General features: G+C 46.1%; 3 protein-coding genes across 3 annotated transcripts in view; 1 reads left to right on the plus strand and 2 right to left on the minus strand.

The window, feature by feature from the left end:
- The first annotated feature begins 1,243 nt into the window (after positions 1-1,243).
- Positions 1,244-36,277, plus strand: CACNB3 (calcium voltage-gated channel auxiliary subunit beta 3). The gene is made up of 13 exons (XM_066613357.1): positions 1,244-1,443; positions 16,172-16,294; positions 19,443-19,565; positions 19,743-19,858; positions 20,388-20,440; positions 21,440-21,459; positions 22,023-22,103; positions 22,217-22,275; positions 22,402-22,511; positions 29,293-29,444; positions 30,200-30,295; positions 31,674-31,832; positions 33,149-36,277. The coding sequence occupies exons 1-13, from the start codon at positions 1,402-1,404 to the stop codon at positions 33,461-33,463; spliced, it is 1,449 nt and encodes a 482-aa protein (XP_066469454.1). The 5' UTR covers positions 1,244-1,401; the 3' UTR covers positions 33,464-36,277.
- A 3,292-nt stretch (positions 36,278-39,569) lies between these two features.
- On the minus strand, positions 39,570-59,324 carry DDX23 (DEAD-box helicase 23). Its single transcript, XM_066617675.1, has 17 exons — positions 59,246-59,324; positions 57,547-57,755; positions 56,779-56,889; positions 55,205-55,301; positions 54,750-54,815; positions 54,240-54,378; positions 53,963-54,096; positions 49,991-50,103; positions 48,814-48,957; positions 47,246-47,471; positions 46,797-46,942; positions 45,203-45,380; positions 44,666-44,908; positions 43,734-43,885; positions 42,762-42,870; positions 41,107-41,281; positions 39,570-40,492 (listed from the first exon to the last, which is right to left on the minus strand). Exons 2-17 carry the CDS (start codon positions 57,753-57,755, stop codon positions 40,269-40,271), a joined length of 2,466 nt encoding a protein of 821 aa, XP_066473772.1. The 5' UTR covers positions 59,246-59,324; the 3' UTR covers positions 39,570-40,268.
- An 8,935-nt stretch (positions 59,325-68,259) lies between these two features.
- Positions 68,260-71,201, minus strand: part of RND1 (Rho family GTPase 1) — a 9,244-nt gene continuing 6,302 nt past the window's right edge. The window contains exon 5 of the mRNA XM_066616438.1: positions 68,260-69,256. Coding sequence (XP_066472535.1) covers positions 69,011-69,256 — 246 coding nt within the window. The 3' untranslated portion in view covers positions 68,260-69,010. The remainder of the gene's footprint in view (positions 69,257-71,201) is intronic.

Below are 71,201 nucleotides of genomic sequence, written 5' to 3' on the forward strand. Positions count from 1 at the left end.
AGTACTGTACAGTATATATTTCCTGTTAAAAAATGCAACTCTCTAGCAAGGGAGATCTAATCCCAATTAATACAGATCTGGTCCATCCGCCAGGGAGTGCTATATGAAATTGGGGCAAGTCTAGTGGAGGTAGTAGCCAGACTCAAATTCCAGCAAAGGGAGTGGGGGAATGTGGCAACAGAAAGCAATAGAAGGAGTATCAGGACCCTGGGAGGGGAAGGACTTTATGAAGATGTGATGTTCTCCTGCCATGGGGCTAGGCAGGGGAAAGGGTAGGGTTAGTACTCAGTGCTAGAAAGAGAGATGCCAAGGCACAGGCCTGTCTGTAGGTATAAAAATGCACTCTCTCTGCACTTGCTTTGGTATTCAGTTATTCTTTATCTGTTCCATTATTTTGTCTAGCCTTAAAATCAGGTGAGCGATGGTGAGCCGTGGCACACACTGAGGCTGCAGTCCAATGCACACTTTCCTGGGAGTAAGCTCTACTGAACACAATGGGACTGACTTCTGAGTAGACTTGCCTAGGATTGTGCCCTAACAGCCCCATCCTAGGCATGTCTACTCAGAAGTAAGACCCCTTAGTGGGGCTTCCTCCCAGGAAAGCGTGGATAGGATTGCAGCCACAGAGCCCACTCCTAGGCATGTCTACTCAGAAGTAAGTCCTATTAGAATCAATGGGGCTTACTCCCAGGAATGTGTGGATAGGATTGCGCTGTAAGTCAGCATTGCCGGGTGGGTGGGAAGAAGGGGTCTACCGGCCTCCAGCCCTCTTCCAGCCTCCTGGCTTTGCAATGCCCCCTTTTCCCCTATCTCTGCCGCCCGGAAGAGAATCTGGGAGAGGGGGAGGAGGGAGCGATTCTGGGTGCCCCCCTCCCGCAGCAGCTTCTCTCCCTCCTTCTCCAGCCAGCCCAGAGAAATCCCTACCCTGCTGCTGCTGGGAGAGGGTCATAGGTGGGGAAGGGGGAGATCACTGGCTGGGAGGCGGGCTGGGCTGGGCCGGGCTGGGCTGGGGGGCTTGGACGCCATAGGAGGCTGGCTCGCCCGCTGCCCGGGCGCACCCCCCCCCGCTAATGTGATTATATAGCGCCTGGCACGTCCCCGAGTCCATTATCGACACGGCGCGTAGCAGGAGGCGGAGAGGCTGGCGAGGGGGAGCGCTCTGGAGGGGGACGCGCGGCGGCGCGCACAGCGAGGAGGAGGAGGAGGAGAGAGCGAGCCCAGCCGGCAGGCGAGCAGGGAGCGAGAGCGGGGAAGGCGCTTGCAAGCCAGCCAGCCAGCGAGCGGCGCGGCAGGGAGAGCAGCGGGGGCGGGGGGCGCTCCCTCCCTCCTTCCTTCCTTCCCAGCTGGCACCGCACCGCACCCCGGGCCCCGCCGGCCGGCCGGCTCCCTCCCCGTCCGTCTATGTCTTTTTCTGACTCCAGCGCAACCTTCCTGCTCAACGAGGTAACTTAACAGGCACCGCGCAGACGCCGCGCCACCTCCCGCCACGCCGAGCGGGCTCTCAGCCCTCCTTGCCTTGCCTTGCCTTCTCCGCCCCATTCCTCTCTCTGCGCACCTCCAGCCACCCCATAAGCACCCGGGCCGTGCGCGGGCGGCCCCTCTCTCCCTAGATCCCCCCGATCGCTCCCCCCATCCTCGTTACAACTCCTGGCTGGCTGGCTGGCTGGCACAATGACCCTGGGGGAGAGAGGGAGCTGTGCGCCTGTTCATCTCTCTCTCTCTCTCTCTCTCTGGCTATCCCCTTCTCATGCCTGGGTGTTGTTTCTGGCCCGGAATGGGGCGCGTCGTGGGTGAATGCGAGAGGGCATTGCGAGAGGGCACTGTAAGGGGCATACATCCCCCCCCCCTTGCAAAGTCTGGTGCAAAAAAATATGGGTGGAATTACTTGGGCATCTCCCCAACTTTAGATGGGGAAGGGGGGGGGGCTCGCTAGTGCCAACAGCTCTGGCACCGAGCGAGGAGAGAGGCATATGGAGACAGAGCTGGGGGAAATCCCCATCTGGCCCCACACGTCTTGCAGAACCGTTTCCCTTTCCTCCCCTGGCTAACCGCCTTGCCCCGCTGGAAGGGAGCAGCTGCTAGCAAGCAGGCAGCAGTACCTGTCCCGGAGTGGGGAGGGGCTCGGGGAGGGAACAGGCTTGCTTGCCAGTTAGCGGTGGGGTGATGTTGGAGTGGGTCTGCGGGGCAGCTTGAGTGGGGGAAAGGCGTCTGGAGCCGGAAATGCCAGCAGGAAGGATCTGGGGAGAGGGTTTGGATGGAGGGGGTCTCTTTAAGCTGTTGAGTTTCCAGGGGTCCTGGGAGGCATCGAGCTGCCCTTTAGGGTCAGTGAAGTGATGTGCAGGTGGTCTGGGTGGTTAGGACTGGGGGACGGAGTGCCAAGGGCTGCAGGGGTCTGTACTTTTCCTTCTTGAGTCTTTTCACCCATTCCTTTGTGTGCCCGTTATTAGCACTGTGTATATCCCCTGACCTGGGTTGCTCCAGCAGTCAGGAAAGCTTCTCTTTCCTGCATCCTTTGTTTGGGGGGTGCCTGGCTTGCAACCTTCCCTGTCTCCCTGAGCTGGGCTGGTCTTTATGCCTCTCAGATCCATTTGGAGTCAGCTTGAGGGGCAAGGACTTCATTCAGTGGGATTCCCCTGCCATTCTGAGTGCCCCCCCTCCACCCTTTTGTTCCCCTTTCTGCTATTTGCACCACACCCCTTGGCACCCCCACCTTTTGCATTGCCCCAGACAGGTGTAGGCAGATCTGGTCAGTCCAGTAGCTGCGCACGGCTCGCCAGCCCCCTCCATACTTGCCCGTCTCTGTGCCGGCCCCCAGGGGAGGGCTGGTGGGTGGGCGCTATTGTTTTTGCCTTCGTTGCTGAGCTAAGAGCGAGAAAATCAGGGTGGAGAATCTTATCAGATAGCGGACTGAGCAGTGTTGCCATTGCATGCCATCTGCTGCCCCCAACCCAGGTGGGGCAGGGGGCACAGCACTGGGCACCTGTCCGCTTGGGCAAGCGACCACCTTTCTTCCCCTTCTGTCCTGTTGCTGAACGATTCTTTCTTCCCCCATGTATGACGACTCTTATCTCCATGGATTCGAAGACTCCGAGGTGGTGAGTCGACAGGCTGGTAGCAGGGGCTATTTTAGGCATGGGAACCGCCCACTTTGCCACAACCTGGCATCATCCTCTTTCTTTCAGGGATTGGGCTCTGGGGCTGTGGAGATGGGGTGACAAAGTTGGGGCAGAGTTCGTGGGGGTGCAGGGTGGTCAGTGGGGGATGTTGGGGGGGACTGTTCAGGTTTCAGCTTGCAGAAGGTTTTGTGCGAGTGGGGCATCTTTGATGGAGGAGTGAGAAGTCATACTGAGGGAGCCTGAGTGATGGGTGCTGGTGGTAGATGCTTTGATTTCCTGTTAGGATTAGGAGTTAGCAAGTTAAGGGCTGGAAGTCCCCCCCCCCCAAGCAGTACAAGAAAGTGACTGAGCAGATGGAATGCTCTTGTAATGGCTGGAAGGAGAAGTTCCCCTCTAATAGCTCCCCCTGCTGGCTGGTGTGTCCAGTACATGTAGGGTAATTCACGGAGATGAGTGGAGGGCACTGAACTAACCTGGTCAGGTCCCCTTACTGTGGCTGTTTCTTGTTAAGAGTGTGCTTTTTGCTCCTTTGAACCAGGAGCAGAGGGAAGAGTGCAGTCTCAGTCTATATAGATCGCAGTTCAGCTGGGCGTACCTTTTTGCGGCAGATTCTCAACTGGATCTACGCAGTTTGGGAATGTGGTGTCAGTTTTCCTTGAAGTGAGATTCCAAAAATAATTTTCATTTTGAGCTGGTATTTCCACATATTCCTTGTGGCGATTACGCAGGCATTGGGGCTCCAAAGAGCAGCTGCAGAAATCCTGGATAACAAGTTTGTAGGGCATTTGGCTAGACATGGGTAAGGACCCAGAGTTGAACTGGTAAAACAGTGGATGGGATGGAGGCAGACGGAGAGGGAGCCCCCTGGCCAGCCAGTTCAGCAGGCCTGGGCTGCACCTCTTTGTCCTCCGCTCTAGGAGCCCATCAATAATATGTGAAGTGTGGGGATCCCTGCAGGATGCCGGAATGGTTCTTCTCAGGCCCAGGTCTGGTACTTCCTGCCCACCTGGTTGGGGTCAGGCATCCACGGCAGGCACAGCTGCTCTGCTTTGAAGTGTGTGGGCGGGTGCCGGCAGGAGGAGGTGGATGATCAGATGACATAACGGAACTGGGCTGTGGGGGGCAGTGGCATTTCGTTTAGTATGCCTGAGCTGAGCTGGGGGGGGGGGTCGTGAGAAGCAGCACGGTGCACCTGGTGTTGGAAGTGTGAGTTGTTCCCTTCTCCCCCCCCCACCCATTTATAGCACCTCTGATCTCAATCATAAACACTTTTAAAAAGACTGTTGCAAGGTATGTTTTTGCTTTTAGCAGTGTCTGTTGATCAAGCTTTGACTGGAGAGGGAGTGGGGGAAGGAGGATGCAGGACTGGGGCAGCTCGCATAGGAGCAGGTGGGACTTGTGGGTGGGGAGCATCATCTTTCCATCCACTACCCTGGTTGGAAAAATATTCCAGTTCCTTAGGTGCCAACGTCAGGTTTCTAAATGCCCAGGAAACCTGGGGTTCCTCCAGGCTTGCTTTACCCCATTTCCAACCTTGTTTCCTGCCTTCTAGGAACTAGTGAGGCAGGTTTTTTTTTTTTTCAGGAACTGGGGCAAGTAGCAAGGCAACATGCTGAATTGGAGCAGGGGAAGGGGAAGAGAAAGGAAAGGATCAAAATCATGATCTAACCCCAGCCTTGCTCTCCAGGGGGCTCTGTATCCATCAATTGTGAAGGTAAGCCAAATAAACTGTCTGATAGGGGAGCAGAGGATGGACAAGCTTCTTATCTCTGGATTGTGATACTAGGAAAGCCTCACATTGTCTCCCTTGTGCTCTCCCCCTCTTGCTTCTTGCACGGCTCTGCATCCGCTGCTGCTCTTCCCATTCAAACCTAGAGGTATTCAGAGAGCACCATGTTGCATATGTGGTGATTTCCACCCCCATCCCCCATTTTGAATCAGGCTAGGGGGATAACTACAATTCTGCCTGCCTCCCTTCCTCTCTCTACAATTCACGAGACCCCCCCTTACTGCAGTGTACCCTGGGGTAAGCAGTTGATCGACAGCATCCACACACACTCTGTTTTCAAAGAAGTAGTTTATGTTTTCCCCCTTGCACAATGAGAGGCAGGGCATGCTGAGGGTGACTGGTGTGAGTGAGACTATCAGGATTGGAAGGAAGCTTGGCAAAGTGGTGTTTGCTTGCAGGGAGGGGTGGGGGAGAGGGAGGGTTTGCTGCTCATTGACAGCTTGGATCTTAAGCTCTTTGGCTGAGATTCATTTTCCTCTCAGGGGGACTGTAGCTGCAGCTGTGACAACACAGATTAGGCCAGAAAGAGCCTCACTGTTCCACCATGAAGGAAGGCAGCATTGTAAGGAGTTTCCATTTATGGCTCCAAGTCCAGTTTTCTTCAGGCCATCTGGAAGAAGCTACAGTGAAACGAAACTGTTCATCTCTCTGGTACCTGCACACCAGGCATGCACTGAATGAGGGCATAATTTGAGCCTTGACCCTACTGTTTCTTGACCCTACTAACCCTTTGAACTTGTTTCTGCACTGAAACACATGGCAAAGTGACAAGCAAGGAAGGCCATATGCAGAGTGTTGTTCTTTCACAACTCCATCTCCAGGTGCCTTACCTGACCAGAGGGACATGGAGATGACCTCCAGATGTACTGGAGTTCCAGGGCACCACTTCGTTAGGAATGAAGCACCAATTAAGTGCCCTGGTGGATGTACACTAGGGACATTCCTCTCTCATCCTACATTCTCTCAGGCCAACAGCCAGGTGCAGACATGAGTAGAGAGGCAGCCAGTTGTGTCATTTGCGTTTTGTATTTTGTTTCATGTTCTCCATGCTGTCCCTTTCCCAAGCAGTGGAAAGTCAAAAGCAGCTTTTACAGCAAGGTTAGTTTCTGCTGGAGACAAGAGCTTATGGTGTCTTCGCAATGATCGACTCATGACGGACAGGCATCGTAGGGACAGAAACAAGCTCACAGGAAGGCAATGGAAAGACCTAGAAGAAACATCTGTGCCCTGCTGTTCAGCTGTCATGCTAATGTGATATATATGCTAATGTGATATATATGCAAAGGCATATAATGAAGTCACATAGAACTGTTTTATGCTGAGTCTGGTCTAGCTAGCTTAGTGCTGTGTGGTCTGACTGGCAGTGGTTCTTCAGGGTTTCAGCCCAGGTCTTACCTTGGAGATAGCAAGGATGGAACCAAGGGCCTTCTGTAATGCTCTACCACTGAGCTCTCACCTCTCCCTATTCCCGTTTGTCAAAATGAAATGCCATTGTGGGAGGCTTTGATTTTGAGTAAGGGGAAAGGATTCTTTTTCTTGCCAGCTCTGTTTTCACACAAACTCACCCCCCCCCACATCCTAAGCAATTCTGAGGAAAAGAGTTCAACAGCTCCCCCCTTTGCCACTCCTCTATTCAAAACCACAGCCTCCCATAGTTCACTCCTCAACCAAAACTATTTTGAGTCCCCGCCCCACCCTAGAGGAGGCTGTCGTGGCTCATAGTCAGGATGCTTACAACATCTATTACAGTGTCCATTATCCCATCTGTGATCTGACCGTGCCAGCCGCAAGCCAGGCTGTGAATAATAAGAGAACAGTTTGGCTCAGAACAGTGTCATAGAAGCTCAGGGTTGGCTACATAGATCGCATTTTGAGGGTCTCGATAGATCCCAAAGTCTCAGGGCAGATGTAGTACAAGAAGGGAGAGAAATGTAAGTGGGTAGGAATAATAACCCCTTCTTACTAGAGGTAGCATCTGTTCTTTTTGGACATTCCCCTTTCTTTTGTTACATCTGAAAGGGTGCATTTACAGCTTTTGTTGCTGCTGCCATGGCCAGCTTTTGTTAACCTAGGTGATGTAAATTTACAATGCGCTCCATTTCTCTCTTAAGACTCTGGAGCCCTGGAGCTTAATAACAGCCTGTGGCATATCTTGCTCCTCAGACGCCTCCTTTGTGCACATCCATTCCTGGGTTTCTGGGAGTCTCCAGCTTGCCCCCTTTCCATCCATGCCTCTAAGCAAATCTGGCCCTGCAGCCCTCTTCTAGGATCTCCAAACGCTGCTGCAAGTCACCTGCTTGCTTCTTGCATCTGAGGACAGGTCCATCTCTTTCTGTCACCCTGCACATGTGTGATCTCATCTGGTCTTGGAAGCTAAGCAGGGTCAGGCCCGGTTAGTACTTGGATGGGAGATCACCTGGGAATATTAGGTGCTGTAGGCTTATACCATAGTCTTTTGAGACTGAAGGTTGCCAACCATGATGTAACAAGACAAATAGCAACGGGGGGGGGGGGGTTTCATTAGGAAAACAAAGTGTTCAGGCATGATGGTTTAAGCCCCCTTCTTCCTGCTCTGTGGTCTTGATGCAGCCTCCCTGTGGCTGCTGTTTGCATCAGGGACCATCTCTATCATCTGATTTGGTCCAGCAGAAGCACAGGTGCTAGGGTATGACTCAAAATGGACCAGGGTCTTCTGTCTGCTGATGCCCCAGATGTGATGTGTGCTGACCCCTTCCAGTGCTCATCCAGGGTTGCCTAGTGACAAAGCCAGCTCTGAAAAACAATTGGCCAGTCCTCAAGATTTCCTGCCCTTCTTTGATAGGCTTAGGCTGCAATCCTATACACGCTTTCCTGGGGGTAAGTTCCATTGAACACAATGGGACTTACGTACTTCTGAGCAGATGGGCTTAGGATTGTGTAGGATCTAGAACTGTTTTCGATGAGGAACTTGTCTCTGGCATATGCAAGAATAAAGACAAAAGAGCTGAATAAGGTTAACCTGTTTTACAAAAGTGAGGGAAGATCAATGATGATGGAATAATGTTTCTGATAAATGGATTTTTTTCATGAATGATTGGAATAACAAGATTTAGCCCAACGCTAACAGGAATATTCTAGATCTCATGAATTGTTGAATATTAATATTGAGAATTAATAATGCAAATGTATGTCTTACTAATAATGGAGGACATATCAATATGATAAACATGTTGATATATATTGTTTTCAATAGCACAGAGTGCTTCTCATAAATTATCTTGCCGTAATTCTTTCAACAGCCCTGCAGAGTAGGTCAGTATTATTATCCCCATAGGCCAGCGGTACCCAAACTTTTTCTACTAGCGACTCCCATGGCCTACTGGGCCATTGTACACGACTCCACATTAGGGCTACAATCCTATACATTGTACAGGTCTGTGGGTTTTCTGCAAGGATTTCAAGACTCCCCTGGTTGGTTTTTGCACCTGCATGGGGAGCTGCGGCTCACAGCTTGGGGCCATAGGCTGAGGAGGAAGGGCTTGCTTTGAGCCACCTATGAGATTGAGAGCCCAAGCCTATGCATGTCTACTCAGAAGTAAGTCCCATTGTAGTCAATTTGGCTTACTCCCATGTAATTGTGGATAGGATTGCAGCCTGTGAGAAGCAAGATCTAAAATGGGTTCTTCCCAATGAATAGCTCAGAGCCCAATCCTATCCAATTTTCCAGCACCGGTATAGCCACAATGAAGCCTCGAGGTAAGGAAACAAATGTTCCCATTCCTTAAGGAGGCCTCTGTGAAGACCTCCCCACCACAGGTTGCAGTGCACGCCCCATTGGCACGGCTACGCCAGCACTGGAAAATTAGAATTGGGTCCTCAATCCCTTAGGCATAATCCTACCTAGACCATTTCTTACTAGAAAATTATTATATATTTTAAAAAAAACCTCTGCAAAACTTGCAGATAGAAGAGAGTCATTGAAAATGTACAAAGTGAACATTTCCTTTTACCCTAGGAAACCAAGTAACCCTAAGTAATTACGACTCACATTTGGGGATTATAAAGTGGGGAAAAAATCCTAACAGTCATGTTTCCCTTTTAAAGAATTAAATTGGGAAAGGGGCATTATGAAGGGGCAGCTCTCTGGAGTCTCAACCCTCGCTTCCCTTCCCCAATGTACTGTATACATTTTTTTCTTCTGTATGCTGCAACGTTTTGTGGAAGAATGAGGGTGGGGATGTTGTAAACTGGCAGCTGCTGCTCATTTGCAGATAGGCCTCTTCCCAGACTCCCTCCCCAGCTTGTCCTGCAGTGATTCTTCCAAGGCAGAGAGAGGCTTTTCCATGCTCCCATCTTGTGGAGTAAATTGTGGGCTGAGCCTTGGCCAGCATAAGCTAATCTTGTGTTTAGAACAGAGCAGGGCTTTTCTGAACCCATGGTGAATGTATTTGAACTGGTACCCCTCGGCTTATATCCCATCTTCAAGGGCTGTTTCAGAGGAGATTTTTTTTAACTTTCTACACAGGCAATGGATGGGATCCTGTGTGTGGCTTCCCATTTGTCTGCTTGGCTGTATGTTGTACCAGTTGTATTTGTTGCCCGCTTTCAACTGTGTGTACATTGCAGATGCATGTGTGTTCATCACGTAGGGGAGTCATACATTTCTTATAGAGAAGGAACCTGTGCACAGTAACTCTGAGCCAGCCCTCTTCTCCATCCTCCTCTCAGAGCATCGCCCTACTCCCCCCTATCCTGCTTTGATACTTCTGTGCAAAGGAGCGGGTGTATTTACTCGGTCTCTGATACCAGCACACCCTCCCTATCGCTTGCCTTACTGTGACACTGCCTCCCCCTCTCTTGCCTCCCTGCTGGAGAACACTCCCATCCTCGTGGCAGGGGTGGGGAGGGGGAAATCAAGCCTGGCATCCAGCCCCTGTGCTGGATCAGTATCACGTTTTGGTGCCAAGCTGTGGAGCGTAGGAAGGGAGGGCAGAGAAGATGGCTTCACAGGGCGAGACAAAAAAAGGGGGGGAGGAGGAACGGCATCATCCTCCCACCATCCCTGGATCTGCTTCAGTGACGCCTGAGGAGCTGCACATGTCTTCAGGTGCATGATTTTGCAATGTCAGTTGCATGCATTTGTCTCAGAGAGGAGGATTCAGTCCTTTGGAAGCAGTGCTGGAGTTGGCATCCAAAATAGGTGCAGGTGTTTCCCTTCTGCTGGGTGTGCATGCCTGTTCATAATCTATGGAAAACCTAACTGGCAGAGGGATAACTGGGCAAAGACCCACCCCCACCTATTAACCACCCTCTTTCTTTTAATGGTAATAGGAGATGTAGCCAGGGTATTCAGATTCCCTTTAGGTCAGGGGTTTCTGCACTCTGAAGTTGTTGAACAGAAGGAAGAACTGAGGCAGGTGAATTTTGTCCACTACAGCAGAGATAGGTTACCTCTTTCTTCTGTGCAATTGTTTAAAAGTCCAGGATCCTGCCCTGTACTGTATAATATAGGCAGAGAGCAATAGCAGGGACTTGAGAGCATTTGGGCCTTAGCCCTTCTGAGTGGCGCCAGTGCAACTCTTGTGCAGAATCCTTCTGGGCTCCTTTTAGAGTTGCCCAGTAGTAGACTTTAGAACATCTACAGATTTTCTTTAGATTAGAATACCTTCCCAGAACAAACACCCCAGTTACATTCCCACCATACAGAACTGTTGCATGGATTACTGAGAGAATGCACATGAAGTGCTTTAATGTGCTGTATAAATTCTAATTCTAATTATTATTATTGTTGTGCATCTAATTCTAGGAAGGCAGTCCTAGACAGTTCCCTGGTGACACTAATAGCTGGTGCCAGCAGTCGCTGTATCATCTGTTAAAGAAACATCACCCCTTAGCACTAGCAAACGGTTTTTATTGGCTAGGCAGGGTGCTGCTGCTTAACCCTTTCCTTCCTGGGTCACATCCATGCCTCTTTTTTAATCAACTCTGAGCCTCCTTTCCTTCCTCTGGTTCCTTCTCTTGCTCAAAGTGCAAATTAATTGGGCAGAAACTCCTGCCTGCTACCTTTATTGCATGTTTGGTTTTTTTCATTTAGCATCATCTGTAACATAGTAACATCTGTATCATAGTATCATCTATATCATAATAACAGTAACATTTCAGATCTAGATAAACAATTTCCCCCTAAGGAAGTGGTTCCCAAACTTTTTTGACTGGTGGCTTCCTTGACCTACCAGGCAGCAGGCAGACACACACTGCCTCTGTGGATTTCTGAAAGCCCTCTGGAGGGTACCAGAGCACAGCTTTGGTATCCTTTGGAGGGCATAAGGGACCGAAGATTGCGGATTTTCTTAACTGCGATTTTCAGTATCTGTGATGGTCTGAGAATGGATCCTTTGTATATACCAAAGCCCTACCTGTATAGGCAATGATAATATGTAGCATTTATGTAGCAGATTTACAGACCAGTCCTATGCCCTGGCGCTGCTGTGAGGTACAGCAACATCGAAATGGCCACCACTAAGTACTATGGGGCTTGGGCAGCCACTGGAGTCTCCTTGTTGAGCTCTGCTGGTGGCAATAGAACAATGCCCCCTATTTAGTACCCAGCATATCCAAAGAGGCCTGTGTTGTACTTTCAAGTGCAAGAGAGGGCATAGGATTTGGCAGCAGACTCTGATGCTGTCCTTGCCCCCTCGGGCCTGATCTTCCCCTTGGTGCACCCTCCCCCCACCCAGTTCTGCCCTCCCCCACTCCAAAAAGCTGGCCAGTGGGAGCACTTATCACTGGCTGCTCCAGTCCAGTGTTTTCCTGGCGCTGAGGATCAGCGCCAACTGGCACTGGTCTCTTTGCTGGCGCAGCAGGAAAATGATGTACAGCACTTTTATGACACCCAGCACTAGCAGTGCAAGCGTACTGCTGGCGATGGGCTTAGTAGGATTGGGCCCTTAAAGTGTTGGCGCAGATCACCTCAGTAATCTCTACAACGTTCCTGTATGATAAGCCATTATAGTAATTTCCATATCGCAGACGAAGGCTTGGGGATGGAACTCACATCTAGTGAGTCAATTACTGAAAAGAGGTTCCAACCAGAGGCTTCACAGCTCACCAGGGTGGCCACCTCCTGCTGCTGTCACTTTACCTGACATGCGGAAATTGAGGTGGTGAAGCTATTCCGGTCCATAAAGGAGCATGACCTGGGAAAAGCATCAGCTGCTATATTTCTGTGTCAGGCTGCTGGTGAAGAGAAAGAGTGAAGCCAGTTACAAAATAAAAGTGGCAACCCTACTGCCCATGCTGTTAGCCACCGATTTAAGTTCTGATTTCAGATGTTTCATCTGTCCCAGTTTGTCAAGAAATTGCCTATTTTCAGGTACCTGTCTTTGATGTGTTGCAGTTCTTAGGGGAGTTCAATGCAGTTCAAGTTTAGCCATTTGGGGAGATTCTGTAAGGTATTTGTTGTTTTTTTTAAAGATTGTTAGAGTACACATAGTACACTAAAGTCTTTTCTGTCACAATTGGCTTAATGAACTTTGTAAGTACCAACATATTTGTTGCATAATTAAACATTATATGAAGTAGCCTTACTTTTTTTTTTTAAGGAGAGTACTGTATTATGGTTAGTTTACTCTCAGCCCAATCCCATTGCCTGCTGGTGTACAGGATTTAAGGCCTCCAATGCAGCCTCCACCAAATCCCACGAACCAGCAGGGGATCAGACTGGCTAGAAGATGTAAGTAAACTTTTACTTACTTCATCCACCAGTTCCTGGGCCCCTATCGGCCTACTCAGATCTGTGCCAGCAAAATAACTGGTGCAGATCTGTTTGGAACAAGAGGGCATGTTGGGCCTGGATCTACCAACGTATGGATCTACCAACATATCCCACAGATAGGATTGGGCCCTAACATACCTGCTTGAGAGGTCTGTTCAAGACAGGTTACTGCAGAGTGACTAAAGAAAACACACAGACTAAAGAAAACACTGCCTGTAACACACAGGCAGTCCAGTCATGGTGGCTCCGCCGGGTGCAATGGCACCAAAATGGCTACTACTGTATCCAGTTGCACTGCTGGGGCTGCTGGAGGCCCCCTCAGGGGAAGGGAACTTTTGTCCCCTTCCCCCGAGTAAGGGCGCAGGGGCCACAATGAGTCTCCTTCATTCAGCATCGGCTATTTTGCCAGCGAAGACTGGAGGAGCTCCGTGTCAGGCTTTTCAGCCCCAAATGGAGCATAGAATCCAGCTTCACTGGTCCCACCCCCCTCCCGTCCCGGTCCCTCCTCCTACCTCCTTCCACCCCAAAACTACATTCCACTGGACAGTGCTGCTGGAGCACCAGCTGGCCCTCCACATGGTACTGCGGTGCAATGTCAATTGTGCTGGCGGCCCCTCCTCTCCAGGTGCCACGAATGTGCCTTACAGCATGTTTGCGACACCCAGTGCCTACACTGGAGCTCAACACCAGCACTGGGGATGTTTAGGATTTGGCCCTGACTCCCCTACTTACAGAGAGGTTAGGTTCCAGAGGTCTGTTTGTAACTTGAAATGAATGTAGGTCAGAACAGCTAGTTCTTGCCAGCCTCTAGCATTATTGTGTCTGCATGGGAGCACCAGTAAAGGACATCCAGTAGTGTAGTAGTAGTCAGATGTCTATAACTCAGTGTCTGTGTGTAATGTGTGTTGAGGAAAATACTTTTCGGCATTGTTATTTAGTGGAAGAAAAATGTGTTATACTTACACAAGTTTATTCACCTGGGAAATATTGGAGAGTAATTTTGAATTTTAAGACTGTGTCCTAAAAGCAACTTATGTGAGTAGGAAATACCAGACATACCTTACTCTGGTCTGGTTAGGGACCAGAGCATGGATGAACATAAAAATAGATGAATGTCAAAGTGTAGCCTGAAACAGAGACGCCTGCGTTGGCTTGATCATGTCATGAGATTGGACGGTGGCCGGATCCCAAAGGATCTCCTCTATGGAGAATTTGTGCAGAGAAAGCACCCTGCAGGTAGACTACAGCTGCGATACAAGGATATCTGCAAGAGGGATCTGAGGGCCTTAGGAATGGACCTCAACAGATGGAAAACCTTGGCCTCTGAGTGTCCCGCTTGGAGGCAGGCTGTGCAACATGGCCTCTCCCAGTTTGAAGAGTCACTTGGCCAACAAACTGAGGCAGAAAGGCAAAGAAGGAAGGCCCGTAGCCAGGGAGACACACCAGGGACCGACTACATTTGCTCCCAGTGTGGAAGGGATTGTCACTCCCGAATCGGCCTTTTCAGTCACACTTGACGCTGTTCCAGAACCACCATTCAGAGCGCGATACCATAGTCTCCTGAGACTGAAAGTTGCCAACAGCCATATTTAGCGTGCAAATTTATTTTGGCCAGTGAAAAATAAATGTAAAAATGTTGATAAACATCATGGAAGGTTGGCTAAAACTGGACGAAAGAAGAGAGGATGTGGACAAAATTTGAAATGTAGTTATACAGGTCCTGCCCCCTTACCCATGAATTCGGGACCTGTGGTTTTACAAACCGTGGGTTCCAAACTCACAAGTTGCAAGTGGAAGCCGGACCTGTACCTTCCAAAGATGACTGGAGCACAGTTCCAGTTGCATTCAGAGAGTTTAGGATGCCTTGACCCACGGATTTGATTATCTGCAGGTTTGGGCATCCCTAGGAGTTCTGGGAATGGGACCTTTGTGGATACTGAGATATGACTGTAGTTGGAAACAGTTGGAAAAGCTATGAAAGTCAAGCAGATGAAAGTCAAAGTTTGCCTGTAAGCTAGGTAGCCATCCAGCAGAACAGCTCTAATTGAAGTCCCATGCAGCTTCCCTTTTGGCACTCCAGAGTTCTGTGATAGAGATGACACCATTGTTGAGCACTCCACAGCCGCCCCCATGCAGCCACCATAGGGCTCTTTGCACTCCAGGGGAAAATTAGGGGGAGCATTGGCTTCAAGTGACTTCATGATCCCACTGCTGGCATTCTGCAGTAGTGTTCAGATGGTAGCTTTCCAAACAATTATGGACTGTTAGGCCCTAGTCAAGAAATGTGGAGGAAAAAACCATATTTGGGTATCAAATAGCATAGGGCAGTGGTTCTTGCACATTTAGCACTGGGACCCACTTTTTAGAATGAGAATCTGTCAGGACTCACTGGAAGTGATGTCATGACCGGAAGTGACATCATCAAGCAGGAACATTTTTAACAATCCTGGGCTGCAAGCCTACCCACACAGCAGTAAGTCCCATTTACTATCATTGTTAAAAGAATATACATAGTAGCCTGTTAAAAGTACAGATGTGTCACATTTTCCCAAATGCAGTCACATACCATGGTAGCATCAAATCTAATAGATTAAAAATAAAATATTGAAATGCATGGAGACCCACCTGAAATTGGCTCACAACCCACCTAGTGGGTCCCGATCCACAGTTTGAGAAACACTGACATAGGGTATTTAGAAAAACCATACCTTTGGGCAGGGGTGTCCAAAGTTTTTGGCAGGAGGGCCACATCATCTCTCTGACACTGTGTTGGGGGCCGGGGGGGGAATTAATTTACATTTAAAATTTGAATAAATGTACATAAGTTTACATAAATGAATATATTAAAGATGAACTTCTATGAATGAATGAAGGTCTTGCAATAGCTCAAGGCCTATAAAAGGCCTTGCACAAAGCAAGACTGGCCTTTCCTTTGCTGCCGCTACTGCATCACAAATGTGAAACAGCAAGCAGTGGAGGGAGCCCTCATCCCACAGCCCACGCGCGAGGTCAAACAGTCACCCTCACACTGAGAGCAGTTGTGTTGGGCCAGTGTGGGCTCTAACAAATCTCCAGAGGGCCAGACGCTCATTGGAGACTGGGGACTCCCTGAGGGTCGCATTGAGAAGCCTTGAGGGCCGCAAGTGGCCCCAGGGCCGGGGTTTGGGCATCCCTGCCTTTGGGTATCAAATAGCATCACTATAAGTACTGATATGGTTGTGCCATCCCACTAAACCTGCTCATCTCCCATCACCACAAGGATGTGGCTCAAAGGTGCCATTCATAAGATCCTCCACAGGAAAGTATTTGAGTTTCAAATCTGTCAGTATTTAATTCAAGATGAAAGCTTCTATGATGGCTGTGGTTCCTCTCCTTTTCTCTTCCATTATTCTGGAAATAACAGTCCATCTCGAATGTTTGGAGAGGCGGGCCTCCCATCATTCATAAGCAGGATATATCCTGAGTCCTAGATTGGAAGCCATTACCTCACTGAAATGGTCACTGTTTCCTCAGGGCTCAGCTGATTCCTACACCAGCCGCCCATCCTTGGACTCCGACGTGTCGCTAGAGGAGGACCGCGAGGGGGTGAAACGCGAAGTGGAGAACCAGGCCCAGCAGCAGCTCGAAAAAGCCAAGGTATTAGATGGAGAGCACACTGTCTTGCTTTGGTTGGGGAGAAGAGGACTTTGGGCTTTGGACCATGACCCAACATGACCTGATTCCTAAACCAAAACGGTAAAGGGAAATGAACAATTGTATGTATATGTCATGCAAATGAAATTGTGTTGCTATCTCATGCACATTTTGGAATGGTAAAGAACTAGTTCCATCCTATCTCTTGAGAGCATCTCTCAGGGCAGTCATTCCTCAGCTGATGTCCCCCTCTCCTCCAAGTGAAAACTTCTTACCTAACTTGTAATAAAGCTCTGTACACATGGAAACCATCACTGCTGGGTGATACCCACATTCTCTGTATCACCTGATCACCTGACCATCTAGGAGGGGGTTGGATTGTTCTTCAATCATTTTACTGGATATTACCACAGATGCTCTTCATTCTGGATTCTGGGGACCACAGGGGCTGAGGCAAGGAGGCAATTTTGGTCCCTCACTTGTCAAGTTCCATAACTGCAGCATCTTCTCCTGACTCTGTATTGTATTTAGTTATTTATTTCAAAACATTTATACTCCCACCTCAGCAGACTTAGCTTTTGAAGTGACTTACACAAAATATACACACTAATTGTGTGATGTTCACCAGTGCAAAAAGGGGAATGGTCTGTAGTCACATGGGGGAAGGAGGAGCACACCAGTGAATTTACCCTCACACTGCAGGCTCTGTTGCTGCTGCTAATGATCAGATGAATACTAGTCTAGACATAATGTGGTGAATGTCAGTAACATGGTCTCCTGGGAGTGGTTTTCTGGTTTTGTTTTTAAGTGAAAAGCTAGTGCTTGAGGCTGTGCGTTGAATTGGCAAATGAGGAGAAGGGTTTTTCTTCTCATAATTCTTCACTCAAATCTCCCTTACTGAGCAGCTTTTCCTATCATGGGAAAAAGTAAATGTGGGAGCCAGGAGACTGTTTCATGAGTCTGCCATGTAACATCTAATTTGGCCTTGAGACCCATTATTTTGTACAACTCCTACCACATCAGTTTCTGAGAGTCAGTCTAGCTCAGGGGCGCTCACACTTTTTTGGCTCGAGAGCTACTTTGAAACCCAGCAAGGCCCGGAGATCTACCAGGGGGGAAGGAAGCGTCTGACAGACACCCCCTTTAATGAATGGAGCCCCTGCTGGAGTCTAGTCAGTTTCGTTGCTGCATGCCTGAAGAGCAGCTAAAGTGTCAGTTTCAGTGTCAGTTTAGTGTCAGCTAAATATGTCAGTTTCGTCTAGTCACTAGACGAAACTGACATATTAACAGTTTGGAGAGACAGGGCTCCGCGATCTACTCATTTTGCCTCGCGATCTACCGGTAGATCGTGATCGACCTATTGAGCACCCCTGGTCTAGCTAATGGCTAAGAGACAGAGTTGTGAAGTGGGGTGTTGTGATGTACATTCCTGGGCTGACCCAGGGGGCAGGGCTTCCTCCTGACTAGCAGGGGCAATAACTGACTTACCCCAATGTGGAAGAAGATGAAGAATCCTTGAGAGTGGTCTGTACAGACAATTTAAACTGATCAACGCTCTACATTCATCAGGGCCTTGTTACACCACAAGGGCCATGATCTACAGTCCTTAACATGTTGTGCCACGGTCTCAGAGCAAGTAAACTGAGGGATGCTGGAATCCCCTTGATAGCCCTTGGTCTGCTGCACTCTCGGGTGTTGTGATGTTCCCCCTCAGGTGGCTCCATCAAGCGGGCTTGGCTGCCAGTTGGGCCCTCTGCTGACCTAGTCTGGGGGATAGGTGGCTGCGGGGTAAAACTATAGAACCCTCTTGCTGCTGTGGGGAGGAGCTGGGGCATCCCCTTGCGGTGGGCTACCTGGGATTCCCCCCAGGGATTGAGGGTCAGGCCTGATAGCTTCTGGGGCACCTCCTAGTTGCAGGGTTCCAGGGGTCCTCTCCTAATCCTGGGTTCCACAGCCCACCTGGTTCCCAGGGCCCACAAACAGAGAGCTCTTCCACCCCCCCAGGATTGAGGGGCCAGCCGCCCAAGGTAGGGGCTCTCCCTGCCACTTCCGGGCCAGAGATAGGGGTTGCTCGCACTTCCCCTAGTTGCCCTCCCTAAACCAGTGCCCAAGGAGGAACCTCTGCTGAACTCCTTTTGAGTCCATCAGCCCAGCCAACCCCGCCCCTTCCAGCCATGTGATCGGCCCAAGATGTTGGGCTGTCCTACACCCCAGATGAGCGTCGCGGTCACTGACCTGATAGCTGAAAATCTTGTCAAAGTTATTTCTTTGCTAATTTTGTCAAACTTTGAACCCAGTCCTAACTGGACTTTGTAATGTCGTAAAAGCATATATGACAGAATACATGCCTTTACAGTGCCTTTACATACAGTGAGATGCCGGTGGCCATTTTGGGGATGCTGCCGCAAATGGCAAGCAGCAGCCCTGGCTTACTGCCACAAAGGTATCCTGTGTTCATGCTGATAAGACATTGTGGGACGCCGGTAGTTGGCAAGGAGAGGAATGGGCAGGGAGGGGGAAGAATGGGAGAGTTTCTGGGTGGGGAAGGGAGTGGGTAGGAGGCAGAACGGGGGAGGAAGGTGGCAGATCCTGTGCACCCGAATCTTATCCTGGTTTTGTTAGGGTTGAGCTGTTTGTCTTGTATTATTTTTAGAATAAAAGATACACCGAGAACTTTGATTGAGAAATTGAATAAATCTTCATTTCCTCAATATCCCGAGGGTCTCATTATCAGGGGATTGTTTGTGGGCCCTTAATCTGTTGGGGGGGGGCAGAAGGAGAGATGCACTTATTGATGGAGCAGACCTAGAGTCCTCTCTGCAGATGCTCATGCATCTAAGCCAAGCCACTAATAAAACACCACATTATTCTACAGGCTTACATGCAAATTTGGTATCTGTTTCTTTCAGCTGAGGAAAATAGCAGGCTGTAAAGTTTGAGGGGGGCAATAGAGACTATGTTGTGCCTTTCTTTGAAAACCTTGGCCAGCTTTCTCAGTAACCCCTATTGTTCTCCGGGCCTTGCCACTGCTCTTGCTAGCCACTGGGGCCAGCCATGATAACGACTGCGTATTTGGGATGAGATGTGTGGCAACAACTGCAGCTAACCTGCCTCTGACACCCCCTTTTGGGTTCCTTTCTCCCCTCTACAGCACAAACCAGTTGCGTTTGCAGTTCGCACCAATGTCAGCTACTGTGGTGCATTGGATGAGGAGTGCCCTGTGCAGGGATCTGCCATCAACTTTGAAGCCAAAGACTTTTTGCACATCAAAGAGGTGAGGCACAGGTGGAACTGAGGACAGGTGGAAGCTAGGAGAAGATGCCAACCTTGCTTCCGCACTGGCCCTTTTCTCTGGAATTGCCATCCTTTGTTGACCAACTTTATACAAAGCTTCCAAATGGCGTTGTTGTCAGCCCATTGCATTCCAGGGTTTTCTGTACTGTGTTTGCAGAAGTATAGCAATGACTGGTGGATCGGGCGGCTAGTGAAGGAGGGGGGAGACATCGCCTTTATTCCCAGCCCACAGCGGCTGGAGGCCATACGGCTGAAGCAGGAGCAGAAGGCCAGGTGAGAAGCAGCGAGTTTTTAACTTTGGCTCACATCGGCAAGGGAAAGGGATAAGGGGAGGCTGGTTGCAACTTTGGGAGCACACTATGTGCCCACTTCAACTGTGTCCCAGTTAAACTCAGTCCACTGTGCAGGAATGTGCATGTATTCAATGAGCATGTTTGAAAGACACTGTTCTCATTTAAATGCAAGTTGAAGAATTGATAAATGATAATCATTGATACTAAGCTTAGCAGCAGTGAAAAGTAATGTGGGAAGTCATGCTGTAAACCACCCGCACAATATAGCACTGACTCTTAACCTGCTATGAAAGCTATCTTTTTTAGATAGCTGCTAAGTCTTCCATCTTTGTTGTCCTGCCCAGAACACACAAAGATGTGTGCACACATGTACATGCACACGGTTTCACTAAGGGCACAATCCTAACCAGGTCTACTCAGAAGAAAGCCCTATTTTGTTCAATGGGGCTTACTCTCAGGAAAGTGTGGTTAGGATTGCAGCCTAACTTTCTCTCTTCTTTCCCAACTAGGCAATCTGGCAACCCTGCCATCAGCAACCGGCGATCGCCTCCCCCATCACTAGGTAAAGGCATAAACAGAACTCTGGGAGGGTGTGTGAGTGTTGCAGTTTCTGTGACAGTGCCTCTGAGCATCTGCAGTGTGTAGGGGAAATGCCCCACTGTAGGTGCTCAGAGGTACTCATTGTGCATCCTGGTGGGAAAGGGCATATGGCTGTAAATCTGTGAAAAACTGTTGCTTCTGTTCTGAGAAGAGGTATTTCAATTCAAAAGGGTGCGAATGTGCACTACTCCTGATTTGAGTAGTGTATTATAATTTTTTTTAAACCATACCCATTTTGCCTCCTTCAGGCCTTTGCCCTTGCCCGCTTCACTTGAATCATTGGGCATGGACAAGGTGTTGGTGGAGGGGGCTGTGGGCAAGTCATGCCAAAAAGCAGGTTTACGCACTTCACCGGCAACATCACTGACCACTCCTCCCCACCAAGTCAGATATTTGCACTCCACTCAATTCACAGCAGAAAGGACTGTGCAGCAGCTGCACCGGACACTTAAAAATAAAAAGGAGTATGACAAAGTGCTACAACAGTGGAGAAAGCCCAGGGAAGCCACAGTCTGGAATGAACATTGTCTGGATCCTAGGAGCCACTGAACCGTGTAAACACTGGCAGAAAAGGCTCCTGTGGAAACTTCCCTAGAAGCTAGAGGAGCTACTGTAAATATGTCCACAGTCAGAGGCTAGGGCTTCAATACATGGAGTGTACCTGAACACACTCCTGGAATTCAGTTGCCCCCACCAATGCTATTATTTCCAATTTGTCCCTGCAGCCAAAGCAGAAATAGACCTCAGCTTGTGCCCTTTTGCCTTTGGTGCATTATGCCAGATCCACTTTGGGGAATGAGGTTAGGGAAGCAGCAGGAGCTATAATCCAGCCGTTGGTTGATGCTTCTCCAAAGGAAGGAAGATCTGATAGTGTAGAGTCCTCCCAGTCCTTCCTGCAGTCTTTCCCACTTGTTTATTCTTGACTGTTGACCACCTCATGTTTTCTTTCTTTTCCAACAAGCCAAACAGAAGCAAAAACAGGTAAGGACTCATAAGAACAGCCCCACTGGATCAGGCCATAGGCCCATCTAGTCCAGCTTCCTGTATCTCACAGCGGCCCACCAAATGCCCCAGGACGCACACCAGATAACAAGAGACCTCATTCTGGTGCCTCCTGGTGACTGGTGACTCCTGGCTGCAGTGTTTTTCTGCCCAGCCAGTTCCCCAAGGGGGAGTTGGGGTGAATGCCAAGGTTATCCAAACATCAGCATGATGCTTTGATGCTGGAGTCTGGATGGAAATGCAGCCACCTTGCTGTGGAGCAGCTGTTAAATGGACTTCTATAGTGAGGGACTATGTGAGTGAGAGAATTGCTCATCGTGGGGAGGGGTCATTCACCTGCAGGAAGATTGTGACCTGCTTTGGGAGTATAATACTGCAGGCAAAGCAAAGAGACAGTGACAGCTCAGGGCCATGACACTTGGGTTTATGACACTGTGACAGTGGCTGAGAATGAGCAAGCCCCTGCCCTGTACCTTTGCACCCACTGAATCTCCTCTTTAGACTACCAAGCAGCCATTTCATGACACCCTCTCTTTTTCTAGGCAGAGCACATTCCCCCATATGATGTTGTGCCCTCCATGCGGCCGGTGGTGCTGGTGGGACCCTCACTGAAAGGATATGAGGTATGGAGACCAGGAAGGAAATGGTTCCTACTCAGAACCCCTATTCCCAAATGTGTCAGCAGTGGCAGTCATGGGCATCTGACCCCGGGGCCACTCTCTTTTCTTCCTGCCAGGTGACAGACATGATGCAGAAAGCTCTTTTTGACTTCCTCAAGCACAGATTTGATGGCAGGTAAGACACCCTTTCTCTGAAATGAAGAGTCACATGTCCCTTGTCATTGGCATCCCCCTGTCCACTCCCACCTATCCCAAAAAGTATGAGCAACAAATGCCTGTTACCCATCATCCTGTCCTGCAGGATTTCCATTACCCGCGTCACAGCTGACCTGTCACTGGCTAAGCGCTCAGTGCTCAACAATCCAGGCAAGCGAGCCATCATTGAGCGCTCCACCACCCGCTCCAGCATTGGTGAGTCTTACTTTGCCCCTGAACAGTGATGAGGTCTGGCAGGCAAGTGAACAAGCAGATTGTCCTGCACAGAAATACTGTGTGTGTGTTCCCCCCTCCAGCATCACAGATGAGAACCTCCAGGTTGCCTTACTCAACTCAGTAGCAGCTCATGTAGGATTTTGCAGATGGATATCATAGGTTTAGAGTTGTGATCTTTTAACGGCAAATAATGGACAGTCCAGCCATTCACTTCATCAGTGAGGCAAAATGGGTTTTTGGATATAATGCTCAGTGTCTTTTTCTTTTTTGTTAAATAGAGTTGAGAAACAGGTCGCTAATGGCTAAACTACATGTCATGTTTAAAGCATAGCTGGTGGGCTTACAGCACAATCCTATACGTGTCTAGTCAGAAGAAAGGTCCATTGTTCAGTGGGACATACTCCCAGGTAACTGTGTGTAGGATTGCAACCTTAGTTTTTCTTTAGTCAACAGCAACAGGGTTAGAATCCCCTGTGAATTAGGACCTTGTCAGGGGATTGAGTGAAAACCTCCTACACTCCACTGTGGCCCTGATCCTCAGGCACCCCTGCTTTAAATGTCACATGTAGTTCAGCCCTATTGTCTCTAGTTGATTATAGCCCGGTTGTTTCCAAACTGTGAGCCTTGGTTCCCCAAGGAGCTGTGGAAACTAGTCGGGAGCTGTGGCATCCTTGTGAAAAACCTGATGCCCTATAGAGTGGATAGGATTGTTGCACTAATGGGGAGCTGTGGTGTCAGGGAGTCGCCAGTTGAAAAAGTTTGGGAACCACTGCTATAGCCCCTTATTAACATCCATATAAAATGCAATTTTTAGGGCGGTTATGTGTATTGACAGGATAGCATCATTATTTAAGCATTATAATTTGACAAATCAACACTTATTAGTATTTTTAGAAATGCCACATGTGAGTGATTTTTTTATTGCCTCTGCATGTAGTTGAAACTGGTGGCAGCGATGAAATTTGTTTGGAATCATGATTCTCCCTCCCAGAAAATGTGGGACACTCTCTGTCTATAAAAACTTTTCTGCTTATTTTGGACAGAGCTCCTCAAATCCCTAAAACTGGTGAACAAATGGCAACCCTACACGGGCTCTGCGTGCTTCTGTAGTTCAGGCTCCTAGCATGCAGAAGAATGCTTTATCCTGATGTTTATTTCCAGCTGGAACTACCATAGATTCAGAAAGTCCCTTTACAACCTGAAGGTCCCTCCCTTGGTTGCTTCCTGTCCTTGTCCCTACTTTCTTTTGCATAGTTGAGCTGCAGAGGAGAGGGGTGTGACAACATGTAAGATTCAAGTTACACTGTCAACAGAATCACATGATGCAGCTCTTGCTGAACTGTACCATTTCAGATTGCAAGTGGGGACTGAATGTTGGAATTCTGCATATGAAAGAAAAACAAGCACCAACAGCCTAATTGGACTGGCGCATCAAAGGTGATGTGTCAGAGAGAAGGCTAGAGAAGAGCCCTGTTTAGGCATGATAGTCTGTACAGTGCACCTGTAGTGGAGGAAAATGGGAGCACCAACTTAGAATCATAGAGTTGGAAGGAACCCACATGGTATTCTAGTCCAACCGTCTGCCTGCAGCAGGAAATCTTCCTAGTGAATTTCCAGCAGGGGCCCTGTTGAGCCTCTGCTTGAAGATCTCCAGTAAGGGAGAATCCACCACCTCACTTCACAATCTGTTCCAGAGCCAAACTGCATCAAGAATTTCTTCCTGGTTTCCAACCAGAATCTCCTCTCTTGCAGTTTGTATCCATTTGATCTAGAATTGGCAGATCTCCATATCAATGTGCTTCCAGGCCATGCCCTGTGTTCAGTACTTGGTCTGCAGAGGCTGGCGCTGAATATGGGGGGGGGGGGTGTAATTTCTTTCTGCAGTTTAGAATACCAGAGGTCAGTGGGCTCCATTGGAGACCTGACTTCTTCAAGTATGAACAGATGAATGAGCAGGAGTCCACACATGAATGTCAGAATCAAGAGACCTCTCTTCCAGAATCTGATGCTCTTAACAGCTTGCTTCCTGTCTTTCCGATATGCTTTTGCTTTTCTGACATGGATAATCTGCCTAGCTTTCAGAGTCAAACTAGATATGTCATTAAATATGTTGTTGACTCTCATACTTCAGAAGTCCAACTTTTTTTTCCCCACCAGTAGCAGTGATGGGGAGCAGTGTTCCAGATTGGCACTGCAGTGTATTGGCATTGCAGTGTGGAGGGGGTGAGGAGTTTAACTCCTCATGATGTTCAGTGTTTTCTCACTGAAAATCCTTCCCCTGAAGTTATGGTTTGCCTCCAAAGGTGCTATGTGAGCAATTAACACCTTTGGGGACAAATAGCATCTCAAGGATTGGAATGTGTGTGGATTTTCAGCAGGAAATGGTGCAGGGGAAAGGATAGCCCCCCCCCCCCCACTGAGGCCACTTTTGAAATTGGGGCCTCCCATGGTCACTTTTGGAGAAAAAATAAGTTGTAGAACTCCAAGCATGGGATTGCAACATATTTAATGTTAGGATGTAGTAACCTGACAGATATGCACTCTCTAAGAGGTTGCTGTCATTCTAAGACCTGGAGCCCACCACGACATAGGTAACTTCACTAACCATTTTTACTGGCCAATGTTACCATGGCATGAAAAGTTCTTGTGATTCTCCCATGGCTGTGCATTCTTATCAATGCACCATTTCACATGAAATGAACAAGTGAAGAATGACGGGTTTTGTCACTTTGTGATATTTGCGAAGTTGCATCTGTGGGAATGTTCTTGCACAGACCCCAGATGGAACTGAAGCACATCATGAGGCTATATTTCTGTGTAGCCCTGTGAGAAGCACATCTGTAAGAATTAGAATGCTTGGAAGAACTGGAGAGGTTCTTCTTGTTTTTGTTTTCACCTTGCTCTGACATTGTGCTGTAAAAACAGATTATGTAAACTCAAGATCTTGATCAGCAGCCTTGCCAGTCTCCTTGAATGTACCTACCATCTTGAGTCTGTCCTTCTGCAATGTCTGATGTAAAGTGTTATGTGCAAGCATTTTACACCCCAGCAGGGCAGCTTACAGCATTTTGGAAGTGCTTCCTGCACATCTCCCACATGCACAGTGAAGGCCCATAATTTTCCACTAAGGCTGAAGATGAATGATGGTTCTTTTGAAGTCATAAGAACAGCCCCACTGGATCAGGCCATAGGCCCATCTAGTCCAGCTTCCTGTACAGCGGCCCACCAAATGCCCCAGGGAGCACACCAGATAACGAGACCTCATCCTGGTGCCCTCCCTTGCGTCTGGCATTCTGACATAGCCCATTTCTAAAATCAGGAGGTTGCACATACACATCATGGCTTGTAACCCGTAATGGATTTTTCCTCCAGAAACTTGTCCAATCCCCTTTTAAAGGCATCCAGGCCAGATGCTGTCACCACATCCTGCGACAAGGATTTCCACAGACCGACCACACACTGAGTAAAGAAATATTTTCTTTTGTCTGTCCTAACCCTCCCAACACTCAATTTTAGTGGATGTCCCCTGGTTCTGGTGTTATGTGAGAGTGTAAAGAGCACTCTCTTTACACCTTTAAGGAAGGTCTTTTTACCTTTAAGGAAGGTGCCCCAGCCCAGTAATCATCTTAGTTGCTCTCTTTTGCGCCTTTTCCATTTCCACTATGATCTTTTTGAGTTGTGGCGACTAGAACTGGACACAATACTCCAGGTGTGGCCTTACCATCGATTTGTACAATATTATAATATTAGCTGTTTTGTTCTCAATACCTTTTCTAATGATCCCAAGCATAGAATTGGCCTTCTTTGCTGCCGCCACACATTGGGTCGACACTTTCATCGACCTGTCCACCACCACCCCAAGATCTCTCTCCTGATCTGTCACAGCTCAGAACTCATTAGCCTATATATGAAGTTTTGATTTTTTTTGCCCCAATGTGCATGACTTTACACTTACTTACATTGAAACGCATCTGCCATTTTGCTGCCCATTCTGCCAGTTTGGAGAGATCCTTCTGGAGCTCCACAATCATGCCTGGTCTTCACCACCCAGAAAAGTTTGGTCTTGTCTGCAAACTTTGCCACCTCACTGCTCACCCCTGTCTACGGGTCTTTTTTTTTTGGTGCAAAGTTTATTTATTTATTACAGATACAGGTAAGGAGAATGGGTTAAACTTAGGGCTGGGACTACATAGGTTACACATGAGGATATTGGCCATAGATTACGACATGTCTTAATCCAAAAAGAAATCAACAATGACTGAAAAAAAATAGTCATTGATACAAAAATTATCATATTTGTCAATTTACTAATTAATGATTTAACTAAACAATCACTATTGTTTATCTAAAATTATTTATCCAGTCATAAAAGCTTCAAATTTTGCACATACAATATTCTTGCTGCTATACTGATATGTACAATAAATTGTTTCTTATATTGATCTTCAATTTACGATATCACACTTAAAAGGAATATTTCCGGTTTGAATGGTACTACACAATTCAATATCTCTTGTAACAATATATATCATTTTCCAATATTTCTTTACTTTCCACATATCCATCACATATAATAAAGAATTCCATCATTCTCTTTGCATATCTAACAAATATTTGATGACCCAGGGTACATTTTTACTACTTCCTCTGGAAATAAATATCTATAAAACAATTTATATAAATTCTCTTTAGAAGATACTGCTTTAATTATCTTAATACCACTTTAATTATCTTAATATTTGTGTTCCAACTTTGTTTTCATTTACATCTGCTTTGATTTGACATAATTAATGGAATACTCCTAACTTTTGAGGAGAATTCAATCCATTAATATCTACAAAAAAATTTCCACTTGTTATTCAGCCATTTTCCCTTCCTGTCTTAGTATTTTCTTTGTTCTCTGTCTTGTTAATATTTTCCTTCTTGCTCCTCCCACTGCTCCTTCCACTCCTTCTTCTTAACTCTCATTATCTTGCTTCACCGTCTTGTAAGGCTAATTCCCAAATTTTATATCTAAAAGGAAAAAGTCAATAATCCACTTAAAGTCAATATCAGTGTCCAAACATTCCCACAGTTAGAGTGGGAATCCAATTCTTATTGTCTTGCATCCCTTCTTGTCAAAGATAATCTTTAAGTTTTTATGTCCAAAAGGGGTGGGTCAGTAATCCAATTCAAATTAATAACTCTGTCAAATTAAGTTAGTATACCTTTAATTGTTCAGGCCTGAGTCAAGCCTTTTTCGGCAAAACGAAAGTGGAAGTTGTTCCATCCTTTAAAGATTAATTGTTAATTTCTTTTCCATGCATACTATTCCAACAGGGTGATCCTTTATCTTCTCTTAATTACTTTTCTTCCAATCATCCTTGTTACAAAAAAAAAAAAAAAAAAAAAAACTGCTCCAGCAGGGGCTTCTTTAAATCCACATTCGCTCTTTTTCCCCTTTGGGTGGCTGCAAGCCAACGTAAATAATCTTAAAGTTGTCTTTCCCTCCTTCCAACCTCTTGATTGCAATTCTTTTTATAGCCTTTTAATGAACTGATTATTCACAGTTAAAGGCTTTGTTCGCTTTCATGTTTTATCTAGGTTGTGGGGGGGGGGAGTTCTCAGCTGTCCAAATCGTCTCCGAAGATGGCGTCCGGGATACGATGTGATTCAGCACAGGGCAATTGGGGAAGATATCTCTGAAACCACCGTCTCAAGAGACTGCCCCATTCAAGCTCTCAGTCTTCCTTCCTTCTTCTTGGCAACGAAGAGTACCTCATTGTTGAGGTCCTTGGAAAACACATCTATTTAGCAGTTCCCCCCGGAGCCCTCCAAGGTTCCCTGCTACTTCACTGAGTGTTAACTCCACACACACACACACACACACACCAGTCCCAGGACAGATCCTTGGGGCACACCACTTTTCACTTCTCTCCATTGTGAAAATTGCCCATTGACACCCGCTCTCTGTTTCCTGGTCCTCAACCAGGTCTCAATCCTTGAGAGGACCTGTCTTCTAATTCCCTGACTGTGGAGTTTTTTCAGTAGCCTTTGGTGAGGGGCCGTGTTGAACGCTTTCTGAAAGTCCAGATATATAATGTCTACGGGTTCTCCCACATCCACATGCCTGTTGACCTTTTCAAAGAATTCTATAAGGTTTGTGAGGCAAGACTTACCTTACCTTACCTTACAGAAGCCAGGCTGATTCTCCCTCAGCAGGGCCTGTTCATCTATGTGTTTTGAGATTCTATCTTTGAAGAGGCATTCCACCATCTTACCTGGTATAGATGTTAGGCTGACCAACCTATAGTTTCCCAGGTGCCCCCTCTTTCCCTTTTTAAAGATTGGTATGACATTTGCTATCCTCCAATCCTCTGGCACCGTGGCCGTCTGGAGGGACAAGTTGCCCTCAAAGTTCTTTCAAGTCCCTTTGAAAGAGGGGTGGTTCTTTGGCAGTGCATCCACTCATCTCACTTTTATGCCTGGTCAACAGGATTGGGGGTTTTTTGTATTGTTTCAAAGGTCTGCCCGACCTTTATTGGACCAGAGGAAAACATGGACAAAATAAGGATAAAAAAACAGCAGCTCTTTGCATCTTTATGGTGCTTTTAGATGTTTCACATATGTTGTCTTGAAGTGGAAGCCATAAAGCTTCTATTTGAGAGGTGGTAAGGAGCAGAGCTAGGAGATGGTTGGAAGGCAGGTCTGTGAATGGGATGGGGTTGGACTGCTGCCTCGTAGAGGGGCGTCCAGTTCAGGTGTTCTGTTTCCTTCACAGCTGAAGTTCAGAGTGAGATTGAGCGGATTTTCGAACTGGCCAAGTCACTCCAGTTGGTTGTGTTGGATGCTGACACCATCAATCACCCAGCACAGCTGGCCAAAACCTCGCTGGCCCCCATCATTGTCTATGTCAAGGTCTCTTCCCCAAAGGTGAGCAGGGGGCAAGAGGAGTATTCCCCTCATGTCCTTCATATCATTAACCAGTTTTAGTGCCTTTACAGATTCTGTTTTGTAGTGTACATGTTTTTTCTACTGCCCCCTACTGTTGTGCTGTGGGATGGGTTCCTTTCAGCTGGGATCTACCTCCTGGAGAGCCTTGGTGACATTAAAGAAAATTTTCATATCATAGGGCCATTGACATCATTTAAAAATGTATTTTTTAAGCATTAAAGCCCCCCCCCCCCGAAAGAGTTAAAGCCTCTCTCCGCCCATTGTGGCACCACTCTAGATTTGGTCTTTGGTATGTGCTATTTATGTTTGAAAAAGTCCAACATGCATGTGCCAAGTATTGTCTAGTTTCACTCTGAGGAGGGTCTGTGGCTTCCTAATTTGTAGGATTGAAGAAGCTAAAGCTGACAGAGCCATGACTTGCCTAAAGTTGCCTCAAGACTTCCCAGCCCAGGTTAGGTTTGAATCAGAGACTTCCTCAGTCACAGTTCAGTCTCTTGGCTAATATGCTACTTAGCTCTGTTTGCTGATTTATTTATATCATTTATATTCTGCTTTTCTTCCACAAAATTCAAAGAAACATACAGGGAGTTTCCTCATCCAGGTACTGACCAGACCCAGATCTGCTTACCTTCACTAAGGTTGCTCTCATGTATTCCTTCAGACTGTGCCTGGGACTACATGGACCACTGGGTGCTTTCCAAGTCTGTGATTCTGTGTCCTTTTTTCTGTGGAAGGTGCTGCAGCGGCTTATCAAATCCAGAGGGAAGTCACAGGTGAAGCATCTCAATGTCCAGATGATGGCAGCTGACAAGCTTGTGCAGTGTCCTCCAGTAAGTTTCAGAGAGGGGTTAATCCCTTACACTGTGCTCCTACCATCCCCTGCCACTGAGTTGTCAAGCCTTGCTCTATCAGACTCTCCAATTGCCTCCTCTAACTACAGACTTACCCCCCCCCATTCTTGATGCCCTCTTTTTGGCCAGCATCTCCTTCTAACACCTTCAGTAGTTCCAGGTCATGAGAAGGTAAGATAGCTTTGCGGGTCCCATTTCCTCCTATCTAAGGAAACTAGTAATAAAATTGATATATGATGTAATATTATTTAATTAGAGTACCTTTCAGCATGTACAGACTGTCTTTTCCCTTACCGCTGAACAACAGTGACTTGTCTTTGCACACCTAGAATTAAGGAAAGGGGCTTTGTTACAAGATGAATGGCAGGGGTACAAGTGGAACTATCCTCATCACCTCCTTTGACAAAGTAAGCACCACCCGCACCATCTCCTTCAACAAATGCATTGAAACCACAATTCCCTCCTGCTCTCCATTTTTGGAAATGTTTAAAATTTCCTGTTTAAAGAGGTACTTGCGTACCATTATTACATTATATGCTAATACAGTGGTAACCAAACTTACCATGGTCATGGCACCCTTTTTTGGGGGGCAGCCTCTTCTTACCTGGCTCTCTTGGATGCTGCCATCTTGAATCTTCCAGGATCCAAAATGGCAGCACCTGGGAGAGCTGGAAAAGAAGCTGGAAAGCTGGAAAGTTGGGGGCAGTTGGGGGCATTCTGTAGTGCCCCTGGGAGTTTGCCTTGGCACCCAGTTTGGGAACTACTGTACTATTACCTTGTAACTAACCATATCGGCTCACTTTCACTACTGACACCAGCCTATTTCCTTCTTACGTTTATACTATGCATTTTCAGTCCGTTCACGTGCTCACACCATAAATATAATAATAACAAATTTAAATTTATTTTATAAAACCTCATTATTGTTGTTTTTTTAAATTATTAATCAATTAATAATTGTTATATACCCGTTTTAATTTAAATACAATATTTAGAATGATTTAAACGTAAAATTATTTAAAACATTTAAGTAATAATAAAATGCTACACTATATTAGGTGGAGATATTTATAGGTATTTAGACTTATAATCCAAATATAATCTTGTTGCAGATCGGCTCAGGGGCTGGCTAAGTCTGAAACTGCCAACCCACAGACACATCCCCTTCATTCTGGTCCCTGTTAGCTGATGACGTAATCCAGGATTCCAGTCTCCCTCCTCCTCTTCCTCCCTTTCCTATGCCTTTGGTGAATTCACCACTCAGTGCAGGTGGATTTGTCACTGTCCTCTTGCTGAAAATCGAATCCTTTTCTCCTCCTTCTCACTGCTGTTGATGGCTCCCTCTCCCTCCCCTAAGGAACTCTTTGATGTGATCCTGGATGAGAACCAACTGGAGGATGCCTGTGAGCACCTGGCTGAGTATCTGGAGGTGTACTGGCGAGCAACACACCACCCCTCTCACACACTGGGCAGCCAGAACATCATGGCACCGTCTACTGCCATTTCAGGCCTGCAGGTACCAAATACATAAGAAGGACCTGGATGGGTCGGGCCCAGCATCCTGTTTCCAAAATGCCAGATGTTTCTGAGAAGCCCACAAGTGGATTGTAGTAAGGCTGCAGTCTTTCCATGTGATCTGTTGCCTGCATCTGGAACTGCCTTTGAAACCTCACTGTCCTCCTGTACTCTTTTTTTTTCTGCTCAGTCTCTTGGGGGGTTCTGCAGTGGCCTGTACTTCCCACCCTTAATAGTGCCTTCTAAGAGGGTGAAACCCAAATCCACCTCAAAGTTTTCTGTCCCCCTTGGTAGTGCAGGTGCACCACCACCGGCCCTCCCCACCAGTATTGCACCTTTCCATCTTTGTGCTCCTGCTCCAGCCCCCACCGCTTTTGTAAAGTGGCTTGACCAGGAGATTCCTGGGAATGGAACCTCCCAGCATTCTCTCTTCTGGCCATTTTTTAAGAAGTAGCAATGGAGATGGAGCAGGGGCAGGTAAGCCTTCCCCATCCTCCTCTCATGCTCACTCTGCCCCTGCAGAAAAAGGGTGGGACAGCCAGGTGGCAGCCAAGAGTCGTGGGGTACACGGCATCTCCTGCCAACTTTCCACCTTCCCCAGCCTGTCTCCTGAGGCATGGAGTTCAACCAGCTTAATGGCTGTGCTGCTCCCAGATCCCTGTACAACCAGCTTTCATTTCAGCTGCCCCTTTAATGCTTTCAGTGTAATATGCCTGCCCCTTCCCTTTATCATCCAAATCATCAGCCTCATAAACCCAGTTTTAAATTATTAGACTAAATGGGGGAAACCTACAAATTTGTACTATTTTCTCCCAACCACTGCAATGTATTCCAGTGGAGGAATTTGATTCTTGTTTTTAAAAGTGGAAGAGTAAGTCTTTGGGCCCCTATCTAACTAAAATTGATCATAATTAAGCCTCACTGAAATCATTGATCAACAATCGATTAGTTACTTCAATGGGACTTAAGCATGATTAACTTTAATTGGATTGGGGTCCTAGGATATAATCCTGCAGCTGAATGGCTAAGCAAGAAGTAGATTTGGTTATTGCCCAGATGTGGCATCCCCCCAGAGTGACAGATACTCTGGAGGACAGAGTGCCTATACCTTTAACCATTGTCCAGAAGACGGAATTTTGGCAGGTACAGCTTTTTAAACCCTTCTCTGTTGAGCTGCACCTGCCAAAATTCCCTCTTCTGGACTGGTTAAAGGTATAGGCTATCTTTCATTTTATCTAGTCATCCTGCATGCCCCACATCAGAGGACGCCATGTTACTTGGATCTTCTTGTCTTCTGCTCTTTGTTTTCTTCCTCAGAATCAGACCGCACTTGGAGAGCGTGGCAATGAGCGCTCCCCGGTGGAGCATGACAGCTTGATGCAGTCAGACGAAGCGAGTGACGCCTCCCGCAAGACTTGGACGGCATCATCTCAGCGCAGCTCCCGGCACTTGGAGGATGAATATTCGGATGCCTACACTGACCTGTACCAGCCTCATCGCAACCACAACAGCGGCCTCCACAGCACCAATGGCCATGACTCGCAAGACCGCCTTCTGGAGCGCGACTCTGAGCACAACCACAATGAGAGGAACTGGCAGCGCAACCGGCCCTGGGCCAAGGACAGTTACTGAGACCTCCCACCCCTGGACCAGGCAACCAGGGACTCGGGCAGGGCCGCTGCCACCTTCCGGACTGAGTCAATTGGTCCACCTTGCCTGGTATCGAAGCCTTCCTCTCTTTCTCTTCCTAGCTGAGCCCCACAGTATACAGGTCCCATCCTAGTATACAGGTGCTATCTATGGAACCCCAGACACAGCCACAGCTGCCTGACTCCTATATACAGGTTGGGTGAACTCTCTTGCCCACCTTTACTTTGGGTTATGAGGGTCATGATAATGTCCTTGCAGGGTATATTCCATTGGCAGCTTCTCATCCCAATTCCATTCTCTGGGAGGGTGAAGAGGAGGATGAGGAGACAGCAGCAGCATTTATGTTGGGTACATGCATTTCTAGAAGAAAGGCAATGTGAGAGAGAGAGCAGGACCTGGGAGCTGTGGTATTCTTGTTTTCTTACTCCAAGAGAGCAGGGTTAGGACAAAGGAGGCTTGCCAGTCAGGAACATTGGCCTCTGTTTTTCTAATGGGTTAAGTATCATGTTACAAATGGAAGAACCAGAATGCCAGGTTCTGCCTTGCCAGGGGACCTGGCATCAGCCCATGCTTTGCTACAGGCCAATTCAGAAATTAGATGGTGCAGTTTTTCTGGAATTCCATATTGTCCCCAAGTACCACATTCATGGGTTCAGCATAGTGTGTGCAATGAAGGTACAAGAGTGTCAGCTATGGGAACAGGTATGAATTGCTAGTGCTGTAGAGTCAGATGACTCACCACAGTTGGTGGAGTCACTGCACAGGAGCATTGTGGTGCAAGTGCTCAGATGCATTGCAGATAAGCAGGGAAGCTGATGGCACATGGTCTCCTGGAATTCCTTGAGTTCATCACACAAGCAGCAGTTGAGACAGTGAAAGTGGCCCTAGACTGGCCACTTCTATCCTACTTGCAACTGGATGACATAATTGAAAATTACAACTTGTTTTCATTGAGGGAGGAAGTTTCTTGTTCAGAGAAGACTAGTCTCTCAAGGAAAAAGCTAGACTATTCCTCACAGATATCTAGTTTTCCAGATGCAGGAAGTGATTTTTGCATAGAGGAATATTTAGCCATGTGATTTCTCTCTTTGTGGTTCAGTGTGGAATGGCTCTTCTGCCTTCATTGCTGTTTGTATGAACTGAGACACAGTGATCGCTCAACATGCACCTGAGATGGGGGGGGGAATCCAAGTGGCAGTAAGTTACCTACTCCTCACTTGTCTGTGACATGTCTGAGCATTTACCCGCACGCACACACACTCAGTTTTCCCTGTATCACAATGGCGCCTCCAGATGTTGGGCGATGATGTAATCACATATTGCTGAACTTCCGTGTGCTCAAGCTCCACGCTGTGCAGAGTTTGGCTGTACACCTTAGGAAACAGTGCACACACTTTGCCAAGAGAGTCCTCCATAGACCATTGCCTCTTTAAGGTTTACTTCTCAAATGGCTCTATGGTTTTTAACTTCATAGCTCACAGCTGCTGCTATGGCTGATATGGGAGGGCTACATGGCCTTCACCTGACATTGCTCCCACATTGTACACAGTGAGTAAAAATATGAAGATGATACCCCCATGTACAAAGAGATGCTCCTATGTACCCACTCCACATCTTCCTGTGATTCAGTATCCAAGAAGAGGAAGGCCTTCACTGTTTCACAGGAAGATGAGCACATATATGTAAGGAAACCTTTTCCCTTTTAAATGAAAAGCAGACTTGGATGATTTCAGTATTGAGTGGGGCAAAAGAAGGAGGGAAGATGATGCTTTACCCTTTTCCAAGCTGGTTTTTTTTTGTAAAAAACACACCAACCCATTGCTTTTCCTCCTGTGGAATTCCAGATCCGTGACAAGGGGGTGGGGCAGGGAGAGGAACAGCTTGGAGAGGGTGATTTTGAGCAAAAGCAGTTTACTGGGGAAAAGTTAAGCACCCTCTTCTTTTTTCCTGCTTCTCAGTTCCAAATTGCATTAAAATAGCCAAGGCATTAAAATTAAGGTTCTGGGGGAGGGTATAATGTGCTGTTTGCCCTTGAAAAGCCTAGGTGAGACACAGCTCTGTGGAGCTGTGGTTGGCCTCTCAGCCCTCTTCCCTGGCTCACAGAGACTCTGGTCTTATTTCAGTGCACAGCCCTTCCTCCTCTGTTAGAGAACTGGTTGGGACCATGACATTTGTAAAGCCACACAATAAGAAGTTTTCTTTTTTTATTCTCCAACGTCCCTGAACGTCTCTATTAATTGCATGAGGCCTTGATCTTCCATTTCCAGCTCACCAGGGTGGGGGGTGGAGGTGGCGGCGGTGATGGGGAGAGGTGCTGGGTACATAACAGCGTTGCTACTTGGCAGTAATCCCCTTCTTTCATTCAGAGTCTATCTTGAAGAGGGAAGCATAAGGTTTGAGCCACCCCCCATTACCTGCTTTCTGTCTCATGCACAAACCCCCTGCCCCCAATGCCCAGTTGCTCTTCCTTCCCTTCTCCCTTGGCACCGCAAACAATTCACTGGGCAGTGGCTGGCAGTCCTCCCCCCCCCCACCCAAGCACGTACACCTGTCAGAAATCAGCCTGTAAATATTGCGCACTACCATCAGGAGTTGTTCGACAGTGTCTGCTATATGCTCAGGCCTGTCCAAAGCCAAGGGAAAAATTTCTTCCCGTTTGGCTTCGGTGGTTTTTGAGGCAGGGAGCTCGGAGTTCTGTCCCTGTGGCCACCACTGAGGTGGCCATGCAACAGCTTTGTTACTATTCTTTTGTAGAGAGCACTTATTTCCCTGACAACTTGTAAGCGGTTTGAAACAACAAGCGTTTGCTGTTTATAAGATGTGATTTGTCTGTCTTTATTTGGCTATACATCTTTGATCTGCTTGACTCCAAGGGCAGAAAACCAAGGTGTTGTTTTGGCAGGTGTCCACATGCTGGCCCTTAAATTCCAGCAGCTTTTTCCAGAAGGATGTGTGTACAGGGCGATGGTGGGGGGGGGGCAGAGGTTACAGCCATGGCTGAATGTATCTCATGTACAGTCATGAGTTGCTTAACGACCTTCAGCTTAACTATAACAATGGTAGTCAAAGTACGACAGAGAGGCTCATAATGAGGCAATCATGATGAGGCTCGTAATGAGTCTTCCATAACCTGCAGCAGAGCGTCTGTTTACGCATGAAAAAGACCCATAATGCAAAGAAGAGGCAATCTGTCTCCAGTAGCCTGTGCAGCCAGCTGGTGTCTGACAGGGAGTGTCTGTTTACATATCAGAGGCACTATTTGGCTGAATGTTCACTTAACGACCTAATCGCATAACAACAGGGGTAAGAGAACATATCCCTGTCATTAAGTGGGAAACTGCATTGTCCCACTGCAGTCTTCAGTACCTCACCAAACTACAGATTCCTTACAGGAATCCACAATAGTTTCAGTGGTATATGCCCAGTACAAGTTGGTGCGATGGGGGGGGGAGTCTCCATGCTCAACAGTAGCAACTTTCCTGATGAGAAACACTCCAAAATACCATCCACAGAGCACAGGATTGGGTGCAATTATGAGTTCCCAATTCACCCAATTGTAAAAGTAACCTGTGACATGAGAGGTGGGGGAGGGAATTCACACATTCTTTCTTAACATGTGAATTGACTATGGGCTTCCAATTTCGTAATCTTTTCATGATTCTGCCTTGTAGAGGGAATGCTGAGGAAGTAGACCCCCTCCCCTGGCAGTTGATGCTCCGAAGCACATGGCAAGCTGCAACTTAACCAAAGGCGTGGGGGCCACAAATCTTATACTTAACAGCCACTTAACATGTATACTTAACAGCCATGAGGAGTCAAGACCTGTGTCAACAAAAGCATGTGAAACGATGTGTGAATGGTCACGTGTGCATTTGCTCCCTGTGCACATGATGTAAAGTCACTACATGTCCTGGCTCTCAGAGGAATGTATTGGGCGCTAAAAGGAAACTGGCACAACCATTCACAGTTGCTTTTAGACACTTTCTCTGTACCCACAGCAAGAAGTAATCATCAAACAATGTGCCCTTCCCCCAAACCACACTACATTCGCAGGACTAATTTGGAGGTGTTTGCCAACTCTTAGCTTTTAGAGAGTATTTTAAGAGCACATTGTAGAAAGTGAGCCTATAGCACTCAAGGAAGCTGCAAACATGTAGATGGAAGCTCAGACCACAAAGTCAGTTGGAGGAACACAGTGGCTTTTGCACACATTACCTTTACATCTACCTTGCATAATTCTTATTATCTTTACTCAGTACATTCGCGCGCAACAAGACCCCACTCCCCAGAGTAAGTGGCTGAGGCCTGCATCATACTATCCTGTCATCCCTGACTCATCCCATTTTGTGATAGAAATGCAAATATCATGAAAGAAAACCATGTTTTTAAACTATTTACATATCAGTTTTGACTATTTTGCATAATGTATTCCAGTTTTCACAATGGGGGCTTTTTGTGCAATTCCTCCCCCCCCCCAAATTACATTTCAGTAATTTGTGACCCACTGGCAACACAAGTACCACAAATGAAATAGGTGTGGTCATATGGCTGTGGTGGGGGTGAGTTGTGGCCATCCTGGCCAGGAGCAGCTCAGGCTGTGATCCTATTATTATTATTATTAACTTTATTTATATCCCGCCTTTCTCCCCGCAGGGACCCAAGGTGGCTTACAACAATGATTAAAAACATTAAAAACATAATTTAAAAACAAAAACATATTTGCAAAACACATCTTAAAAATAACAGCATCATCAGGCCTGCTTCTCTCAGACTGCTCCTATCTTCTTAGTATCTTAGAAGGTTACAGGTGAAACCATCCCCAAGGTACAGAGGATTCCACACTACTCTATAGCCTGGTCCAGTGGTTCTCACACATTTAGCACTGGGACCCACTTTTTAGAATGAGAATCTGTCAGGACCCCCCAGAAGTGATGTCATGACCGGAAGTGACATCATCAAGCAGGAAACTTTTTAACAATCCTAGGCTGTAATCCTACCCACACTTACCCAGGAATACGTCCCATTGACCATTATTGTTAATATACATAGTAGCTTGTTAAAAGTACAGGTCTGTAACATTTCCCCAAATGCAGTCACATACCATGGTAGCATCAAGTCTAACAGATTAAAAATAAAATATTGAAATGAATGGGGACCCACTTGAAATTTGCTCGCAACCCACCTAGTGGGTCCCAACCCATGCTTTGAGAAACACTGGCCTGGTCATTAGAGATTAGGTTTTACCCAGGGCATATTTGCTCAAAACACAGGCCGCTGCTGGGTAACAACAAAAGTATAACGTTGCTTCTCACGTTTTGCACTGGAGTGCAGCTACCCAAGTATAGAATACAAGTGCATTTCAATTGCCACTTTTTGCACAAGAGACAAAAACAGGGTCCTGATCATTTCCCAATTGCTACCTCTGTGTTTTTGCTGAGAAAAGTCACTTTACATGTGTACCATTTCAGAATTAACACAAGACACACATATTTAGCACACTGTTAACTATCACAGACTGAAAAACATCAAGTGAGAAATGGTCCTGAGAGAGGCATGTATTTTTCCAAATCCAACTGGTACTGTTGTCCTGTACCACAGAAGAGGGTGTTTAGCAGCTGTTTGTGTGTTTGAGAGTCAAATGGGCATGGGGAATGACTTTCCAGGTTTCAGCCTGACTCCTTGGCTCTTAACCTTGGTTTGGAGAAGGTGGAAAAAACTCAGGGCATAAGGGAGAATGAAGGAAATCTGCACAAGATTTTTTTAAAGAAAGCTCCCCTTTTATTCTAATCCTCCAGTTGTCACACTTAAAGCAAAATTTTTGTCCTGTACTGCTACTCGGTTGGTGTCTCTCTCTCTGTGGCACACAACACAAACATACGGCTAGAAACATCAGTGATCCAAAGTGACCATCTTGCTTCATTGGACAGCCCCATAAATGTCCTTTTTAAGGGTTGCTGTCATAAGGCACAGTAATGACACAAACCATGGCAAAGGTGGACCAGTTCTTCACATTCCATGCTGTCTAAATTTGAATCCCTATTTTTGCTTACAAGAAGCCAAGACTAAAGAAAGACAGATAGACCTGAGCAATATTTTATATTGATTTATATAAGCACAAGAACATCACTGAAAAATATCAGTCTTTTGGATGAATGAGACCAGGTTAGCCTTTGTATTTCTTCAGAAAATCCCCCTCCCACCTGAAATTACCAGGCTGAACTTAGAAGTGGGGTGAACTATGTTTCTAAAGACAGAAATGAGGGTCTGTAGTATTCCAGCTACAATGCCCGCAACCTGCATTTACCCCCCAGGTAGGACCAAAATCCCAGAGTCTTGCTTAATCATAGAATGGGAAGGCAGAAGGAACATGTAGCACAAGACACTACTAGACCATGTTCACAGGGGCTTAAAACCAACAAATGTCACAAATCAGCAAAATAAGACTGTTGGCCATAGTCCAATCATTCGTGGGTAGTTTTCCCAGGTGGTACATCAACATCAGCTCCAACAAGAATCAAGTTCAGAGAACTGTCCAGTTCAGGATTCTCAGTCTGAGTTCTCATAGTTTGGTCCTAAATTCTGTGTTGGGCATTCCGTCAATTGCACAAAGCGGTAGGTGCGCCTATGCTTGAAGGAGAAAAAAAAAATCATTGCTTTCACTTGAGTTTGAAAAAGCCACTCCACACCTGAAAGCATCTCTCTATGTCTTCCTCAGCTCCAAGGAGAGGAGAAGGATGCGCCTTGGTCACAATTACAGAGAGGCCTCGACTAGCTCCTCTTAAGGGCCTCAAGCAAAGATAGTCTCTTCTCGTCGCTTCTTGGTGAGGATGGTGCCTGGCTTGTGCTGGGCATCTGGGTGGTTGGCCAGCTCTGGCGGGCATGAGGATACTGGACTCTCAAGGATGGCCTGCTTGAGGTCATAGAAGACAGCAGAGTCCTCCTTGGTTACAAAGGAGATGGCTACGCCACTCTTGCCAGCTCGTCCTGTTCTACCAATGCGGTGAATGTAATCTACAAGCAGAAAGAAATGAAGAGTTAAGACCCAATGGCTTCTGCTGCAGGATCCAGAAGCAGGCTAAGAGCCACACAGTGATGATTCACCTGTCCCAGAGATACCGCTGCCTCTGGGGCAGAATCTGGCCGTCATTTCATAGCTGCATAAAAATGAAATATGCATTCATGCAGCTCCTTCAGTGTTCAAAGCACCTCACATACATAGCAGCCCTTACAACAACCCTGTCAGATAGGTCAGCATTATTTTAATATTAGAAATTGTGGCTGGAACTGAGGGGTAGTGGCTTGTCCAAGGCCATGTGGCCTTCTCAGCTGAGACAAGATTTGAACCAGAGATTTCCAGGCTCCCACTGTTTACTACCATATTAAACCAAGTCACAATGTGAGAGGAACCACATCTCTTTGAGATTTTAAAGTGGTAAGAACTGCAGCGGCACAGGGTTCTTCTGGGGCCCGCTGCCATCAGCATACCATATCAGCCCATTCCCTCTCTCAGCATCTTCACCCCGATTTGTTAAGTGGTGGCACTCATGCCTCAAAGAATGGCAGTTCCACTATGAGGAGGGAGTATCCAGAAGATCTAAGGCAAGGGGGAGCACTGGATAACTCACCTTCTATGTTCTTAGCCATGTCATAGTTGACCACCATGGACACATCTTGAATATCAATACCACGCCCTGCCACATCTGTGGCCACCAGAATGTCCTTGGCACCAGCCTTCAAATTGGAGAGGGCAAACTCTCGTTGCTCCTGACCTTTGCCGCCATGAAGGGTGCAGGCATTGTACTGTACAGATGAGGAGAAGAATGGGTTAAATTTGGGCAGGCAGTGGTTTCCTTTCAATATCTATAGATCTCAAACTGCAATTAATTCAACAAAAATTATTTTCAGGCACCTTTATATTAAAGGGTTGACTAAAGAATCTAAGTGCTGTAATTTGCCCAGAGCATCACACAAGGGTATGATGTGGTCTCGTACAGTGAAATGATTCTTTTGGGAAGACATTTTTACTGTATGAACTCCTTATCGCAACAAACAGTGATATTTGTTGATAAGTTATTCTGAATGATCTGCCTACTTCATGGAAGTTAACTGCAGGACAGTGGAGATGGACTCTTTGTGCTCTTACTGTAACTAAGAACTTTAAACCAGAACGCTGGATGATAAGGGGCCCCCTATTACCACTTAATGGACTAAGGGCCTCTTAACTGTATCAACATTTGAACAAACAGCAGAAAGACTGCAACTATGTTTAGATACATTTTTGGACATTTGGAAGTCATTTTTGAGATGAATCTATAGGTTGCTTATCAATATGCTTTGTAATAGTTATGTATTTCATTTATATTATGTATTTTTGCTCTTTTTCTTGTTTATTTTCTTTTTGTGCATTTTGTGTTTTAGATTTTGTTCTGTACATCTACTCGTATAAGGGAGAAGGGGAAAAAAAGCAGAGGTTCCCTTCCAAGGCACAGGTAGTCAAATATCTGGAGATAGCAGGGTGGAATGCTTGATCATTTCCAAGTACTTTGAGTGGTACTCTAATGCTAAAAAGTGTTGATTACCTGCCAGAATACCTTGGGGGGAGGGGGAAGTGTGGCAATGGCCTGATCAAGGATCAGCAAGGGGGCTCACTCTTTAGCAATAAGGTCCCCAGATTCCAACTTCTGCAGAGTCAGAAGGAAATCTCTCACAGCTGATAATAGCTCAACAGCCGTGCTGAATTATTCCGGTCACATACTAGAAGATAAGAGTGAAGGGAATCTACAATACTTTCTCAAAGCATGACAGGGACCACCTACTCAGAGCTTGGATACTTCCAAAGATGGGTGAGTAAACTCCATATAGGTTTTGGGTTTCTCCAAATAGTTCACTGCATCTCCAATCCTGTGGAGCAGAGTTTCTCAAACTGTGGGTTGGGACCCACTAGGTGGGTCATGAGTCCATTTTAGGTGGGTCCCCATTCATTTCAATATTGTATTTTTAATATATTAAACTTGATGCTACCATGGTATGTCACTACATTTGGGGAAATGTTACAGACCTGTACTTTTAACAAGCTATGTATATTTTTTTAACAATGATAGTAAATGGGACTTAATCTTGGGTAGTATTGCAGCCTAGGATAGTTAAAAAATTTCCTGCTTGATGATGTCACTTCCGGTCATGTCATCATTTCTGGTGGGTCCTGACAGATTCTCATTCTTAAAAGTGGGTCCCAGTGCTAAATGTGTGAGAACCACTGCTGTGGAGGAATAGCACTTACCCCCATTTTCTCCAAGGATTTGGCAAGCACATCACAGCCCTTCTTCTGGTTGACAAAGATTATGATGGGCGGATCAAAGCCCTGTTCCAAAATAGCCAGCAGTTTCTTCCTGCATAGGGGAAGGGAGAAACAAGACAGGAATAAGCAGGTTGCTGGGACAAGGACAATAGAACTGAAAGATGCCAAGTGTACCTACATTCTGCTAAGCCTCTGCCCTCTTTCCTGCTACAATGGGTCTCTCTCAAGTTTGTGCCAAAGACCTTCCACAACGCCAACTGGGACAGTTCATTGCCATCTAGAAGCAGCACTGTCAACACCATTGCCCTGCCTGAAATTTCCCTTCACCCACACCACTAGTACAAAGGAATGGGTGGGAGGTTTGGGGTGATGTAATCATGAACCAGGGGTGATGTCGTGCTGAACTAGAAACCTCGCTGACTTCCCACAAAGGACTTCAAACCTTGTCCTGACCCATTCCTATTACTACACATGTGCACAGGATGTTTTTCATGCTGTTCAAGGATGCTTAATTTTCTGGAAAATAGATACTGTACTTGGCTTCTACTTACCCTCCTCCCCTTGCACCCCCACTCATCTAATATGGGAACAGTTTCATAGTCAGAGTTGCAAGAAATGTTGAAAGGAGGAACAGTGGGCCCATTCCACAGACCCACTCTCAGATAATGACATTATAGTAGAGCCTTCCATTTGGCTGGGGCCTTACTTCTCCATCAGGGATATGTGACAGCACAAAACAGATACAATGTGGTTCTACATGAGTCTCACTTGGGAACAGACCTTTTTTTTTTTTTTAAATCACAGAGTACTTACAGCCCAGTCTATAAAATTTAGGTAAATTCAAGTCCTGCTCCTACCACACCCTGAGGGCTCAAACCAGGACTCCTAAAGACCACTATTGCCACCCTGAAAGAAACCACATTTGTGGTCTACATCCCACATATCATGCCATACCTCTTCTCTGACTCTGACATGAGGAAGACCTTCTGCTCCACACGCTCATGTGGCTTGCCAGCTGAGCCAATGTAAACCACGGCTGGTCGTCGCAAATAGCTGCGGGCCAGGCGCTCCACTGCAGGTGGCATAGTAGCTGTGAACATTACAGTCTGCCAAGGAAGGAAGGGGAGTGAGAAGGACATGAGCAAAAGGGAGCCCTGCCTCATCCCTTAGCTTAGTTTTCTGAGTATCTGCTTGTACGTAGAGGAGTGCATGCTCTCAAATATCCTCCTAAACAGAACATGTAGATTTTGAAGTGTCCCCTATCCTCTTCAGAAAATGTCCTCCAGTTACCCTCAACTCTGTCCATACATACATTTGGTTCAAATATATCACAGGAGAAGAAACCCAGTGGAAGTCTGTTGAATGTCTCAACCTCCACAGGCACAAGCACCCATGGGAGGGCCCAGACACTTGCCAATACACCTAAGCTCACTACACAGCAACTCAACAGCATCAAGGACTTCTCATCCATCCTCTTCTCCCATTAGTTTTATATTATATTGCTAATTTTAAAAACTCTTCTAAAAGTTGGGAAAACCCAAATTTATGATGTCTTCCATGCGTATACGGTCCTTTCATTTCATCATTCCTGACTGGGTAAGCACTGGGACCTCTTTCCTACCATGAACGGAACTCTGAAATGGGAATGGCTTCCTAAAAGCCTCAGCTTCCAACTGTATCCCTGCAAAATAACAAAAGCCACACACATTCTCCCCCCAAAAAAAACCCTCTCCCCCCAAGCAAGTAGCCACCTCTCATATAAAATTGAAAGTGTGTTATCGTTCTGACAATGCAATTGATTGTCAAAGGGATCTTGAATGCTGGCACTATGCACTTGACAATTTAATGCTCTGAACTTGGCAGCAAGGCATCCAAGCCTCACCCACCTGTCGGTATTTGTGTTTGCCCGACTCAAAGTTGGCCAACATCTTCTCAGGATCCTCAGCCTCATCTGTGTCAGGTTTCTGGTTGGTGACTGGCATATGCTCCAGGATCTTCTGCACATCAGGCTCAAAGCCCATGTCAATCATGCGGTCAGCCTCATCCAATACCACGTAAGTGCAGCGGCTCAGCACCAAGTAACGATTTTCCAGCACGTCGATGAGACGGCCAGGTGTAGCAATGACAATCTGTGCAGTTCAAAAGGAGAGAGCAGGTAGAAGGAGAAACAAGTGAATCTGTGCCTGCCCTTATTATCAGGGACTGATCATTCCCATTTCCCCGCCCCAATAAAGGTCAGAAATAATACAGCAGCAGCCAGTGCCCTGTCCAGTCAGGGAAGATGAGCTAACCTATAGTGCTGGAGAATATTAAACTATGTAGGGTTATTTATCATTCCTACAGTTCACTATCAATGTGCTACATGAGTATTTATGCCTGCAGAAGGAGAGGGCACACTGCAGACAAAAAAACACACCCCTCACCTCACAACCCATGCGCAGCCGGAAGCCTTGATCCTCACGAGAAATGCCACCAATAACAGCCACAGTGCGGATGCCCAAGGGTTTTCCAAACTTAATGGTCTCTTCTTCAATCTGCTGGGCCAACTCACGCGTGGGGGCCAAGATGATGGCATAGGGGCCCTGATCTGACTCTTCAATCCTGCAGTGGAGGGAAAACCACACGTTGAGCCTCGGCAAAACAGTGTGAAACTGCCCTCTGTCTGTGCTACAGAATCTCACAAGAAAGACATGATCTTGTCCAAACAGCCTTGACATTTCTGCTGTGAAGGAGCAGACTGTGTGAAATTAAGGATGCTGTCAGATGCTCAAACATTTCTGTATCTCGGGCACCTAGATCCAGCTGACAAGCAATGTCACACAATATGAACAAGGGACTCCCTAGAGCAGCCTCTCCCAAACTGTGGGTCACAACCCAAGCAAGGTGGGTCACAGGCTAGGCCCTCCTGCCCACCCCCTGTGCCCAAACAGCTCCAAACAGAAGCCATTCTGGAGAAACTGGGTGGCCCCAGAGGCTTCTTCTGGGTTGCATTGAGCTGGCAACCCACTCTGCTGAGCTCTGCAGCCTCAAAATGGCCTGCAGAAAAAGCCTCCAAAAGCCACTACTGGTTTTCAGAGGCAAACTGAAAGTGGCTTTCAGAAGCTTCTGCAGACAATTTTGAGACCTGCAAAGGCTAGCCGAATGGGTCACCAGCTCAGTGCAACCCAGAACAGGCCTCTCTGGCACAACTACTGCAACCCACTGTGGAGGACAAGATGAGCTGTGGTGTCAATAAGAATGGAAACCACTACTCCGGTGTGCTGGCTATGTGATGATGAGGTCTTCATAATCCAGGCTATTTTCAGATCACCTAGAAGTATTGGCCATTGCAAGTCACACAGGTCTTAACACACAAGTAACACCCTCTGAGGTCACTTAGTGCCGAAAGGAAAAAAGCAAGACCACCCCACAGTGGATGGCTCTCTCCAGCATGCTGTTTGCTCGCTTCCAAGGAGCATTTGGTGGCCATGGCTGAAGACAGTACTGCTGGCCTAAGTAGACCTTTCTCTGATCCAGCAGGGCAACAGCTGCATTCATATCAAACTGTGACTGTGATCCTGCTCATTTAATGCTACAACCTTGGAACAGTTTCTTCATATAGAGAAAGATCATCACCATCTTCTGTCTTAAACAAACTCTCTCTTCTTAAGGGGTGAATGGTAGCAACAAGTACGCTAGTGCAATTCTGAGTTTTACAGGTTATCAGAACTTCAGGAGGACTACAAAGCCTTAAAAGTCATTGTATCTATAGACCAACTACTACTTAATGCATTGTGATATTAAGTAGTGTGATATGGGATACAGACATCTTCCCCAGCAGAATGCCTGGCTTTTGCCCAAATCAGCACAGATAGATCTTGGAAAATCACCTGGATGCAAACACCGACTCACCCCTGAGGCAAGCTGAGAAAATGGCTGTACCTAAGCATGTTGCTCCTCCTATCTCCAAGGCTCCAGAAGGTCTTTCCTTCACATAACTGTCCCAAGTGGGCGCAGCACCACCAGCTGCTCTCTTACCTGTCAATTTTGGGCAGCGTGGTGATCCATACCAGCAGTGGGATAAGGAAGGCAGCAGTTTTACCACTGCCAGTCTCTGCCACACCAATGATGTCACGGTTCTGCAAGCCAATGGGGATGGCTTGACGCTGGATTGGAGTAGGTTCCTGTGAAGAATGGGAGACAAAACCTGTTAATAATAGAACTGAACCTCTTCACTGGAGTCATTCAAAGGAGTTTAAAGAGATCACAACAGAACCAAGGAATCCTAGTTCTCATTTCTCACCTAAAGTTTTCAGCAAAGATTTTTTCCTAGACTAAAGTTGATCACACAGAAACTGTATTTCCAACTTTCCCTCCTTGTACTGCAGTTGCCACAGACAAAGACGGAAGCAAGCTTTAATAATAAATTCAAGTAACACTGGTTGACCAAAGGACCCATCGGTACAACAACATGGGTTGCATTTCACCTTGTAGCCACACTTGTCGATGACTTCCAAGATGTGAGGGGGTAGTGAAGAGTCTTTCCAGGAACGGATGGGGTTGGGGATCTTGCCTCCCTTGGTTGTGATGCTGTAATCCTCCCGGAAGATTCGCCAGTCCCTGTCTGTCATCTCGTCCAGTTTCTTTTGAGACCAATGCCGATCATCCCAACGCTGCTTGGCCTCCTTTTTACGCAGCTTGCGCAGGCGTGCCCTATCAAGCAGGAGGGAAAAACCCCCAAAAGGATCAGAGGAGACAGGCCAAATGGCAGTGGCTAGAACTGCCTAGTAAAGAAAAACTAAGCCAATAAGGCGAGGTTTCTATTTACTCACATAAACATGTGTGCAGCAATTTTAGCTTACTGAAAGGTAATGACCATGCCTAGAACTATGACATTTCGTTTCTAGCACAGAATCCAGCACATTTAATATATTCCCAAGAGTCCCAACTTTCATTTTTTAAAGGTGGTAAGTTTCTAGCCCTTATTATTAGGAAGACATGTGTGCTAAAACTATGACACAGGAAAGGATGGGAGCGGAAATTTTAGTCTATAGGAAAAGACTCAGTTCAGAATCCGTTTATCTTTACAATTCCATGCCATCTCTGAACCTAAGCTATATTGTCCTCCAATCTCCAGTTCTCCTTCCTCTACTACTAAAATATTTGCCAAAGCATCACATTAGCATAGAATTGCCAGCTTTTTGTGGCAGGCAGGTTTTATTTTTATAACAGCTACCCTGACCTGCCCAAGATAAACTTGGGATAGGTTAGTGTTTCTCAACCAGTGGTACAGGTACCACCAGTGGGACTTGAGGTGGTGTACTTTCAGGACCCTTGCCATGTGGCAGTGAGACCAGGAACAGGACACAAATAACAGCAATATGAGGCTCCAAAATATGCTCTTCCATACTCAAAAAAGCCTTTCTGCCCACCCTGAGCCTCTTACTGGGGTTTGTTATGTCACATCTGGTCTCCCAACCCTGACTTAACTGGCGATGACATCACCACCAGTTACTTCTGGTGGTACTTCCAATAGGTGGATCATGTGAAGTGGTACGGTGGAGGACAAACATTGAGAAACACTGGGATAGATTTATTTACTATTGCATCATCTGGCTCCTATGGAGATGTTAAACTGCATAGGAATCCTGCCCAAAAAGAAAGGTAGCAATCACAAACTAGCAAACTAGTTCAAGAAAACTATCATCACGTCTAACAACACAGAACCATAAGTGTGGTTAATAAATTCAGTAATTTGAGCAAAACAGTAAGTGTTAGCAAAACTACAGTGATTTCTGTAGTTAATTTTTCTTGTGATTAATTCTCAGTTTCGTTTTCTTGATGCAAGGGTATTGGTTGCTAACTTGTAGCAAATTAAGGTCCTTGTATATATGACAGCATGACATGCCTTCACATCCCACCCAAAGAGCAAAATTCAGAGAACACAGAGAATCCCACAGAGGCACACAACAAGCCTATCAATGCTTCTAAACTGGAGAACCCTATTCTAAACACTGTATTTTGCAACTTCTCCCTCCAACCTGATGAAACTTACTCCTCTTGCTCCTTCTCCTCCAGGGTACGCCGCTTCTCCATCAGGTCTCCATAGAACCGTGACTGCTCTCTCTTCTGCTGTTTCAAGTCAATGCCAGCAATGAAGCCACGCCCCAGCAGCTGAACCTGATGCCGCTCCTTGTAGCTGTTGAACAGAATGTCAAACAGTTAAAATGGCACCTGAAACTGTGCAAGGAAGCCCCTCCAAAACAGTATCTGGAAGATCTCCTAGAATCCTGAGAACTCTAGCCCCATTTATTGTTTAGAAGAGTGCAGGTTCCAAGTGTTCAAGTCGCATATTAAAAACAAAACAAAACTTGAAAAAGCACATAAACAGCCTCCAAGGTGCATAGGTGGATCTCATATAAGTTTGTAGTGCTTAGAAGCTTCCCATTAGTGCTCCCTGATAGGTATGTGGCTGCATGGCCATGCAGTGTGGAGCTCAGCAACCCAGAAGTTCAGCAATGATGCAACAAGGCCATCACAGAGCGTCTGGAAACAGCATCGTGACACAGCACAGGTGAAGAAGTGGTCTGCACACTGGCACAGACCCTGAGGAAATATAGCTCACCATAGGTTTCGATTCCCATTTTGTTCCTTCTACTTCTGACTAGGCTGCTATTACATCCTATGCCAATGTACTACAAGTATCAACTTTCTTTTCAGATGAATATCTGAAAGAAGCTCTCCAGAGTCTCAAAGCAGTTGTCCAAATCTGCTACCCAAGACAGCTCTCCCACACTAATCACACATGTGGTTAGGAACTGAACTTGGACCTTCTGCATGCAAAGGATGTACTCTACCACTGAGCCATGGCCCCTCCCCGGTCATTGGAAAAGAAACTGGAACAAAACAGGTCAATACCTCAAATTGTCCAACTCAGATTAAGTATGAAAAACAAGCACTGTTCACAAATCCTGCTTAATTTGAGCAATTCCTTCTCATGGCACAATGCATATTTTTGCAGTAAAAAGATTGGGCATTACAAAGTGCCAGACTCCAGGCCTCAGGTATCCTCTCCTCACACAGCAAAGTTTATCCTGGTTCTTTTCAAACACATAATACGTATAAACCTTGATGAAAAAATGGAATTCCTTTAGATTTCTCCTAGAAGAAAAGAAATGGGAATATTCCCTTCAAGCTACTTAGCAGATCCACCTCCCAAAAAAGGCACTCACAGGGGATTGTAATCAATGGATGTGTCCTCTGAAGCATCCCACTCAAAGACAAATTTTCGGTCATTCAGATGCCGAGTACGTCTCCGCTTCTTGATCCCACCCAAGTACCGCTCCTGTGGAGAGACAAAAAGGAGGAAGTTAAATTATGCAGTTAAATTATGAAAAGTCTAAAATTGTGGTATTTGGGAACTCATGGAAACCACAATCTTGGCTTTTCAGTGGAAAATTAATACAGCATGTCAAGGAATTCCAGTACCTTGGTCTTCGATTTCATTATAAGCATTCCTTGTCCTCTCATCGATCAATTGCAATTAATTCATCTAAACCAGTGGTTCAAGCCATAACTTGCTTTTTCTTCTCCTGGGGCAACCGGTTTGTACCAGCTGCTTTACAAGCTTTTAATGCTAAAGTTATACCACAAATTTTATATGGCATCCCAGTATGGATGCCAGCATTAAATAACACAATTGAAAGGGTTCAATCCAAATTTCTTTACAAAATTCTCGGCTTACCGCATTGCGTTCCCTACGCAGCACTCTGCCTGGAATCAGGTCAACACAGGCTGGAGTTACATGCATGGTTCAGTTTTTTTTAAATACTGGGCCAAAGTCTTTTTTAGGGTTGATCACGACTTGCTGCTAAGGGGGCTGTTGACTGATTCAATGTTATCCCCTTGCCTAGTTCTATTTTATAAAAAAACTCAACAGATGGGCCTTGAGGTTGATCTACAAGGAGCTCCCTCTCCTGAGGTTATCACCAGACTTGTGAAAACCAGACTATATGATATAGAAAGGCAAGAGATTCTAGGCGCAGCTCAGAAAAAATGTTCCCCTCTGAATTTTCAACTTAAAATCACAAGTTGTCAACAACCAAAATATCTGTCCCTCCTAATACACCCCCTGGAGAGAAGGGCCTTTACCTTGGCACGCTGTAATGTGACCTCCTCTAATGACTTACATGGCAGATTTAGAAACGCCTCCTGGGAAGATCGTTTATGTAGCTGCAATTTAGGCGAAGTAGAATCTTCTACACACATTATGTTGCGCTGTCCCAGATATCAAGCATTAAGACAGCAATTTCTCTCTCCCTTGCTCCATCCTAAAACAGGGCATTCTGAGAAAGATATAATTCAATTCCTTCTAGCAGGTGATGTAGAGCATACAACCCTCTCAGTTGCACAGGTCCTAAATTTGAGTATTCTAAATCGAGCCAAGCTTTCTGTACCAAGTAATCACTGAGTAGGTTACATCTTGGCAAGATCTGCAGAGTAACTGATTGTTTTCTGTCTTTTAAATAAGTCATGTTTGTATGTAAAATGTAATGTACGTTCATTTCTGTGTGTACGCGTAGGTGCACACATATACATATATTTGGGTACTACTTAGGTTTATACTTTCTCTACGATTTCTGAACAGAGTCTTCACCTATCAAATGTTTATGCCTAATAAAGGTTTTGTTGACTGTTGACTGAAAAAGGAGGAACAAGCTTGGACAGGATACTTATTTATTCATTCAAGGCATAGCCAATCATTCTTCCCCAATGAAAATTCAAGGAAGGTAACATATCAGAACAAGAAAACTAAAATAACTCAGCATTCATATTATTTACTTATGGCAATGTCTAGACTGCTTCTAAGTTAAAAAAGACTTTCCAGGTAGCATACATCAAACACAACTAAACAATAACAAAAATTATGCTAAATGATGTAGCGTTTTCTAATTTTGCAAATAGTTCACATATACCCATCTTGTAAGATAGATAAGTCTTACCATTTCCATATGGGTGGCTGAGACATGTGGGTTGTTCAATGTAACCTACAGTGCAATTCTATGTACAGTGGTACCTCGCATAACGAATGCCCCGCGCAGCGAAAAACCCGCAGAACGAAAGCAGTGTGCGAAGTTTGGTAACTCGCATAACAAATTTTTATGACTTATGCTTCGCATAACGAATTTTTTTTTTTATTGTCCTGGTTTGTCTTAAGGGGGGGGGATCTTCATGTCCCTTTATGATCCCATTCACCCTAGTAAGGGGAGGATCTTCATGTCAGTTTATGATCCCGTCCACTCTAGTAAGGGGCGGATCTTCATGTCGGTTTATGATCCCGTCCACCCTAGTAAGGGGCGGATCGTCATGTCACTTTATGATCCCGTTCACCCTAGTAAGGGGCGGATCGTCATGTCACTTTATGATCCCGTCCACCCTAGTAAGGGGCGGATCTTTATGTCACCTTATGATCCCGTCCACCCTAGTAAGGGGCGGATCTTCATGTCACCTTATGATCCCGTCCACCCTAGTAAGGGGCGGATCTTCGTGTCCCTTTATGATCCCGTCCACCCTAGTAAGGGGCGGATCTTCATGTCCCTTTATGATCCCGTCCACCCTAGTAAGGGGCAGATCTTCATGTCCCTTTATGATCCCGTCCACCCTAGTAAGGGGCGGATCTTCGTGTCCCTTTATGATCCCGTCCACCCTAGTAAGGGGCGGATCTTCATGTCCCTTTATGATCCCGTCCACCCTAGTAAGGGGCGGATCTTCATGTCCCTTTATGATCCCGTCCACCCCAGTAAGGGGCGGATCTTCATGTCAGCTTGCTCCCAGGAAAGTGTGCACAGGATTACAGCCTTCAAACTCCCCACTCAGCATCCCCCCATCGCTCATTCACCCTCTCACTGCCCCATTTCCTTCACGTTTCCCCCCATGATCACTGCAAAAGGAAGCAATTGAGTGCAGCTGCTCTGTCCTCCCCAGTTTAGAGCACAATCCTGTGCGTGTCTCCTCAGAAGTAAGTCCCATTGTGCTTACTCCCAGGAAAGTGTGCACAGGATTACAGCCTTCAAGCTCCCCACTCAGCATCCCCCCCTTTTTGAAATCCTCTGTACAGTATGTATGCCTTTAAAGAGCACTTAATAAACACTTTGTAAACCAAATTTGACTTTGTTTTGACTTTTCTTGCCCATAGGAACGCATTAATTAAATTTCAATGCATTCCTATGGGAAAACACGCTTCGCAAAATGAAAAACTCGCATAACGAAAGGACTCGCGGAACGGATTAATTTCGTTATGCGAGGCACCACTGTACTATGTCCCATTGAGTTCAATGGGACTTACTCCTAGGAAATGCGAGTGCAATATTAGTGAATTCGTAACAGAAACAAGATTTGAACCAGGGACTTTCTGTCTCACAGCTCAGATGCTTAGCCAATATAATACACGAGCTCTCAATTAGTTTTTCTTCTCTTGGGATCATCTCCAGCTCACCATTTCCCCTGTTCAGACCCCTTTTGATCCCAGATTCACAAGCACACATTAAAGAAGCCTAATAACACTGGACCTTGGAAACTGGGGAGCCACAAAAAGGGAGAAAGAGTAGTTTAGAACAAATTCTGATTGAGATCTACTTTGCCACAGCAAAGCAGAAGGACACTTTTTGATTCTTCCTTCCCACACATAAAACAGCTGGTCTGAGGATGTGATGCTGAATTAAGAGCTGGGCTGCATTTTCCAAACAGGAACTCCACAGAAACTGCATTACAGGAGTCTAACACCGAGAAGCCATGAGAGTGAGGACAAGAGAAAAAAAGTGGGCACAGATTATGGCCCAGTTCCTAGTACGTGTTTCCTGGATTGAAATCAACAAGTTGGCAGTATATCAGAACACAGCAGACTGATTTTGCATATGGACCAAAATGTGGCTCAACTGTGATTATAATCAATGCCTATTGATACAATTGTTTTTCAAAACTTGCCAACTCTTATCCAGCCTGCGTGCTACTAACACATTCAAAAAATTGTTTCCACAAATCCAACTCTAATGATGAAGACAAATTATGCTGATCATCCTGGAAAACCTCCTTTACAGCTCAAACTCAGTCTTCTGGCTCTAATCCATTTATAGCCCTGTCTTCATCTCCCAGAGATTAAGATAGGAGGACTGAGATTTGGCCCAGCCCCAGACAAAGACCATTACCTTGATGGCATGCAGCTCCTTGCTCTTGTCTTTCTCTTCACGGATTTTCTGGCGCCCCTCCTCATCTTCATTGCCATTGGTCTCTCGCTCCATGCGCTCTCTCCGTTCACGTCGCTCCCTCTCCTGGGGATCTTCTACAGGTTGAGTAAATGGCAAATTATTAGGAAAGCATGGCATCAGGAACACGCATTCCCAGAGCAGGAAATTAACTAACTTACAGTAAGCACTCAAGAGGTGGAACTGGATAGCTGGACAGTCAGCAGAAAAAGCAACTTACCCAGCATCTTCCTCCCCATCTCTTGGAATTGTTTTCTCTTTTTCCTTTCATCATCCAGCAGCCGCTGCCTTTCCTCCACCTCCTGCTGCCGGCGTTTCAAGGCCTCAGCCTCTCGTTCTGCTTTGGAAAGGAACTTGGGCTGCAAGATATCAAAGCAAGGGAAGGATTCAGAAACATCTCCTAGCAAAAAACTCTAATTTACCACAAAGGTGTGGGGTATTTGGAGTCCTTTTGCTGAAGCTGCCAAGAAGCAATTCTCACATATGCACCTTACTAGTATAATACAACATACACGCACGGCAAATGCTCACACACCAGCAAAAATGGATTGACTGGTGGGAACTGATGAAGCTTCCTTGGTGACCTTGGATCAGTCACTCTCTCTCAGCCTCACCTGCCTCACAGGGTTGTTGTGAGGACAAAAGGAGGGAAGGAACCATGTGCACCACCTTGAGCTCCTTGAAGGTATAAATATGTGAAAAATAAAGTAGTGGCCTGCCATGCTCTCACCTTGGCTTCAGCCTCTTCCTCAGCTTTCTTCTTGGCCAGCAGTTCCTCAAGAGACAATGGCTGGGCCTGTGAATAAAAGAGATACCCATCAGGATCCTAGAAAAGCCTTTCAAGAGCAGTTATTGCTATCTTTAAACAACTAAGTTTGGACATGCATATCAGCGATTGTTTTTCAACAGCCTGGAGAATTTCATATCACAACATGCATTTTCTGGGTGCACAGTGCAAAGAAGCCAAAAGTAATGTAATGACACCACACATGTATTGTATGGTGGTGCTGAGGACTCCCAACCAAGAACAAAGCAAGACAAGATAATGTTTCAAAAAGAAATACACCAGGTATTTTTTTTTCTAAACAAGTCCTCAAGGGAGTCAGGGTCATGCGAGAAACTCAGCTATACTTTTGTTCATGGAACAGGAGCTAGAAATGATGGCTTGAAAGATGCATGCAGTACCTTTTCTTTCTTGAATGCTGGATCATCCTCTTCATCTTTGCGAGAATCTCTCTCCTTCCTGGATCTGGAATCTTTATTACGACTTGGAGAGGTGCTCCTGTTCAAGAGAAAGGGGAGAGTCAGAAACAAAGTAAGCGAATCATTAACATCTCTCTTCCTCATAACTTCTAGATATATTTATCTCTACAGACCACTCTCAGGGAAAGTTGCAGGTGACCTAGCTCCATGGTAGGCTGATCACACTGCAGTGAAAGCCGCTGATTAGAAAAAGTGGTGAGAAGCAGAAATCAGCAATCCATACAAGTATATTGCTACCCTGCTAACTGAGGCACTTTTTCAAGTGGGTGCTCCTCTTTTATTTAGCAGAGGGAGAATAACTGGCCCTCCTCACCCCAGTAGTGTCTTCCAGTGGCTGTCTGCTGGTGTTCTTTTGCATCTTTTTAGATTGTGAGCCCTTTTGGGACAGGGAGCCATTTAATTTTTTTGGGACAGGGAGACATTGTAAACAGCTTTGTGAACTTTTCATTGAAAAGTGGTATATAAATACTGTTAATAATAATAATAATAATAATAATAATAATAATAATAATAATAATAATAATAATAATAATAATAATAATAATAATGGAAGATTACCTGATAGATAATGGAAAAGCAATACTGTACTAATTTCTACTGAGGGTGGTTCTTCAATCAGCTTCTTCCTTCTGGATATTATGCCGACGGCAAGATTATCTAAGAAAATCCTCAGCTCTGATCAATCAAGGCCACTGAAGATCCTGTTGCACTTTTAATGGAAACTCCTTTGAAACCCATTTCTCTACCCTCATCAACATCAATCCAATTTTATATGCTAAGTTGGAGTAGTACAGTGGCTAAGAGACGGAGCTGTGAATGAGGGCTTTCCCAGATCAAAACTTGTCTCTGCCATGAACTCACTAAGTAGCCTACAGCAAGTCACTACCTCTCAGGCTTCCTATCTACAATGTGGGGATAACAACAATTACTCATCTTACAGGGTTGTTGTACAGACAACATCAAGAAAATGCATTTGAAATACTCTGCAAGCTCAGATAACACTATATAAATGCTTATTATTTGTATTGTTATTATACATGGGCTTTCTTAAATTCCAACACATAAGTAAGTTATTGTGATCTTCATGCCTTTCCCCAAAGAGGAAATCTGTTGGCAACCTTCAGTCTCAAAAGACTATGGTATCGCGCTCTGAATGGTGGTTCTGGAATAGGGTCTAGTGTGGCTGAAAAGGCCGATTTGGGAATGACAATCTCTTCCACACTGGGAGCAAGTGCAGTCTGTCCCTGGTCTGTCTCCCTAGCTATGGGCCTTCCTTCTTTGCCTCTGCCTCAGTCTGTTGGCCAAGTGTCTCTTCAAACTGGGAAAGGCCATGCTGCACAGACTGCCTCCAAGCGGGCCGCTCAGAGGCCAGGGTTTCCCACCTGTTGAGGTCCACTCCTAAGGCCTTCTCTCATTATCCACACAATTATGATAGGTTCAACAATAACTCTGCCACTTCAGATGTCACTGTACTCATACCACAACCAGTGGTTTACCTGGAACGTTTCCGATCCTTGTCCCTCCGGTGCCCGTCTTTCTCACGTTCCCTGTCCTTCTTGCTGCGGTCCCTCTCTTTGTCTCGCTCCCTCTCTTTATACCGTCGTTCCCTACAAAAGGGGAAACAGATTGTTTGCATGCACAACAACAACTCTCAAAGCATACAGATCAAGCCAACTCCCACTTCCTCCATTAGACTAGTTAGGACAAACTGGAAAGTTTGTTGGCCCCTTTTAAACTCAGTTTCCTTAATCTGTCTTCCAATCATACCACTGAATTCAAAAACCAATTTCTTAACATTCCTCTTTATGGTCTATCTGCTCACACCCCACCAATGCAGTTCTCTTTATGTAGAGAATACAAGTGGAGTCAAACATTACAGCAAACCTAAAAAAAAAAAAATCATAGAAAGCAACAACTTTAATCAAGGTGAGGCCATGCACAATTTTGTGATAGTGTCACCCAAGTACTGAATTAGGATTGAGAACAAACTACGTATAGCTTCTTGAGAATTATGGTTTGCATTTTTGGATCTTTTGCATTCTTGATTCAAAGAAGAACAAAAACAAATAACTGGCTTGCAAGTATGTATGGACAATGCCTAGCTAGAGGCACAGAGTAGGGATCAGGACAGAATAACATCTTCAGTGGCTAGTTTCAATAATGTGTGCCGGTTATTGACAAGCAACTATCTCAACCACCTCTGGGGCAAACCAGTTTGACAAAGTCATCTGCAAGGACTGTAGGGAAGCCCAGTCTGATATTACCTCTCAGCTGACTTGGACCTGGAGCGGGATCGTGACCGACTGCCTCTTCTCCTCTCACGGGACCGGTGCCGCTTCCTGTCTTTGGCAATTGGAGATCCTTTCCTATCACGCTCTCTATCCCTTTCCCTGTCTGCTGAACGCGAGCGTCTCCGTTCTTCTTTGATGGGTGAAGAATCCCGCTCCCTCTTTTCAATAGTTTCCCCAGCCATCTGGAACAAGAAAACTGTATTATTTTATATTTGTTATGTATTACAGGAGGTCTGGTCAGGGCAGGAGGTCTGGTCTAGAGGGTAGAGCCTCCATTAGCCCAAAGATAACAACAGAAGGTCGCCAGTTCAAGGACACCGGCAGCTCCCTGAACGGCTGAGAATGGCAAGACCTTGAAGCAGCTGACAAAGCCAAGCTGAGTGATTCCACCTGCTCTTGGTGTGAGCAAGAAGCATCTTAGCTGCCCTCCATGTGAAATGTGGAGCTGCTTGTCAGCCTGCATGGGAGAACTGGAGGCCAGAAGTGAGACCAGGCCAGGAAGATCCATTCTGAAATGTTGTTGATTCTTGAAAGAGAGAACCTTTATGATTGTGCCTGCCTATGTAAACCACCTTGAATAAAGTCAGAGGAGTAATCCAATGACCAGAAAGGCGGTATATAAATACCTAGTTATTAGTTACTATAAGAAGAGCCCTGCTGGATCAAGCCAAAGGCCCATCTAGTCCAGCTTCCTATATCTTGCAGTGGCCCACCAAATGCCCCAGGGAGCACACCAGAAAACAAGAGACCTCAACCTGGTGCCCTCCCTTGCATCTGGCATTCTGACATAGCCCATTGCTAAAATCAGGAGGTTGCACATACACATCATGGCTTGTAACCCGTAATGGAGTTTTCCTCCAGAAACTTGTCCAATCCCCTTTTAAAGGCATTCAGGCCAGATGCCATCACCATATCCTGTGGCAAGGAGTTCCACAGACCAACCACACACTGAGTAAAGAAATATTTTCTTTTGTCTGTCCTAACTCTCCCAACACTCAATTTTAGTGGCTGTTCCCTGGTTCTGGTGTTATTACTATTCTGTATTAACTTTCTATTAACAATTCAGAAAGGCATCAAGGAGGAAAAAATTCAAGCTCCATTAGAGAAATTTCCCAAATATCTCGGGATATTCCCAATGGAGAACCTTAAAATCCCCTCCCCCATGATACACCTGTTGTGCCCAAACTCCTGAGCTTCTTTTGAAGATGTTGATACAGGTTACAGATCAGCAACTGGAGGCCACTGAACAAATTTACACACTTGTAACCTGCCCATCTCTCCATTACTAAGGCTGCAATCCTAGCCACCCTTTCCTGGGAGTAAGCCCCATTGGCTATAATGGGACTTGCTTCTGAGTAGACAGGCATAGAATTGGGCTGTGAGGCTGCAAGCCTATCCACACTTTCCTGGGAGTAAGCTCCATTGAGTACAATGGGAGTTACTTCTGAGTACAGAGACATAAGACTGAGCTCTAAGACTACCATCCTAGTCACACTTACCTGTGAGTAAGCCCCATTGATTATAATAGGACTTACTTCTGAGTAGACAGGCACAGCCTCGGCCTCAACCAGACATGAAAGAGTTGCAGATGGGGCAGCGTGTCTGTCAAAAGGACTGACTATGGAGGTCACTTTGGCGAGCAGGTTGAGGAAGAAAGGAAGCGACGCCTCACCTGCAACGTTTCCCGACGTCAAGAGCCGCTCGCTATGCCTCCACCACCACCGCCATCTTAGCCGAGCTTATTCCGGCTACACCAGCGCCTTGCCGCGTAGTATCATGGGAAAGCGAGTCAACTCAGCCCTTGGCGCCCTGCTTCAATGCGCGGACAATGACTACAACTCCCGAGAGGCAGCGCGAACCAGGCGCGAAAATAACGCATCGCTGCCCGCACAGAGCCCCCGATCACGTGTGCGTCAGAGAGTAACTGCAGCCCCCGATCCAGGATTAGCGCTACCTGTAGGTCGACACTGGAAGTGCTGTTCCGATGGGGCTGGTCCTTTCCACCTGGGCCTGAGCAGGCCTCGTGGTCGTCATGGGAACCGAGGCAGTTCTCCTTCTCCTGATGAGTCCCAGAGGGAGAGAGCGCAGCGCTTAGGCCGAAAGACTCTGCGCTGACTGCCTCCCCACCACTGAAAACAGTAGTAACACCACAAGCTCCCAAAGCCCAAAAAGCACCACTTTTCATCACTTCATAACCATTTCTTGATTTATTTCTATATAAACTGCTTGTGAACCAAGAACATGCGGTGGGGGGGGGGAAGGTGAGGCAGAGCCTCCCCACCGGTGTCCTTCAGAAAGTGCCACCTCTGTGTGAGGCACCCAAGCACTCTCAACCCACACACAAGTGGCAGGTGAGGCAGAGCCTCCCCACCGGAGTCCTTCAGAAAGCGCTGCCCACTGTGTGAGGCACTCAAGTGCTCGCAACCCACGTGCAGAGCATGTGGGTTGAGAGTGCTTGGGCGCCTCACAAGGCCGACTGTACTTTTCACTCCGGTGGGGAGGCTCTGCCTCACCTGCCACCAGCATGTGGGCTGAGAGTGCTTGGGCGCCTCACACAGCGGCAACGCTTTTTGAAGGACTCCTGTGGGGAGGCTCTGCCTCACTTGCCTCCCTACCCACCTCACATCCCTGTTGTGAACTACTCTGTTGAAAAACAATGTATAAATATTTTTAATCTATTCCAGTAAAATTGTGTTGTAAATCACTAAACACCAGGCTACTGTCCACACTGTAGCAGGCTGGGGTTCCTCTCTGCCCAATTGCACCCTTCCCCAGCAGAGGGTTGGTTAAAAAGCATTTGCTGAACCTGAATCTCCACAGCAGACTTTTTAGCAGGGTAACTGTGAGTGGGAAGCAAGCAGAAGTCTGTAGATTTGGTTCTCTGAGAAGCCCATGTTTTGACCAACTGAAAGTGCCACTTCAAACAAGACACTGGGAACTGCTTCTCTGTCTGACAGACAAGGCAGAGAAGATATGCTTTCAGAGAATCATCCTGTGCCTGTACTCCTTGGTAACTTCCTAAAAGCCAACTGAAAGATATTGGCTGAAATCCTAACCATACTTTCCTGAGAGTAAGCCCCATTGAACAAAATAGGACTTACTTCTGAGTGGACTTGGTTAGGATTATGCCCATTGTTCAGTATCTCTTATGTCACATTTTCTACTTGTCTCTGCTATGGTTCATTCGTCTTTCACTCCCTGGATTGGAAACAGAAGAGGGAGCAATGAGGAAGAAGAAATGTGGAGGGAAATGTGGAGGCTTATGTAGTGAAGAGTGGGTAGAGCAGCTGTTGGCACATCATTGGTAAGGTAAGAGCATTTGATATGCCACCTTAGGCTTCAGGGCATCTTCAGCTGACCCTGACCATATTTCTATGCCCATGTCACAGTGGAAGTGTTTACGCTTAACCTTCCAGGTCTCTTGATCAGTCCTCCAAGTGGTACGTTGGAAGAACTGGCAAACCAAAAATGAAATCAAAAAGGTGCCAAAGTGAAGGGAGCTAGGAAAACAATTTCTGGGCTCCCACCAGTGTTCCTGGATTGAGCAGTGCAGAATTCAAAAACTCAGAAGTTTGGCGATTATGTGATTACATCATCACCAAATGTCCAGAAGCAGTGTTGAGATGTGTTGTGATGCCACACAGCTACCACACATGGGCATGGACCCTTAGAGCAGCTATTTTCAACCTCTGTGCTGTGGCACATTGGTATGCCACAAATGGTCTGCAGGTTTGCCGCAAGAGTTTGGGGGAGGATCATTTATTAATATAACCATTGAGGGATGTGAATCCCCCACTGGCAGTGCGGTGTATCTTGTCAATTGTCCAAAAACTGATTGTGTGTCTCAGCAATTTTAATGCCTTGTCAGTGTGCCATGAGATGAAAAAGATTGAAAATTGCTGCCCTAGAGGGAAAGTGCTCAGGGAAAAATACTCTCTTGCCCAGAGGTAGATAGAATTCAAAAAAATAAGGTCTTCCTCACACAACTCCGATCTTGGCACAGTAGTGATAACCAAAGAAAGGCACTGGAGGGTGCTGTGATGTTACAACAAAAGTCCTCCACAGCTGCACTTGCTAGTCCTAGCCCCATTTGCAACTGTTGCTGCCACTGCTGCTTCTGATGAACTTGATAGCACGGCTGTCAAATTGTTCCCAGATGTTAGGACAAGTTGTGTGTACATGGAAGATGGGTTTGAATTTTGCATGAACCCTGCAGGAGTGGTAGGCAAGGCATCTCTGGGTGGTCTGCACATGGTACCCAGGGCCTAGGAGAGGGGGGTAAAGGGGGTAATTTGGACCCGGGCCCAGGGTCAAAAGGGGGGCCCAGGAGCCAAAGGAGGGGGCCCAGAATGTTCCTGAGATCTTACGTTTTCCTGTCTACTCAGACTTGCTGCCCGCATGGGATGCTGGGTGATTTACATAGGCAGGTGTTTCTAAATCCCTCAAGGGGATTTTTACAATCATAGAGGTTCTCTTTCAAGAACCGACAACATTTCAGAATGGATCTTCCTGGTTTGGTCTCACTTCTGGCCTTCAGTTCTTGCTCACACCAAGGTCTCGCCATTCTCAGCCGTTCAGGGAGCTGCCAGTGTCCTCAAACTGGCGACCTTCTGATGTTATCTTTGGGCTAATGGAGGCTCTACCCTCTAGACCAGACCTCCTGCCCTTCCTTACATTCATATAAGCTCCATCTCTAATATATTCATTTATATTTTAAATGTAAATTATTTTACATTTGGCCCCCAACACAGTGTAAGAGAGATGATGTGACTCTCCTGCTAAAAAGTTTGGACACCCCTGTACTAGAGACATAACAGAATCTTGAAAGAGTAGGATGGAGCACTGGGAATTACTTCTCTGTCTGACAGACAAGGCAGAAGAGATATGTTTTCAGAGAATGATCCTGTGCCTGTACTCCTTGGTAAATCATTAGACGACGACAACTTCCAGTTTTTTACTATTACCTTCACCTTACGTTTGCTGCATTGCTTTTATGTGCAAAGAATGATTGTTAAGCTCAGGGTAAGGAGCTACTTGGTAAATTGGGGCTTTTACTCATAGGGGGCAGCAGAGGACTCCCAAAGATGGGGCAGTTGGACACTCAGGAAAGTGGTAAACCTCTGCCTTTCATGAAGTAGTCTACTCATGCACTATCGCCTCTGCATACTTAGACTCCAGTCTCATGAAGGAATAAGTTGGCTGGATATGAAAGCAGGTTTCTGTTTGTTGAAAGGATGAAGTCCAGTATGAGTACTCAGAAACTTGGAGTTGGCTAAGAACCCTCTAACAGAATCTTGGATCAACAGAGTGAGAGTGCATCACCTTTCATTTCTTAGCATGCCTCCATTTCTTCCCTCTCAGATGGAAAAGTCTGTGTAGGCCTGGCTGAAGCTCGATTGCTGAGGCAGTTTGATTGCACTGTCCCCTCCCCATGTATTTTTCAGTTGTGCTAACACATGCAAATCTCCCACACTGCTGTCACTATTTTTTTACCTCCTCTCCAACCAGCACTTCAAAACTGGCCAGTGCTAGGGAATCGTGGGAAAGATTTGCCCCACACCAAGCTTTTTTGAAGAAGGGCTAGTGGGAAAGGAAGGGAAGGGAAAGGAAATAAAGAGGAGGCAACAATCACTGGGAATTCTCATTCTAGGGCTATCATAAGAACATGATCAGTGTTGGTTCAAATGGATCCCGTCACAGTGGCTAAGTGGCAAGGCCAGGCAGGGGGCAAGCCAGGGGGGGTGGTGGGTGGGTGTGCCAAAACTGTCAGCTTTCCGCCTCCCCCAAACTACCACATGAAGCAAGCATTTCAGTTGGCTTCATGACTGGGTCTTCTCTGGGTTTGTGCCCAAACTGCTAGAAGGAAGTAGTTTCTTTGGTTCAGGGACTACAATTCCCCCCTAGCAGAATCAACTTGCTACAGAATCTATACCTGTAATATTAAGATTCAGGGATCCACAGAGTCTACCCTCTTAAGGTTCATTCTGTAAACAAAGTATTTAATATATTGTGCAAGCTCTTAATTAATTTCATAAACAGAACCTCACTTTTTTTCCCCACTGGCTTTAGCCAGTTGCCAAAGATATGGCAACACATTTATTCAAATGTGCCTCTGCTGGTTAGGCACTTTGTCTTCATGACAGTAGCACATTGGCAGAGAAAGGAATGAAGGTAGGAAGAATAAACTGAGACCACCGAGTACATGGATGTAAGAGTGAAATCCAAACCCCCAGAGCCCTTATAAGCAGATATCATTTTGAACTGAACTTCACCAACACAGGGGGTAAACTCCAGCTTTTCAAGGGTGCTGGGGCACAAAACCTGCAAAGGGCCCTCAATGACACACTTCTCCTTGTTCTTTGGAAAGCATGTGCACACATCAGTGACACCCCCAGCTGTCTAGGAACTGGGCAGCAGACAGGAAACAGTTCTCTTCTACTGCTGCCACCCTAGTTATGGGCTGTGGTGTGGAAAAGCACAGGCAACCGTTGCTAGCACCTGGCTCCTGCTTCTTTCCACTGAACCTGGGACTCCTGCGTTGGCTTACCACAGTCAATGGTAAGGAACAGTGGCACCAAAATTTGTAAAATAGTACTCGGGGAGGAAGAGGACAGTCTGTTGCTAAGACTCCAGGGTCAAATGGTGGGACTCACAAGGAGACAGTGAGGTCTAGGTGGTGGCAGAAGTAGTGGCAGCAGACCATTCTCTTTCTTTCTTGGGCTATTTAACAATTATTGGCTGACACTGTTCATTAACGTAGCAGAGGAAGGGAAAGAATGGTCCACTGCTTCCCCACAATTGCCTAGTAAGCATCCTCATGGATTCTAGCTTACTGGGTGGTGGTAGGGAGCAGCAATAGACTCCCCATTGTTTCAGAGGTTGACTGGACATGGGACCTGGCAGGGCCTATCTGTGGAGCCCCCTGATCATCATGAGATGTCACTTCCATCTTTTCAGTAGGAACCCTGGCATTCTGAAAATTCTGGTAAGGCCCCAAATATTTCCAAGCTCCAGATTTGCAACACCATTACAGCCATACAATAATTTCAAGGTCACCAAAATCGTGTCTGCAAAATAGCTGCACTTCTATATCATCAAGCATTTTGAGTCACCATCTTCCATCAGCAGTTACTGGGTTTCAGCAATCCTAGTCAGTTCTAGCCAAGCTGACACAAATTGCTGGTTTGGATAGTAGCACAGCAGCAAAAGCATGATTTGATCGACTTTTCTTATGTAAGGCGTTCCATTCTTCAGTTGCCCTATGGTGGGAGATTTAAAGACATAGCCCAAGGGTTCAGGCATAAAGATCAGGCCCTTGACATTTGCCAAAGGGTGCCACATGTCATCACCAGGCCTGCAGATCATAACCTGTACCCAAATTGCAAGAACTTTACTAAGTTGAAACGCCAGTAATAACCAGGGAACCACACATCAGCCATGTCCTTGCCTACTGCGCTGGGACAAACACTAGAAGGAATGAGTCATAGCCTTAGATCAGCGACACTGTCTGAAGCAAATAGTCCCTGAAGCCAGAACCATGTCCTACTTACTTCTAATATCTGTGTGAAACCACTGTAAGTGGTTATCTAGAGATTTGAGATGGAGGATGGAAAGGGGGGGGGAAGCAAAGACACAAACTCAGTTCAGACAAAACAGAGATGCAGACGGCAGCAAGTCTGACTGATCAGTAGTAGATCGGTCTGCAGTTAGGGATCGGTTACAGCTCCCTCCCCTCCATTCAAGCGCAGTGCGTAGGCACACTTGGGACAGTTTAGGCTGATGCACCTGCTGGGATGAATCCTCACCCATGACAATAGGACCATGGATGATGTGTGCATGCCTTCCCTGTGACACATGACTTGGCATGCGTACTTGAGTCACTTGATCAGTCATGATTTCTTTGAGTAGCATCTCTGGTTGGGATGGGTCATTCTCTTGATTACAGAGCTGGTGGGGAGAGAAGGGCTGTCACAGGCTTGAACTGGCTAGTGTCTTTTGGCTTCTCTGTTTCTATTATGAGAATGCTTGAACGCAATCCATTATCATAGGCCTAAGAAAAAATTCGGCAACCATCACAAATGGAACTCTTAATTGGGAAGGAAAACTTTCACTGGCTGTGTTCACAGTCACGCTCTGGGAATATGGCAACTGTGAAATCCTATTTCTGTTTGATTATTTTAGAGTACTACTGGTAAGCCAAATTGGCTACTGAAAATACAGACAGCTGCATTGATTTTTCTTTCAGTGGCTGCCAGTGGTTTTGTCTTAAAGCTGGAAAAAGGAAGGAAATTAAAAATGAGCTATATGCAAAATACCATTGACTTCATCTTTATCCTCAGCTCTGTCAAGACACTGACATTAATAAATGATGTGGTATTCTATTAGGGGATTTATGACCAATGTTTTAGAACTAAATACATTTTGACAAACTGCACTTGGAACCTGACTGCTACATACATAGGTGGCCTAATATATTGAGGAATAGCTGAGTTTCTAACATCTCTTGGGCGTGAGTTCAAAGTCTTACAGAGGTGCAACCTCCATTATGCGATTCATCCTTTCTGTGAATCACTTTATAGTCTTCAGGAGTTGGACACTCATGTCACCTGTTCCAAAGCATTTCCACAACCTGCCACTTTTGTTTCTGGGTCCAGTTCAAAGTGCTGGTTCTTACCCTTAAAGTCCTGAACAGCTTGGGTCTCAATTATCTCAGGGAATGTCTCCTTCTGAAAGTTCCCCATCATAACTAAAAATGTTTTGAGGAGGTCTGCTAGAGCTGCTGTAGACTTGAGCTACAAATCAGAACTTGCATGGTTTGAGTTTCACCCTTGCCATGAACTCACTAGGCCATCTTAGGCAACCCTGTTTCAGCTTCCAAGCTGCAATTTGAGGACAAGTCTTACAGTGGAACTTACAGTGCATGGCTACTCCGAAATAAGACCTGTTGTGTTCAATGTGGCCTATTTCTAGGAACCTATATTGGATTGCAGCCTTACTATTACATTAAAATAGTATGGGTGAAGTAGGGAAGTGCTCAAGCACAGAGCCCAAGTTGCAAGTCAGTGATCCCTCAACTTGTGAGTTGTCAAGTGTGACCTTTGCAATTCGACTCAAGAGGAAATTTTGAGTCTTTCAAGTTGAGTTAGAGTCATTTCAAGAAATGAGTTTTAGGTCCTTGAGCAAAAATGCCCAGAAAAAAGAAAGGTGGTGATGGGGTGTGTCAGTAAGCCAACACAAACACAAGTTGGGACTTGAGCTTGAGTAATTTAGAGTCCCGACTCTTTTCAAGTCACTGGCCCCCAGTCACAAGTCAGAGTCCATAACATCCCTGACTCAAGTCAACTTGAGTACCCAAAACAGTGTTTTTTGAGTCAACACAAGTCAAGCACCCATCAAGCCCCACTGAATACAACAGGACTTGCTTCTAAGTAGTCATGCATAGGATTATGCTGTTAGTTTATAGCCAAAGCTTAAACATTTTCAATTGGTTCAGGTCTGTTTCACAGTTGCCACAGACACCTCCAGTGCTTCTTACAAAGAAGAAAAGCCAAAACACATATCCTTCATAATGTGCAGCTTTGCCCAAAGATGACCACAGAGGCCGTTTGTGCCCACTCTGTGGCAAGGAGAAACATCTGATGCATTTAGGTTTTGTACTTGGCTTTCTTGAGTCAACACTTTAGGAAAAAAAAAAAAAGAGAGGAAAAAACAGCACTTCTGCAAAGTGGTTGCAGGGGAGAGGGCTAAAAGGGTTTTAAATTATAATATGCTCCAAAGAAATAATGAACGCCCAGTGTGTTTCAAGTTGATAAGCTCTTCCTCAGAAGCAATGTGTAAGTAGTTTCACCAAAAGCAGAGAAATCACTGCACAGAAGACTCCTAGCTACATTAGCACAATTCCTTCCAGTCTCCATAGAAAAATTTATTTTTTCCTCTACATGTGATAAAGCTGACCTACCTTCTGCCTCTGAGGAAGAGCTTCTCAGCTGCAAACATATCACACCTTTCTAATTTCATGTGAGCATTTTAATTTTTTTAATCCCTTCAGCTCTTCCCTACCCCCACACCCAGTTTACTATTGTCAAATCTGAGAAGACTCAGATCAGACTGCAACAATTCTCCTTCCATAAGAACAGAAACTTTGACCCTCTAGCCCAGCTATTTTCAACCTTTCATCTCACAGTACACCGACTAGGTCTAAAATTGTCAAAAAACTGATGGTATGTCTTGACAACTGACAAGGCACACCGCACTGCCGATGGAGGACTCACAACCCCCAATGGCCCTACTAATAAATGACCCTTCCTCCAGTTCTTGTGGCACATCTGTGGATCATTCACGGCACATTGGTTGAAAACTGCTGCTTTAGCCTAATGTAGTCTACTACCTAACTGCAACAGCTCTACAAGGTTTCAGAATGGAATATTCCCCAATCCTGTAACAGAAATCTATTTAACTAAAACTACTGAGGATTGAACTTGGGGTTTTCTGCACACAAAACCTGTGCACAGCAACTACACTACAGGCCCTCTGAAGATTTCTAGAGCTACACAGCCCAGGTCACTCAGAAAGAGAACAGCCAAAAGGACACCTTTGGGGCCGAGTTCATTTTTGGCAGCTGCTCCCTCCACTGGAGAAGTCCAAAAGAGATACTGACAAATAAGAAACCTCCTTAATGAGGCTGTTAATCTGCATTATATTTTCATTAATAAATAAGTTCTCTTTTAATAACACTGAACATTTAACAATTTCCCCTCATATTTCTTTCCAACCCACACACACGCACACAGACAATGCCTATAAAACAGTTGCTCCCTCTTTCCCACACCCCCATCTCCAAAGGGAGGAGGAGAGGATGCCTGCACACCTCTATTTGAGGAGAGGGGTGAAAGGCGAGGGCACCAGAGGGGGAGGGAAGGGAGTGGTCTCTGTAATCAGCCTGCTTCAGACAGGCAAATGAGACAAGCAGCAGATGGAGAAGATGACCGTGGCCAAATGAGGATATTAACTGTGTCTTAGACGGGGGATGATTCTTTTGAATCCTTCAGATACGTGGAATAGCCACTCAAGTCACTACTGTCCAAGGTGTTTCTCCACCAAACCCCAAAGGCCATCCAGTGCAGGGCAGGTCTTGGGTCACCCTTTGCAGTCCAGCCAATCTCCAGTTTTTTCCCCCTCCCCCTGTCTATCTGGAAGCGCACACTGCAGTTGCATGGTGGGAAGCATTGCAATGCAGAAAGGATGAGAGGCCTGCTCGAGACGGGGTGGTGCAAGAAACTGGATCCTCCAGGCCTGGCCCATGGGAACCAAAGAGCTTCTTTCCCACCCCAGAAGGGCTAACTGGAGGGACCAGAGTCTGCAATAATTCCTTCTCCTTCACCACCAACACCGCCGCCACCGCCTCCCCCTGCTCCTACTCCCAGAAGCAAATGGCCCTTCACATGACGGAGCAGCTTTTTGCTTTTTCTTTCTTGAAAGTGGAAGAGATCAGCTCAGATCGGCTGGGCAAACGGAGGAGTCTCTTGGGAAAGCTCCTGGCTGGGCTCTTGGGGGGATGAGGGCCAGGCTTGCTGAGGCAGATGGATGCTGCTGTCCGGAAGATGCTGTGGACACTCTTCTCTGATGTGAAAGCTGAACACTCCAGATAGGTCTCTGCTCCAAGCTGCTTGGCCACAGCACAACCCTGAAAAGAGAAGATGGCATAAAATCCAGCTCCAAATTATGAAAACATCAAGCGTTACCAAGATCCCAGATTCAGATAGGAGTTTTGGAACGGCGACACACTGACAAGTGTTCTGACTTTGACTTTAGCAGGGAATTTTGGTTAGGTGAGGAGCTGTATCTAGGTGTGTGATATCATGAGGAGCTGCTTGATACTGAAATCAGACTACTGGTCCAGCTAATTCAGTACTGTCAGAAGCTCTCCATTGTCTCAGCCAAAAAAAAAAGTTTTCTGCTCAATCACAAGATGCCAAGAATTGACCTTGGAACCTTCTCCCTGCAAAGCATCTGCTCTACCACTGAGCTACAACATGCATCTCTGTTCCAGGTCCTTGTGCAGATATATTTGACCCACAAAGGTAACAGTTTTTGGCTATAGCAGGAAACACTGAATTCCCCTAATTTCTGGGAGATTAGGAATTCTACACCTGCATGCAATAATCATGGAGACCGTACACTTGAACTGAGCTAATATCTGCTTAGTCTCAGATCAAATCCTCTCTGCCAGACCTGGACCAAACTATTATACCAAGTCCTCAAACAGTTCTCATCCAATCAATTACTGTCATCCCACCCAGTGTTTGAAGCAGAAAATGGCTCACTTTCCATCTGGCTCTTCATAACTTCCCCGAAAGTTAGAACAACAGAGGTGGCAGTTTCCTTCACAGAAACAGAAGAGCAGCAAGAACACAACTGTGAAGCAGCACAGCTTCGAATACAGACAACCTAACTAATCAGAATGCTTTCTGTGTAGCAAACATCAAAGGTGATTGAAAGGGACTGGGAGGGTGCTCACTGGTTGCATTTTATGTGCTACCAACTTTGCAAAATGTGCACAAGCAAAAATATATTGTACAGTAAGACAGGGGTTCCCCGCAGAGGGTTCCCTTCTAAACCTCCTAACCTCCACTACCCTTTTGATCTGGTCCATCTTGTGTTTCTTTTTCTCCCTCAGATTTCTTGCATGCTTCTGGCTGAAGATTTAATGTGAAGCACCAAGATGCTCCTGGGCAATTGGGTTGCATTTTGGATACATCCATACAATCTGGATCCGCTGTAGACTTGTTTTCACATCTGTTGTGATGTTGCCTGCGTGGGGTATACTGTTGATGGCTATACCCTAGCATCTGTTTTGTGTCAACATTGGTTAGCCATAAAGCCTCCCTATTTTATCAAAAGATTATTTATCCCAGGACAATTCAAACAATAGGGCAACACTTCACTGTACAAGATGGCAAACTTCTATAACTATTTAATACAGAATTCCCACCATTGTCCCAGGCAACTCTAGGGAGGGCATGGAAAGATTCATGTCTGAAACCTTAAAGAACCACTGCCAATCAGTGTTAATAATACTGAGCTAGACAAACTTGGGGTCTAACTCAGTAGGGAGGCAGCTTTCTGTGTTCAAATAAGATAGCATTATTTTGAATTCAGGCTATTTTACATGCAAGAGTTAGCTTATAACTAACCCACTGGATTCAAAGCATCTAACTGTATATTATGCAAGTGGCTTGTTTTGAGCCACCAGACAGTAAACATATCTAAGCTTCTGAAAGTGATATAATGACTTTGAATATTTTTAGGAGATCTGTTCAGAGTACCTTTACATTTCTTATCAAGTGCCTATTTTCACTCACAAGGAAGTCTTTACAAACTTAATGACACACCTAGATATGGGATGGGTGAGTTTATTTCAAGCTTTTTTTCCCCTTGAAGCTCGATACATATTGGTAATTTTGGGATTAAGCTGCTATATATCACCATGTCATTCCAGGATAGTGTTGCCATAACCACAGGTGCAAATGTACCCTACCAAGAATGATTGCTTTGACCCAAATGAAGCAACCTGCCCTTCCCTAGCAGTGAAAGGAGTCCAGACTGGGAGAACAGAATCTCATTCCAGG

The sequence above is a fragment of the Tiliqua scincoides genome, chromosome 2 (genome assembly GCF_035046505.1).
Source record: "Tiliqua scincoides isolate rTilSci1 chromosome 2, rTilSci1.hap2, whole genome shotgun sequence".
Lineage (NCBI taxonomy): Eukaryota > Metazoa > Chordata > Lepidosauria > Squamata > Scincidae > Tiliqua > Tiliqua scincoides.

Coding starts and splice junctions, on each gene's coding strand:
- CACNB3 (XM_066613357.1), top strand. CDS start 1,402: ATGTCTTTTTCTGACTCCAGCGCAACCTTCCTGCTCAACGAG. Junction 1,444..16,171: donor CAACCTTCCTGCTCAACGAG/GTAACTTAACAG, acceptor CTGTTTCCTCAG/GGCTCAGCTGATTCCTACAC. Junction 22,104..22,216: donor CCTCACTGAAAGGATATGAG/GTATGGAGACCA, acceptor TCTTCCTGCCAG/GTGACAGACATGATGCAGAA.
- DDX23 (XM_066617675.1), bottom strand. CDS start 57,755: ATGGCTGGGGAAACTATTGAAAAGAGGGAGCGGGATTCTTCACCCATC. Junction 55,302..56,778: donor AAGGATCGGAAACGTTCCAG/GTAAACCACTGG, acceptor TCTCTTGAACAG/GAGCACCTCTCCAAGTCGTA. Junction 54,097..54,239: donor GATGGGGAGGAAGATGCTGG/GTAAGTTGCTTT, acceptor CTCAACCTGTAG/AAGATCCCCAGGAGAGGGAG.